Below are 72,089 nucleotides of genomic sequence, written 5' to 3' on the forward strand. Positions count from 1 at the left end.
CAGTGTCAACACCTGCAGATATCTTTTCTCTAATCCCCACAAAAGAGATCCAGTGTGCAGTGATGCACATGTAATCAGTGGCTTTAGCAGATGGTCCCAATGTCTGTCGTCAGGTGAATAGTGTGAACAGCACTATCCTGCAAAGCTTGTCCAAGCAATTTTAACACGTCGTTATGTAGCACTGGAACAGCAACGCTGGCAAAATAGGACCGGCTGGGAACCTTCCATTTAGGGCAGATGGCTGCCACAAATTCAAGAAAACCCACCCCTTCCACAAAAGGAAAAGGGACGAGGTCCAGTGCTAACATTTTAGCCAGCTTTGCATTGTACAAACATGCCGTTAGGTGGTTTTGGTACTGCCCCTTTTTTTCTTTTCTGGTGCCACTGATGCAGGTGACTAGTAACAACACATGATACCTCTGTCACCATAAATCAAAAGGTCGGTTTTTTAAAGTGGATTTTTATTTTCCACCTTGTACATGTAATATTCATGGACTATATTTCATCTTTTTCATCAAGGTCTGTTCAGTGCTGTACAACTTTAAATCAAATTACAAGAAACATTTAGAAACACTTAACAAATAAAGACCAAATCGACAATTGGACAATCATGTGCATCAACAATATTTACATGAAAAGACAAGGACAATTCTGAATGCTACTTTTTTGGACAACGGAATGTGGAATATTCAACAAACAAGGGGAGTCCTACACATTTCATATAGAATACCTGGGACCTATTCTTTTAGTCCTCACAGACTAACAGTATTTTTTGAGTGCCAACAGGAGGAAGCCTCCAGAAAGTAGGGAACAGGTTTTTGACACTATACTTGGGTGTCGGGCAAATGTTTTTTAAGGACTTGACGTCGATATTGTTCCTTGGAGTTCTTAATACGGCTTGCCTCCTCTAGAAACCAACGCGTTTCGACCTTCTATGTGGCACTTGTTGTGGAAGGTCTTCATCAGGGTGAACACATGTTTGTGCGAAGGACTGGGTGTATCTAATGGAGAGAGATGGAATGACCGTCTTATTCTTGTGGAGACAGAGATGAGCTTTGTATTGGCTAATTACACGTGTATTCATGGGTTAAAAAACGTGGTTATCCGTACGTACCGTTTGGGATGTCCTATAGGAGTTTGATAATTGAGTTTCTTACGACTCCAGGGGTAGACGCTGTTGGAATTCACCTGATGCAGGTGACTTCACTGACTTATTAAGAGCAGACATTAGTAGGTTTAATGCGCGTTTTGAGGAGGCAGTCATTGAACTCTCTTGCCTTGGACTCCTTGTTGTCTCGACCTGACTCTTGTGCCATTGCAAGGTTGCTTATGATGATGTGGGCGATACCACTGCACTGCTGGAGATCTGATTCACTGCTCAGCCTTACACCCCATTACCAATAACACTAGCAGTTTTTTGGCTGCAAGATGCGCCTCCCAATCAATCAAGTGGTGTTTTCTCAGATGGGTTGTTTGGCCTCATGTACCATAGTTTGTACCAAGCTTACCCCGACTTACACTTGTTCACCAAACGGAGCATATAGCAATGTTCACCTCCTTCCTGCTGACCAACAATAAGTCCCAAAGTGGGGAGGTCAACTTTCTGACGCTGCTGGTACCACTTGCAATGTCGGATGAACTGGTAGGTGGGTGTAACATTTGACTCTCTGCATTACCTACTTCTACTTAGGTGGTGGTGGTGGATGTAGGTCTCTGCTGGGACTTTGTAAATATGGCAGCTGAAGGTGGTGTTGGTGGTATCTGTATTGGTGGTATCTGTGGTACCACATCGCTAAAGCAATTTGGGATGGGTTAATTTCTATCTCCACTGCTGCAGAGCTGACGTCCATGACTGGCTTGTCATCATCCTCCTCTTCTACATCTAACTCCATAACTCTAAGGCTTTCAGGAACCTTACTTTTCCCTTGCCTTGTCTCATGGAGTGTCTCACTCTCAGACTGATGCGGGATCCAAGTGGTGTATAGACCATCAGAAGGGGAGCTTGGAGAAGAAGGGCTAACCCTCCTTTTTCTTGCTGGGGATCTGCAAAACAATGGATCTTCTGAAAGTGTGGCTTTCCCTTCTTCCTCATCAGGAAGCTCAATCTCCCAAACTGCCCCTACTTTCGGAAGAACTATGATTGTTGGTGGCGGTTGTTGTTGTCCACTTATCTGAGTTTCCTGCATTGATTGGGTCCTACTTTGCGATAACGATAAGTAAATTTTATCGTCACTGCTCATTGGCGTTGCCGTGATTAGATTGGCTGCCTCTTAGAGAGACATGTGCTTGTTCCTAGATTGGTGGGGTGGGTCCGCTGATGCTGGGTATGGCTCCCTGCTTGCTCTTTGTACACCGCTGCTGCAGGCGCAATTCTTGGTTTCCCAAAAAAGTTCTTGGGTGGCATACCGGTGGTGGTAAGTAGCAGTGCCTGCTTCTTCTCACTGACAACTTTGACTTTCTTGGTACTGGTACCGTTCTTTGGGGCCATATTGAAGCTTTCAGTTAGCATACAGTGGTACTTGCCTTAGATTCACAAGTTGAAGAGATTTCTTTGGTCACACGTCACGTCGTACGCAGGTCTTCTGTCTGGCAGTACTATGGGTGATTTTGTCTCCTCCTCTTGTGCACCTAAAAACAAAGAAGCCAGAAGAACATCAGTGAAACGTGGCATTGTTGTAGTTCAATTACTAGTACAAACAAATATACTATATTTTAGTGTGTGGTAAGTTCTTCAAAAAATAAATAATACAGTGTAAACATTTGTGAGACTTTGGCAACAACAAAGGCTTTTCTGTTGTACTGTACAGTACACTGATGAAGTAAAGGAAATATGAAGAACAACACCAAAATACAAATGTGACGGTTTGCTTTATGTGCGTTGTGCATGGGATGCGGCACTCAGGGAGCTGCAGCTGACAAATGACAATGGAATAATCCAGAGACAATGAATACTGTGTTGCAGGTCATATAGCAGTCATGGGGTTAAGGTTCATTGATGTCAAGTCATGTTAGTTATGACACTGAAAAAAAAACATTGGAAAAAAATAAACAAGCAGGAGGCCTGAAAAAATCTGAACACAAGCTGCCCTAAGGACACAGACTTTATAAATTGGCCCCTGCCTTATGGGGATCCAAGGCACATGCATTGCTGGCCTACTATTGCAATACAAACATACTGACACACTGGTCAGAGGCATGCTAAACAACACATCTTTAATGCAACAATGCCCAAAACAAAAGTCCACAGGTCTAAAAGGTTTTGTACGTTACACCCACACACAGGCATTAATACACATAAAAGAAGAAGTGAAATACCACAAAAAAAAATATTTTGGGCCTCATTTATGAGAAGTGACGCATCGCTGCATGAAAGCAGCGATGCGTCACTTCTCAGTCCGCCCTCCTTGCGACATGATGGAAGCGTCATATTTACAGTATGACGCATCATGTCGCAAGGAGCTACAGATACGTAAGGATTTCTGACGTGTCTGTAGGCGCAAAAGTGACGCATTGCTGGAGTGTGTCACAAAAGTGAAGCAATCCAGCAATGTGTCCTTTCACATGGGGCAAGTCCCATGTGAAAGGGCCTGCGTCAGTCTTACGCCTGCTGTTAGGCAGGCGTAAGATATTGACGCATTTGCACCCAATAAGTGGCACACTGACATCTTGTAGATTTCACTGCGTCACTTCTATGATGCATACTTACGTGGGAACGCCCCCCCCTAAATACATTATAACTGACGCAGGTATATTGTGGTGCAGGGGTTTACAATGTGACGCATCTACCTAGATGCGTCACTTTGTAAATATGGTGCAACAAGGTCCAATTTTTACGCCGCTGGTGCATGACAAAAAGTGAGGCACCAGCGGCGCAAAAGTGACGCAAGGCTCATAAATGAGCCCCTTTGTATTTCAATCCAATGCCATCCATGGCCTAAATTATGTTTAAGTTCAACAGACACCACAGAAACAGTAATTTCATTCACCCATGAGCAGCTCTGGGTCTATTGGTGGTAAAACCCATTGGCAGACTTGGCCACATAGTGAGTGAATCAAATCAAATCAATAGTTATTAAAAAAACATGGAGATAATGTAGTGAACTGTGCTACATTTATTTTTGCTGAATAAAATAAGAAAAAATTGCATGCAAAACTACAACCAGCAAGAAGAAGCCATGGCCAGAACAAAAAAGGCATGCAGGCCTATGGCCGAAGCACTCTGCCTACCTTCACAAAATGTTCGCCATCCACATGGCCAAGCCACAACAAGAAGCAATAAGCCAAGGGGAACAAAGGGAAGCCATGCAGGCCTATGGCAAAAGCACACTGACTGCCTACACAAAATGGCCACCAGCCACATGGTCACAACAACAAGCAGGTGTCCTGGAAAATAATGAACACAAGCAGGGCTATGGACACAGACTTTACAAAATGGCCTCTTGCCACTTGGGGAACCAAGGCAAATGCTGGCCTCCTATTGCAAACACACTCAAACACTGGTCAGACAAATGCCAAAAACAAAAATCCACAGGGCTAAAAAGGTGGCAAGTTACAACCACACACATCCAACAAAGGCACCAACACACAAATAAAAGTGAAAAAATCACAAAAAAAACTAATTTTGTATTTCAATCCAATGTTATCCATGGCCTAAATGAGGTGTAAATTCAACAGACACTACAGAAACAGGTGTTTCATGCACCCATGAGTAGCTCTGGACCTACTCGCTGAAAGGCCTATTGTCATACTACTGAGCTACATAGTGAATGAAATCAATATTTCAAAGTGATTTCAAAACATGGAGACAATATAGTAAACGGTGCAACATGTTTCCTTTATAAAAGAAGAAAAAGTACTTACAAAGAAACAACTAGGCCCCTACTGAAACTACTGGCCATCCACCACAATACATTTAAAAATGGATGAAAAGTACATATAAATCTAGGTGCATGGTCCCAATCAAACAAACAATACCAGTTTTTCAACTTACTTGTGAAATATCACATCCAAAGACCTAAAATCCAATGATATAAAATGCAGCAGACACAAAGAGTTATCCTTCCAGCTCCAAATCCAAATGAAAAGTGGCCAGGAGATGGACAAAGTGCTAGGTGGGGCCTGCTGGATGGGAACAGGAAGCTCGAGACTCTAGGGCACTTCCTTCTTCTTGGAAAAAAAAGAAAAAAGAAAAAGGGCTCCTTGCACAAAAAAACTATAGCCAAGTGTCAATTTGATGTTTTTTTTTTTTTTACTCCAAGTCATTATTTCAAGAAGGTTTTGATGCTGCTCGGGGAGAGAACCTTCTCCAGATTCCAGTCACGGTAGATCCTGCACTTTTGGGTCACGTTTGTCACAAAACCCCTGCCAGAACTCTGCTGGTGCATGCTAATAAAGTGTTGGTGACCGCAAACTCTCGCAGGACCATTCGGCTGCCAAGCAACTCTTGTGGAGCTCGCAAATGGCTCCGAAATTCCATCAGCAGTCTCGGGCAACTGTTAAGTAACACATTTCGGGCGCACCAAATAAAATATGCTCCATTGCGGAGTATATCGGCAACTCCCCGTTCTACACGGAAAGCAGAGTTGCCAAAACTCTGCAAACTCTGCATGCGGAGCGGAGTTTTACAACCAGGCTTACTTATTACCCCTTCATGTTTTAGCTATTATTTTATTTCAAGAATTAGGCACCTCCAAGTGTCCTGCACTTACTAATTCTTTCCTTAAGTTTTAAGTTGTTAATCATTTTTTCACTGCTGTTTTACCCCATACTGTAATGTGATGTTATTTTCTTGTGATTTTGGTGAAGGAATCTAAGCACCTATGAGTGCCATTTCTAGATATATTCTCTTCATGGTTTAGGTTTGACTTTGATCTATTTATTGGTGTTCATCTCTTTTTGTAATATAAATTTGAATTAATCATGTTTTAGATTGTCAATAAATTAAAATGTTAAATAAGTGGGACATGTTGTGCCTCCCACTCCTGAGGATTCAATTATGCCATGGTATGCTGGAGGAGTTTGGAGCAGTGATGGTTGGAATTTGGTGGGTAGCTGGTGGTCGCTGCATTGTGGAAAATACAGAAGGAGCTGCCTTTACTTCTATATTCCCTCACTTCTTTTCAGAATCTGAGACATATAGGGAATTTCTATGGCTTTTCTACTGCTTTAGGATGTCCACAGGGAATGCATTGGGTGTAGCATATTCTAGAAATTTGGAAGCAACTCAAAGAATAATGCCTGATTAGGGCACCCAACTTTTGGTTGCAGTTATCCCTCTTGTACATGAAGTTTGATGGTTTCATGAATTGAACACCCTGAGGTACTGTGTTTTGGAGCCTGGTAGGAGAAGTGGCTGATCATATATTTTCAAAAAGGTAGGACCATTTTTATCTTATGTATTACCTATATTGTTTTGTAACCCTTGCCGGGTTCTTTGGCATTGCCACTGCTTATGATACAAATGCTTACATATATACATACAAATCCACGGGGAGCCATTGTCAGCTAGCTTCGTATTAACTAGCGCATATACATACATATATTCACTCTTTCTTGCTTTTTTTTAAAAAAGCAAGAAGAAAGCTACAACACATAATCCAGTAGCATCCCAGGCCGTGGGGGTGAGGAATAGTGTCCGACACACGATTCGGTTCATTTGAGAGTCGTCTGGACTGCGGACTCGTGAGCAAACAACGTATCTCCCCGGCGAGAGCTAAGGATCTGCGGCCTGCTGCTGTGGCCTACTGCTGGGTCCACGGCCTACAGACAGAACAGACGCAAGAGGTGACTCTCGCTGGACCATCGGGACACTGAGTGGTGGCAGTGTGGTGTCCTGACCCTTCTCCCAAGCAGCCAGGAGCGTGCTCTGCATCCCGGCGCACAGTCAATGTAACTCCACGAGGAACGCCAGTGAGAAACAACCGGCCTGCGGAAGAGGCCTAGAACCCTACGCAGGCCTGCTGAAAGCAGCGCACGGCCTGGGAATGTGGACCTGAACGGGGCTCCTTGGCCACGACAGTGCTACGTTCATCTCCAGCCAGGAGGCGCAGCTTGGAGCACCCAGATAGCTGTGAGAGGGGGCCCTAAGGATGACAGCACGAATGTGGAGACCAGGGCACAGAGAGGAGCCCGACCTGCGGTTTTGGAGGCCCGGCAGTGATCATCGCGGGGACGGGCAAAACCTGCAGCCCCCGAGGGCAGTCTGGTGAGTGCAGAGGGCGGGCATCATCGGTGCGGCCCCCGGTCCCAGCACTGGCGGGGGTGTTCGCTGCAGAGTGCCCACCTGCGGTGGCGGCGGAGGCTAGAGGGCATAGGACACCCCAGAGATTCGCATACAGAAAACAGCGACTGCCGGCTGTGCAAAGCAGCACGAGTCTCTCCCCCGGGGACATCCGGACAGCCGGACAGAGGGGTCCACACAGAAGAGTGTAAAGTCATGCAGAGAATTAGAGGGTGAGAGGCTGTCCCCTAGAACAGCAGTATTGTATCTCGCGCCTTGCCTGATACTTGAAAGGGGCACCCCGGATGCAGCCCGGAAGAGAAAGAGAAAGAGAGCATACCTGTCTTGGGTGCACAGGGCACTGAGCATAGAGCCACAACCTGAGGGCTAGAATGTAGTAAAGCGCAGACCTTCCGAGCGCCAGACTAAAAAAAGAGCGATCAATGAAGGCGATGCTCTTGAAACAAGCTTCACAGGGGACCACCTGCTCCGCCTGCCAACACGAAGACGAAGATGGGCCTACTGTTTCGCAGGAGGGGGCTGATTTCCAGGGATGGAAACCTTTATGACGGCGCTCTTCACCACTTTGCGCGAAGACCTGGAAGAGCTTAAGGGCCAATTGGCAGCAGACCTCAAGGAAGTGAGACGGGCGTGGCAGAGATTGGAGACCTTATGGCTCCACTGGAGGAACATGAAACAGGGTGCGACGAGGAAATAGAGATGATGCAGCAGGAGATACTCAAGCTTAAGGAGCAGCACATTGAGCTTCAGAGGCATGCGGAGGAACTGGAGAACCAGTCCCACTGCAATAATGTGCGCATTCGTGGAGTAAAATCCAGGGCCGAGGGAGAAGACATCTGGGAATTCGTCCACGCCCTCTTTCGCCATGTGTTGGGGCCAGAACACACCACGGATATCCAGATCGACAGAGTCCACCATGTGGGGCTGCCGTGCGGCGGGTCGGCCCTGCCGCCAGATATCTTGGCATGCGTGCACAACTTCCAGCTAAAGGAGCTTATCATTCGGAAGGCTGGAGACATGCACCCTTTGCAATTTAGAGGGTACTCCTGCAAGCTCTTTCAGGATCTCACCGATGCTACACTGTTCAAACGGAGGGAATTCTACCTGATTACCCTTCACCTGAGGGAGGAAGGAATTGCCTACGCTTAGGGGCATCCTTTTCGCATCATCTTTAGACACAATGGCAAGCTGCAACAGCTTAGATCGTTGCAAGAGGCCAAAGAAAGGCTGAGACTGCAGTCACCCGACTCCCTAGAAAGGCATTACAAATCCCCGGGAAAAAAACGAGACAGATCAGATCGGTGGCAGATGGTGGGTGAGCAGTCCTCTGCCCACAAGCCAGATATGGCCACCATGGCAAAAGAAAAAGAAGCGGTACTCTCCTTGTTGACCACCTGCCAGTTCCACTCGTCCTCCGCATGAATGTAAGGTAACATTAAAATAAGCTGATCATTACGGCAGTGCAGGAGGGCTGCCATTGTTGGACTCTTGAGGTCTGTTCTGGGCAATTACCCCCGTATACACAATCCAAAGAGGAACTTTTGTCATTTATGCACCCCTGCGTTAGGGTTTCTTGTTACTGTAAAATACATAATGGTTCTTTTTTTGGGGTTTATTTTCTTTTGGGCTCCCTTCACCAACCCTCAAGTCATTTACACATGAGGGTTCTTTATCCAGACCCCCATACATGTCACCACGGGCCTCTTAGCAGCAGAAGCCACAACAGTGCTGCCCTTACCACTAACTATTGCTTATGGGTAGGCATCTCAAAGTTGTTAGCCTCAATGTAAGAGGCCTTATTCACCAGACATGCCATCCCGCCGATTCCCCTATCAATACTGGTCCTCAGGCAATGCCAAGAAAAATGGAGAAGCCATTTTGCTTGGAGCAAAGTTCGAAGAGAAGGTCCTATCTACCGATATGAAGTAAAAGAGAGGGTACTAGCCCTTAGACTACAATGGGGAGCCACTCTTATTACCCTGGTCAACATATACTCACCAAACACGCACCAAAAGCCCTTTCTTGTCTGGCACTTATCAGTCAGCGTGGCCTCACAAGATGCTGAGATTCTGGTGAGTGGGGACCTCAACCTGGTCATGGAAAATGCTATGGACCGCTCCTGTTGGAGGGTAGGGCAAGAGGGGGAGCTTTCCATGGAGGGGAGACAGTGGCTCACAGACATGGGGCTACATGATGTATGGCGGCAACGCCACTTTACTAATCGGGACTATACCCACTATTCCACTGCGCATAAATCCTATGCACGACTTGACCACCATTTGGTCTCCACAGCATTTATGTATAGGGTACGGAACACCACTATAGAGCCGCGCTCCCTGTCAGACCACACACTGATCATGATCACCCTACAATCAGACACGCACCCCACGTTCACAGGCGCTGGCACTTACAGGAGGGTTTGCTGCAGTCTCCTAGCATAGTTCAGGGTATCCGCACAAAGATCACATACTATTTACTAGGCCTGGGCGAAAATTTCGTTCCGTTCACGGAAATTGCGATAATTTGACATTTTCGCGTTCCGCGGAGAGCGCGAAAATGTCAAAATTTCCGTTTTCCGCAGCTTGGCAATAATTTGTTTCTTGCTCGCGCTGTAAAATAATACATTCTCGCGCGCGTGCGATCGCCTTACCTGAATCCCTGCGTTCGCCGTCAAGTTTTCTTGATCCGGTCGCGTTCTCCATGAGATGTTGTATTGTTTTTAGCCATTTGCGTGGTCTCGCGACAGTTCGCTCCCGCAGTGACGTCATGCTTCGCGCGATCACGTCTTTCTTCTCGCGATCATGCACCGCGAGACAACTCAAAACAAGATGGCCGCGCCCGCAACCAACCACATGGGTAAGTTGGCGACCCGCAACCATGCAGAAAATCTCGCGAACATGCGGGAAAAAAACTTCCGCATCTTCGCGATATTTCCGCTTGTTTGCGATAATTTTAAACATTTTCGCGATAATTTGCGAAAGTTAATTTCGCAAATTCCGCCCACCCCTACTATTTACTACAGAATGACAAAGCAGAGACACCACTCGTAGCATTATGGGAGACACTGAAGCTGGTAGTGAGGGAGCAGCTGATAGCAATTTCCTCTGCAGAGAACAGAAAGCGGCAAGAGGCGCAGCAAGGTATTGAACAGGAAGTAGGTGAACTAGAGGCCATACATAAGCGCACAGGGGCTCCGAGGGTGGGGAGGGAGCTGGAGGGGAAGAGACTTTTGCTCACGCGTCTTAACTTAGACAGGGCAGAATACGCACTACTCCGACTGCAACACAAGTTTTACCTAAGCAGTGATAAAAGTGGTAGAATGCTGGCGCAACAACTCCGTGCTAAAACCATGCCAGCCGCTATAGCTTCGATTAAGAAACCCTCGGGAGAAGAAGTGCACGCTGACTCTCAAATTGCCGATGCATTTTGGCAGTTCTACCAGCTGCTATACTTGGCCAACCATACAGAGCATATGGATGAAAGCGAATATCTGGATGCCAGTAAATTCACTCGGCTCCCTGAAAATCAGGCGTTGCAGCTCGAAGTGCCTATACGACCGGAGGAGGTCATATCAGCCCAGACGGCTTTCCTGCCTCGTTCTAAAAAACCTTTTGCTTGGAGATAGCACTGATCCTGACGAGCCTCTTCAACTCCTTCCAGGAGAGTGGTACAGTCTCCGAATCCATGACGGAGGCCACAATCTCAGTCATCCTAGAACTGCAGAAAGAGTCTATGTGGCTCCTACCGCCAGATTTCACTACTTTACTTGGATGCGAAAATCTACACAGGGATTTTAGCATCCCGACAGAACCTGATGATGGCGGGTATGATAGACCCTGACCAGGCAGAGATTATCCTCATGCGCCAGGGGGTGATAATACAAAACTACTACTACATCTAATGGATAGTATCTATAGATCCCGGAGGGAGGCTCTGTTCCTTTCGGTGGACGCGGAGAAGGCGTTCGATAGAGTGAGATGGAAATATCTGTTTGCCACCCTCCTGTGCTTTGGCAAATGCTTCAAAAAATGGATAGGGTGCATCTATCAGTCATGGAAGGCCTTTCCAGATTGACCAGGGGACGAGGCAGGGGTGTCCACTGTCTTCCCTCCTGTTTGCACTCTATATGGAGCCTTTTGCGCAGCAGATCCGTGACCACCTGCAGATAAAGGGACTCCGTTTTGGTGGCGATACCCACAAGATAAGCCTCTACACCGATGATGTGATTCTATCACTTGCTGAACCGCTCCAGTCGTTGCCCACCCTTCTTGCAGAAGCCTTTTGGGAGATCTCGGGATTCAAGGTTAATTTGAGCAAATCTTTCCTTACCCCAGGCACACGTAGAGCACTTGCGTGAAAGGTTCCCACTACATTGGGCTATGCAACTAATAACCTACTTGGGCATTCGACTGGCTCCCACGATCTCATAGACATTGAGCCTGAACCTCTCGACGTTGGTGGATCAAACAAGAAGAGATCTAGATGGATGGACTAAGCCAAAACTGGCCTGGTTTGGTCACATTGCGGTGGTTAAAATTACAGTATTGACGAGAATTCTGTATGTATTCTAGACACTACCCTTGCCCCCCCCCTAAAAAACTATACGAACCCTACAGCTGGCGATCAATAAGTTTGTCTGGGGAGGGAGGAAACCGCGCTTGCCTTCATCCCAAATGGTGCTGCCCAAAGGAGAGGGAGGGACAGGCATGTCACTCGTACACAGATATCAACAGGCCTCACATCTCCGCTATATTGTGGAGTGGAATCGCCCACTCTCTGAGAAATATTGGACCTTTATGGACCAGGCAGTGGCGGGCGTAAATATATGGCGGGATATCTGGCTGCCGCGTAAATTGAGGGCGTGGGGACTTTACTCTTCGCCCATGTAGCATCGTTAAAGGTGTGGGACGCGGTAGCACTCAAGCGAGACCTGACTACGTTCCCCTCGCCAATGTCACCAATAGTGCACAACCCTGACTTTCCCCCCAGGATGTAATCTGCAACTTTTCAAAAGTGAAGGGAAGCGGGATGCAAGCAGATCGGCTCACTATTTGATGAAAAGGGCGTAATACCTTTTCCATAATTATGCTTAGATTACGACCTCCCTCAGAGTGATGAGTTTCACTACCTCCAACTAAGGCACTGGGTCACCTCACCACCTTTTCTTGCGCAGGCCTCGCAGCGGCTGACATCGTTTGAGAAACGGCTCATATGTAAAACTGATGACAAACACCTGGTATTGGAATTATACAAAATGCTGTCGGCAATGCAGAAAGGAGACTGCACTAAGGGCCAGCTACGCTGGGAAGCAGTACTGGGCAGGGTCTTATCAGAGAAGGAATGGGAGCGGATACACTACAGGACCCACCACACTGCCCATAACACAGCAGGAACGGAGTCAGATTTCAAGGTTGCCTCCTACTGGTACCTCACACCAGCCCTCATACACTGGTGGGACAAAAACCACACAGAGCAATGCTGGAGAGGGTGCAGGCTGACTGGCTCTCTGGCACATCTACTTTGGTATTGCCCGAGACTGGGAAGATTCTAGGAGGATGTGCTAAACGACATTGATAGGGCAGTAGAGACAGAAATCCCACGCTTTCCCGTCTACGCATTGTTAGAACTCCCTACCGCTTTGACTTTCCCTCTACTGTCAAAAGGAGGCAGGCAAATGGCTTTAGCTTTATTAGCCACAAGGCAAGCGATCTTTTTACATTGAGGTACGTCGGTGGTACCTGACCACACTGCATGGCTACATAGATTATGGCTGACCCTAGCAATGGAGCAAATGTCGCTGGTGCAAGACCACAAAGGTCAAACGTATGCAGAGCTATGGGCCCCTTTCATTCAACTGCTGTCAAAAGAATTCAGGGAGGTGACGTGCCCCAAATACTTGCAAACTTTGCACCTGATCCTGGAGGCCGAATGGGCGAGTACATCCCGTAGATGAAAGAGCAGAGTTTTGATGGAGAACAGTGAGTTGGGAGGATACATTAATCCGCATTTTTCCTTTGCTGTTGATGCAGGACCCCCTGTTTCCCTTTTTTTTTTGGTTGCTAGGGGATAGGTGGGAGGAGAGAGTATTTTTCCTTTTCTATTCACTCCATATGTTTTTCTTTTTATAAATAAAGATGTTTCCGCGATCCAGAAAATGCTACCAGCCTCTGGGTTGTAGGCATCAAGCTGTGTATCTATGATTTATATGCTATCTATTCACTGCCAGCCTGAGAGGTTGTAGGCATAAAGCGGTGTACTGTCACAGGATTGCTTTTCGTCTTTCTTTTTCCAAAATAAAATAAAAAGTTTTGTTCCATAAAACAAAGTACAAGTTCCTTGAATAGTTCTTGATTCTCTAATACAGTCACAGCCTACACGTGTTTCGCGGCTCACCAACTGCTTCTACAGGGATGTGAAAAGTGAGCAAACAAAGCACAATAAATATCACACATTATTTAGTGCATTCAAATTTTTATAAAAGGAGCACATAACAGACAAAAAGATCATTGTGTAGCTAGATACAATAAACTCATGCTCAGAGTTCTTTTAAACCTGCAAACTGAGTACACAAATCTAAATAGACTGCTAAACCTCAAAACATTATTCTCTATTGTATTATAAAAGAATCTTCAACCTCTAATCAACATGAATTTATTTTCTCATGTTCGCTTTCTACATACATTTATAGGCCCCACTGGGCTTCGCTGTATTTATAAATTGTTTAAGGTTTCTCTCAATCATGGCTATGTATTGATATCTCACTGTCTCTCTGGGAGGACTAGTGCTAAGCAGACAACATATGCTTATTATATGTTTTCTTACCTCATGTGAGGAAAGTGAAGAGAAAAGTAATTATCAGGTTAAAAAAATAAGATACTTCCATGTAGGTCTCATAATCAGAGCATGATAGATTGTGTAGACTTGTCTTTTATCCTCAATGAATTGCTGTCATAATAGTTCCTTACTAAGATGGTATACAAAGCAATAAAATTAGGGGCTCTTTCTCCTATATCAAATTCTAAGAGTAAGAGGAATCTCCTATCACAAACATGTCCTGGTATATCTTACCTTTCAGCACAAAATAACTGCCAATTCCATTTAATTATGTCATCTTCATGTCATATTACTGTCCTTCAACCTATATCATGGTTTTAAATTGCACCTTGAATCTGCAAGAATCCAAAACACCATATGTATTATTTCTAAAGAAATCAGAAAGGTAGGAAAAACAGAAACCTTTGCAAATTTAGGGAGCGGATGTAGCCTTACAGCTATAGCGGTCGACCTTGAAGCTGGGAACCAGGTTCGAGTCTCGGCAACAACGCTCATTGTATTTGTGATTCTGGGCAACTCAGTTAATCTCCCTTTGCCTAACCCAAAAAAAAATAATTAATGTGTGCATCTGCAACGAAACTGGTGCTCATGTAAGCGCTCTGATACCCGATGTCTCGGGTCTTGTTTGTGCTATATAAAACTCTATAAACAAAAATCTAATAACCATATGGGCCTTTTATTATGCTTTATCTGTAGAGACACACATAAAAGTAAAGAAAAACACAACTAGGCAGTAATTTATGTTACCCAAATAGCTTAAGAAATTGCACTACACATGGTATACCTAAATACTGAAAACATGCATCTAAATCCATGGAGTTCCATTCAATCTACAACAAAAAATCCAATAACAATCAGTTTTCTCATCAAGCAAAGTTTAATAACTACCAAAATCACTCTTTTGTATTTATGTTAATACCCGCATGACGTGACACTCAACCTCTGCACTATGCGGCACTACTGACTGTTCAGAGCCCAGTGTATGTATTCTGACCCCTGAAATCTGTAAACATTGGCTAATGCCTAATTGGTACATTTAACTCTCCGAAAAGGCTGTAGTAAAAGGTGTGAGGTTTACACCCATAGCATGGAAAGTTAAAAGTCACCTGTGGACCTTAGCACTTATTATGCCATCCACTAGTGTTACTTGGGAAACATTATTTCAGGCATACTAATGGAGCCCGGCTGCTGCATCTTAAACCTACAGACTGATCTGTCACAAGGAAAACCTTGATTATAAATATTGATGTCACCCCTATACAGATGTTTTAGCAAGAAACTAGGGTGCATGGTACATAAAAGTAGAAATGTAACGTTGCTCGGTCACTACACTGCCCCAAAAACAGGTTTAACTGTTGGAGAAAAAGTAGAGTACATATTAAAATAATAATTCAGCTATCTCAGGTTTGGGACCAGATGAAAGTATCATTTGATTCCTATTTGTCATATTTAATACAAACCTGTTCCAATGGCAAAGGTAGATTTTGAATAAATATTTGGCAAAACATAACTTTAAGAGAGTTTACTTTTCCCTGCCTGAAGCACCTGCTGCATAATTTGCATTAGCGCTCGAGCAGCTGCCCAGCCAGTGCTTGACCCTAATGAAGTGTGAAAATGGCGCCTAGAGCAGGAACAATGGCCTCAGTGCAGGGAGGTAGATTTCTTTGCCACGTAGGAAGATAAGCTAATGTGGTTCAGGAACTTCATTAGCTTGTTAAGGTGCTTGCCTTATCAAAAGTAAATGTACCCAGACAGACTGGCACCAACCCCAGTGGAGAGGAAGCTATCTCCAGAAAGAAAGTAAGTTGAACTGTGAGATTGTTTGAGGTAGGGAAAACAAGAACTGATGCAAAAGTAGGGAGGATTGCGCTGTGAACTTGCACTCCATTGGTTAGCGAGGAGCCAGGAGTCAACAACGCCCACTAGCAGGTGCCAAACATAAATGTGTCGCCTCAAGGGACTCTTTTCAGAACACATTCTGAACCTTTTGAAGAATGGAAGAAGCACTGCACTTGCTGTTCAAGACCTGACAGGTGACCTGAAAGGCTAGACCTGCTCCTAGTTGTATCTAGGACTAAGAAGTGGATTTTAAGTCTGACTGACCTTCTGTGTGGCTAAAGAGACACAAGAAGCTGCAAGAGGCCTTTTCCACGATGTGCCAAGCAAACCAGTACCAGCAGGACTGAACCTGGTCTCTGATGATGGCCTCTGCTATAGTACGTGTTAACCTCCAAGTGCTGTTCCTGAGGTCTTGAATGCCTTGGCTGTGTCCAACTGGAGTTCTCCAAAGACCTTTGAAGTTGGGACGTAGAAAATGTTTGATCTTCCAGATCTCCAGAGAACTGGTATACCAATAACCCAAGAATATCCATCCAATGCACATTTCAGATATAATAAAAAATGAGGTTTCTTCCACTTAGAAATTCTCCCAAGGAGGAAATTCATTTCATTAGGTCCTTCAGAGAGAAGGTATCTGGCATTATGTAACTCACCCTCAAATACAGCATGCAACCTTGTCCCACTGTAGGATTCTGAGCTCTGGAAAAGAGACATCGGGTCTGGTCACCCTGACATACGTCAAATTCTGAGTAGTTCTCTGGCAGAGCTATCATTGACAGCAGCCTCCATGATGGTGGTTCCTGCCAAGTTCAAATTTAGATTTTTATTTTTTATTTTCCGAAAGATAATCACTTAGCAGGATTTTCTTTTTCAAAAAGAAATGCCCCCTTGCCGTTGTAGTTTCCTCCCATGATGAGGGGGGCATTGAACACTTTTCAGTGTGCCTTTGCAGCATGCGTTTCCTGGGGTGACAGCCATTAAAAAACAGCTGTATTTCTGCCCATCTACATTAGGTTGGTGAACATACAGCCAAACCTTGGGGACCCTTACTTCGTCAGTCAGTCAGCAGAGATTGACAATGGTGGAGAGGAAGTAGTCTCTACTGTCATCAAATTTGAATTGGGAGGGCTGATAATTATGTTGGCAGGGAGAAAACTCCGCTGCAACGGAGTTCCCTCTACTCCAACAAAAAATCAAGCCCTAAGTTGAAACGTTGAAATCTTGACTCGGCAAAGTCACCAAAAGTATCAAGCTGAGGCAAAGATTTCCCTGGGTACAAGCTTTCGATTTTCCCTCTTTAAGCTTTTCCTGCCACGACCAACAGCTTCAGCGGGACCTCATACAAAGACTTTGAGAGTATCCTCTGGTACAGCCTGAAACCTTACCCCACTAGAGGAATATTCCTATTGGAATTACCTGGTATGGGTGTCTAATTCTATCGCACTTGACTGGAAATAGTGCTGCAACTATCATTTGCGTTGCTGCTTTTTGGTGCTATTTTTCCGTAAGTCTTTTAAAATTCATATCTCTGATTCCCCTTATTTGATGTTTGTCTTTTTGGTGTCATTTTATGTATATATTATAGCATATTATTTAGGGGTGGGCAGAATTTGCGAAATTCACTTTCGCAAATTATCGCGAAAATGTTAAAAATCTCTGCAAACACGCGGAAAATATCGCGAAGATGCGGAAGTTTTTTTCCCGCCCGTATGCGGTATTTTCTGCGTGGTCGCGGCTCGCCAACTTACCCATGCGGTTGCTCGCGGGTGCGGCCATCTTGTTTTCACTTGTCTCGCGGTGCATGATCGCGAGAAGAAAGCCGTGATCGCGCGACGCATGACGTTACTGCGGGCGCGAACTATCGCGAGACAGCGCAAATGGCTACCAACAATCCAACATCTCGTGGAGAACGCGACCGGATCGGGAAAACTTGTCGGCGAACGCGGGGATTCAGGTAAGGCGAGAATGTATTATTTCACAGCGCGAGCAAGCAAAAAATTTCCGGTAAAATGCGGATTGCGGAAATTTTTACATTTTCGCGCTCTCCGCGGAACACGAAAATGTCAAATTATCGCAATTTCCGCGAGCGGAACTAAATTTTAGCCCAGGCCTAATATTATTCCTAATTGGAATGGTAATTTTACTGTTTTGTATTTTTTTTTTACAGCTACCAAGTTTAAATTACTGAAACCTTTGACTAGGCCTAGCTGGTTAATAATTATATTATTGTGATGAACTTCCTTCCTCCCAATTAATAATTTCTTACAAGGCTCTTAGTGGGCTTGAGTCCAGAATGAGGAGCGATGCTATGATGAAAAGTGATAAATATGATATTTGTCTGATTTTTATCCATATTTTTACAAAACATGATAATTTTCTTGAGACTCTATCAGGCAGGAAAATAATGTGGGTTCCAGACGTATTGGTGTTCTATGAGTTTGGGGTGCTCACAGTCGGCAAAGAGGGTGCTGTGCATTTTGCAAATTTGAAGTCAATGAAAAGCAGTATGCTGTCTAGATTACCTGTCATTTTTGTTAAGTATCTAGCCCTGGATTGCATGAAAACCAACTACAATCATATAGTTCAACATTTACATATCATAAGGTTTATCTTTGAGTGCCAGACAACTCATACCGGAGTAGCTGGCATGGAGAACACACTGAGTTTTAAGTTTATCATATTTTTGCCATTTAGCATTTGGTTGCACTTACGAGGTTGAGATTGTTTACTATTTTTCGTTTACTTCGATATAATTCACTCGAGCACCTTTTCACTAGGTTCCGCAATTCTTAAACAGGAGTGTATCGGTTTCTTTTACTTTCCTGCTTACACGCCAATGACACGAGTACCATTGATACTTTTTTTCCGTAATTTTTAACGGGAGTGTATGTGTTCCCTTTACTTTCCTATTCTCATTTGTTCGCACGTCAATAACATGAGCACCATCGATACTTTTTTTCCAACACGTGATATTTGTTTCTCACTATGTGTTAACTATAACCCGCATTAGATACCATAGTCTTGCATCCCGTAAATCCTGGACCTATGCCTATTGTCCTCCTTTATTTTTTCTGTAGAATCATTCCCCTGACGAAGGGCGAGTCCCGAAATGCATCGGGGACATCTGAAAACTCTCGACTAAAGAATGAACATGTATTTGCGAACATCTTGGTCGTTTGAACTATTTTTGAAAGTATGAGCAGTATCATACGCATGAAAAGTTTCATGAATTAAACATGTTATAACCAAATTACATCGTCAGTACCTTCTTCAAAAGCGGCAACCCGCTTTTGAAGAAGGTACTGACGATGTAATTTGGTTATATTGCGAGTGCTACAGTGAGGACATCTTTCCCTGAGACGCAATCTGACATTTATTGATTTACACCTCAGCGATTAGGAGGTGGTACTCACCAGCACCAGATCATTTCTTACAAGGATCACCAGTAATTACATTTTCTCCAACTGAGAGTGCAACCGTTTTTCAATTTTTCAGTATATTTACAAAACGCAGGTCTGCACCTTGTTTACAACAATATGTTGCAGCCCTCCGTTTCACCCTGCACTGCTGCTAAATTTAGCTGCACGATAGTGCAAGGGTGTCTGTGTTAGTGGGGAAGATTGTTTATGTGCAGGAAGGTGTCTCTTCCTGCACATAAACAATCTTTAAATTCTGTTTTGTAACTTCTGTGTGTGCATAGCAGTTGCAAAACGGCCATTTTCTTAATAATTGTTTATGTGCAGGAAGCGACACCATTCTGCACATAAGCAATCAATGGGTTTTTACTGTTTCCATGTGTGCAGCACACATGGAAACAGCAAAAGCGAGGAACAATTTCACATTTCTCATTGTTTCGCCAGGGTAGGACCAGGTTTTCCTTGGTCTTAATTTTGGTGCCACCCCATACTTATGCCATCCTTGTAAAGCATCAAAATCAATGGGTGTTGCAGTGGAATGCCCACCGCAACATACATTGCCCTCCCCTTTCACGCTAAGTATAGCGTGAAAGAGTGCCTGATTTACAAGTGGCTTAACGCTGCCTTGTAAATAAGGCAAAGCCCCTATCGCCACCACAATGTTATGAAAAGTGACGTTGTGGTAGTGATAGGGGCTTGTTAATATGCAGCTATGTGTTGAAGATAATGTTTGTCAGACTTTCCGCTATTTTCCCACACAGCTTGGTGATTCCCCCCTGCTTTGCTCTTGCAGTAGCATATTTCTCTCAAAGACTGACCCACATCTGTGTTCCCCTTGGTTTCCTGAGTGTGAGGTGTTAGATATGGGCTAATTTTAAATGGGTTTCAGCTGGTATCTGGACCCTAGATAGCACAGAATGTTGGGGAAGCTTCCATAGGGAAAACCGCAGTATTTGGAACTAGGATAGTCTGACACAGAGGGAAATCTGAAAATCCCATACTTTTCCAAACATCTAGCAGTGCAAGGGATTATGTGATATGGCCTTGGTTAATCCCACCATGTTTGTTACTCATAATGTTCTTCAAGTGATAAATTATGGGCGGAAAATACCTATTTTTACCATTCCTTGACAAAAACCTCCAACACGGAAAAAAACCACCACCCAATGTTCCAACCCCCTCCACGCTCCTAATAAAGATTTGAAAATCTTTGAGTGGTTACTACAAGTGGCGGTCACATGAGTGCTTCCTGACGTCCTCTGACTTCCTGTGTTAAACCTCACAGTAACGCACTTCCTGGTGATGTCTTCCAAGACCCATATTTAGTCCAGTTGCTGTTCCTCGACTATATGTAACTAAGGGTATTTCTTGAAGACTCCTTTATCTTCACCTCTTCTAATATACACATTGACATTGTTCACTCTCTAAAGGATTACATATGAAAAGACATTTTTTGCTCTTCTAAGTTTTTAACTTCTGTTGACTTTTGTTTTACATGGTACTCCAAAATGAAGGAATACTACACGACATGAAGAATATTATAACGTCTTGTCTTGATGGATGTACGTAATAAAGCATAGTCTTCGAATAAAGGCAAAACAAATAGTTGAAAATCCATACCAGAAAGGTTAGCCTGTATTCGGAATTTTAATTTGAAAATTAGAAAAAATAACTTTCAAACAAGATAAAATGTCAATATATAAAATCCCATGCAGGGCAAAAATACTATTTTATGTAGCCATGTGATGTCATATAAATATCTAATTGGGCATTTACATGGATTGAGAGAGGCATTCGAAAGAAACCATTTGACGCGTGCCAGGTTAATCCATAAAATTAGCCAACACGTGAATTTGTGCAGCTTGATATGCATTTGGAACATGTATGGAACTAAATGAAGATGGAGACAAGGACGTCTCATGATGTTTGAACCTCATGTTTCTACTGAGTTAATACTGTTCATTCATACTAGCTTATCTTCAAAACTGGAGACTTAGGTGAAATATGCCCACACGTGCCCCTGACCACTGTATGGGTGTCAACTCACCAATGTCCCTGGGGTAGCGGAAGTGACATCACATACACTTTGACAATGATGACATCACAGTATATCACAGGACTCTTGACCCTTGTGATATCCTTGGAATTGGGGCAATGTGACCTTTTGCTCCACTCACATTATTGGAAGTGCTCTATAAGATAAAGTGTAAGGTTATCAAAATAGCAAAATTACTAAAGCAAGTCACAATATTTATCAAAATGTAATGCAGAGCAGCAGGTCACCTTCCTGTGCTGCGTTATAGGGAAGCAGCAGGAACGTGCTGTATTTATCACAAATGCTGCCTAGCGTCAATGCAGGCACTCTTTCACTATGGTTTTGAGGGGACCAGTGTTAAAGCGGGATTGTTGTTATACGGGCACAAAAACAATCCCCTAAGGCATTTTCCTCTTTCAATGTGGCATATTTACAATGAGTTAACTCCACCAGAACATCACTTTTTCTAACGTTCTGATGGCGTGAACTCCCATGCCTTAATTACAAGTCGGCATTAAGCCACTGAACGTGGCTTATTGCTGCCTTGTAATTAATGCCCCTATTCACGCAACACTTAGCGTGAAAGGAGCATACAATGGGTGTTGCGGTGGGTGTTCTGCCACAATACCCATTGCTTTTTGATGCTGCCCCATATTTACAAGGTATGGGGCAGTGCCAAAAATACTGCCAGGGAATACCTGGTCTTAAGCAGGCAATACGAGGAGAAAGGATTTATTTCTTCTCGTATTTTGCTCTTTTCAAGTGTGCTGCATATTACAGCACACATAAATAGAAAACATTGCCTTTAAAAATGGTTTATGTGCAGGAAGGTGTGCCTTCCTGCACATAAACAAATGCCTCTACTGTGCAGGCATCCTTTTCAAAATGGTGCTAGGGAGCCTGCTCTGGCACTAGGCAGCTTTTTTAGTGGCAGTACTAAGGGTAATGCAGTGGTGGGCTGCACCCTTGTGAATATGGTGCATGCAGGCATTTTTAAACCATGGGCTAATGAACGGAAACACCCATGCCCCAACATTTGGGCACAATAATGCAACACAGAGATTTGCTCTGTGTTGCGTTACTCTGGATTTATCTAGTCACTCAGTGTCACACACTGGGTCCTTGTTTGACTTGATAAATTGCATCTTAGGGGTTGCATCACTTTTGCACCACATAGCATGGCAAATAAGCTAGGCAACCCCATGATAAATATGGCTCCAGGCATTTTCAACTAAGGGTGGATGGGGACATGATATGCCAGTGATGCAGCCATGAAATGCTATCGGCACATTTCCATATAAAATGTACCATAACATACTCTATTGTACAGTGGTTTTGGAAGAACTATGTTGATTTGAATGTGGCGTTCTGCTTACTGTTTTACCAAGCATAAATTCATACAGTTTTAATGTGGCTACTTACTCTAACAATTGGCAAACAGTTCATTGCACAAATTTGTACTGGTGTTGTATGTTACCCCACAACTTTCCTGTTTGGTTGCTGTTGAAAAGTGGGTTATTGGTAGGGGTAAGTATGCACTTACTCCTGGAAATGAGGCCACAAACCCAATATTAAGTACAGTAAAGGTCTCAGTATATTAGTCCCCTGCTCAACCCTTTGTAGCTGACAAAGAGTAGTCAAGCCCAACTTAGGAGACAGGTATATAAAACATTTAAAAACGCCAATACATCAGACATGTAAGACACAACACACAATGAAAATCCCACATCAAAATATACAAATAGTAAATATTTTTATCTATGAAATGTCACCAGAAAAACAAAAATCTAATGTAGGGAACCAGAGATATCAATTGTTAAAGATTAACCACTTTATAGTGCTTAGAAACATATATCGCCACTCTGGGACATCTGGTCGCGCTTGACCAGGAAAAGGTCAAGGTTTTTTTAGGCTGACCATGATGGAGCCCTGTTCAGATACATAAAGTGCGAGGCCCTGATCAAAATTTTCCCTCCACACTTTTCTGGAACTTTTTCCTCCAATGTCAATTCACCCTCCCCAGCAGGCTGGATTCAGGGAGGGTTTGCCGGCTTTCCATGAGACCCCAGTCAAATCCTGCAAGTCTAGAGCTCCGGAGCTTTCAGCGGTACACATCCTTAAATCCAGTCTGGCTTGTGGTTAAAAGGTAGTCAGCTTGTCTCTCGACATTGGGTCGGTCACCGAATCGACATTTATCACTTCAGAATGTGTTTACTGAAGGTATCCTTGTAGGTTCCAAGTACCCAAAACACAAATCCAAAGGTCTGCAAACCCATAGATAGTCTCTGGGATGCCTCAGCTACAATTATACCAATACCCCTGGCCAAATTCATAAGAGTCCACCAGACGCACTCCAGGATGCGGACTCTTGGTGGGGATGATGCAGGTGGGCTCTGGTAACCTGTAGCTTGCAGGGAGTCCACTCCTTAATCCTTCTTGAGGCAATGTACAGTCCTCAGGGCTGTAGTACCAGATTGTGCAGTAGGCACAGTCAGTCAGAGTGCAGGCCATTGGGGGGAAATTCAGATTCCAATAGGGCAGTCCGTCTTGTCCTTGTAGTTGCGGGCTGCAAATCTGAGAGGCTATGCAGCTCTCTCATACTTATTCAGTAGTCCGGGACAACTAGCAGGGGGCCTCCTCTGTCCAATGAGATGCTGGGTGCTACCCAAAAGCATGACAACCTCCAAAAAAGTGGCATTTTCTTGTCCCACAAAGCATTGGTCTTCAAAACTCCAACATGGATAATCTCTCTCTAGGGGAGTAAGAGCTGGCTAAACCAACCCACAGTGTGGCTCATTTCCATAACCGCTCCTCCCCCTGACCTCTGAAACTTCCTGCCCTAAACTTGTAATCTGGCTAGGGCACAGGGTGTGGGGGTAGGTGCGTCTGGCACTCCATACTGATCTGCTCTCTCTTTGAGCTAAGTTTTATTTACCTAGTCCCCTCTTAATACCTCTGCAGCTGCAGAGCTTTCTCCATCAGATAACCTCTTCTCCGGCCAGGCCACTTATCACCTAATCGAAGCAGCCTGGCTAAGCCTGTTAATGCTGACCAATCAGCATAGACTACTATAAAGTTGGATTTTGGTTTACAGAAAAGAAAGTTCTATAACTTCTCTTCTGTACTAGTTATGATAAATTCAACAATGGCAAGTTGTGAAATTTATCAATAACTAATCTTTCAAGAATTTGAATGATATTCACTCCTTTCCTAGCAATAGCAATGCCTAAATAAAATATTGGAATGTTAGCCTATAGAGCTAAGTATTTACAATGGGGGTAAGATAATGGGCAGTTCTTTTTCCTTACCAAGGCATACAATACATATTTTATAATGTCCCTGCTTATAGTTACATGCCGCCCAGCCCAGGGACACCACAGGGGAGATATTGGGGTGCCTAACATGTAAAGATAAGATAGATTATCACTTTGAAAGTGCACATACCACCAAAGTCAAATTTGCATACAATTTACTTTCAAAGACAGTCAGCGATGCCGGGCTTCCTTTAAAATGACACCACGGACTCGGCAGGGCACAAATGCAAGTGCAGGAAATCTGCTGGACCTCTAAACTTCCATGCCCTGTTGTATACTAAGGACTTATAAGTAGTTTGGATGCCCTAGACCTATTATATACTAGGAACCTATAGGGTCTGTCAATACCAATCATGAGACTTTTCGTTTAAAAGGTAGAGGCACACAGCAGCGCACACATGCAAGTGCAATAGATCTGCTGAGCCTCTTAGCATCTATGCCCTATTATATACTAGGGACCTATGGGTAAATTGCACCCCCTGGCCGTATAAGCTACTAGGGACTTATAGGATTGCCAATTGTAAGGGTACCCTATTAATGTACCTTTTTAAACATAGCATTGGCCCTGGGCATGGTTAGCAGAGCCCAGGGTACACTCAGATTCATTTAGCACCAGTATCACCAGCAAAGAAATGGGGGAGAACAGGGCAAAAGGATGACTTCATAACAGTTGCATATTTAGACCATAGTAGGACGGCTGTAATAATTGACAAAGGATTAGTACAAGCACATCTGAGTTCTTGGTTAACCCCTTCGGTGCTCATGACGGAATGGCTCCGTCATGAGCACCAGTGCTCCTATGCTTATGACGGAACCATTCCGACATGAGGACAGGGGCATGAAATTCCTCTGCTGCAAACAGCAGAGGGATTTGCATTTTTGGGGGGGCTTGGGTGATGGGGAAGAGCTACTCCAACCTCCCAAGGCCCTTCCCTCATTTTCTATCTAATAACGATCGCGTGCATGGCGCGCTGTCGCCGTTAGATTGAAAACGAGCACCTAAATACTTGGGAGGGGTATCGTTGTCATGGGGAGAATCTCCCCTTTCCAATGGTACCCTTCCCTAGTAGATCCATGATTGGGGATTACCCCAGGAGGGCAATCCACAAGCAGGGATCCACCCACTAGCACCAGGGAGGGGGAGCAGCCCTTGGGCAAGGGCCTTTGTTCCCCCCATATTTTTTTGGGCACAGCAGTCTTTCTGCGCCCCAAGTGAGTGGAAAGCCCACTAGAAACCAGGGATTTGGTTTTTATTGACATTGGGGTGGGAGCTGCCCAAAAAGGGCATGACAATGCCCCCACCCACAGAGAAATGTCAGTCTTTTCCCCCCCGTGGGGCAGATGGGGCAAGTAGCTCCCAATCTGCCCCCCTGGGGGGGGCAGAAAGTCAACTAGAAATAAGGGATTTTTAATTGATGTTGGGGTGGGGATACTTAAAATTCCAGTCTTTCTGCCCCCCGGGGCGCATATGGGGGAGTAGCTCCCAATCTACCAGAAAGCCAAGTAGGCACCAGGTATAATGTAGGGGTGGAGGCTGCCCAGAATGGGCATGATAATTCCCCCACCCCAAAAACAATCACCATAGTCTTTCTGCCCTGCCCCAGAGGCACATTGGCGCAATTGCCCCTTATCTGCCCCCCGGGGGGTAGAAAGCCCACTAGGCCTCAGGATATTTTTTTTTATTCAGGGTAAGGTCAGCCCGGAATGGGAATGACAATGCCCACAGCTCCCTCAAAAAATGCCACAGTCTTTCTGCCCCCTCCAGTGTCTCCTGATCTGCCCCCGGGGGAGGGGGAGAAAGCCCACTAGGCGCCAGCGATTACGCTGGCTTTTTTTATGCATGGGGTTGGGGTCTGCCCAGAATGGCATACCACTGCCCCACTCGCCGGCCCAAATTATAGCCACAGTCTTTCTGCCCCCCTTGGGGGCATATCCGGGCAACCCCCACAACCCCCCCAGGGCAGCAGAAAGCCCACTAGGTACAGACTTGTTTTTAGCAATGTGCTTACCTGTGGATTTTGGGCCCTAGCTCAGCCAGCACATAGGGAAACCTAGCAAACCTGTACATTTTTTAAAACTAGATACCAAGTTGAATCTAGGATGGGGTGACTTGTGTGCCTCTCACCAGGTTCTGTTACCAGAATCCCTCGCAAACCTCAAAATTAGTTTAAAAAACACATTTTCTTCAAATTTCTGTGATAGAAAGTTCTGGGATCTGTGGGGATCCACAAAATTCCACCCACCCCGCATTTCTCAAAGTCTTCCGAGGAAAATGGTACCTCACTTGTGTGCTTGGCCTAGTACCCTTGACAGGAAACGGCCCAAAACGCTACGTGGACACACCACATATTCACAGTGAAAACTGACACTTTTTTTGCAAAGTGCCTAGCTGTAGATTTTGAACCCTAGTTCTGACGGCACCTAGGGAAACTTAGCAAACCTATACATTTTTGAAAACTAGACACCCAGGGATATCCAGGATTGGGTGACTTGTCTGGCTCTCACCAGGTTCTGTTACCCAGAATCCCTTGCAAACCTCAAAATTTGTCAAAAAAAACATAATTTCTGTGGTGGAAAGTTCTGGAATCTGTGTGGATCCACAAAATTCCACCCATCCCGCATTCTCCAAAGTCTTCCAAGAACAATGGCACCTTACTCGCGTGGGTGGGTCAAGTACCAGCGACAGGCAAGGGCCCAAAATCTATTGACGCAACATCAAAATTACCTATCACAAAACAACCTGGTTTTGCAAGGGGGGTCCCATGAGTTTTTGGCCCCGGGCTCAGCAGCCATCCAGGGAAACCTACCAAACCTACACATCTCTGAAAACTAGACACCCGGAGGAGTCCAGCAAGGAAAGTGCTGCAAATGAGAGCGTTTGTGGTGCTAAAATACCATCTTGCCGGCTTTTAGGAACAGGCAGACTTTTGTCAGAAAACCAAAGTTTTCTACAGAATTTTGGCATTTTACTGAAAATAGCCTATTTTTCCTATTTTATGTGCTTTCAGCCTCTTTCCAGTTCGTAGTAGAAATGGGTATGAAACCAATAATGGATCACAGAACGCTATACATTTCTGAAGAGTAGACAAAATTCTAATGTCACGAAAGGGGTCACGTGTGTAGATTCTTCAAGGTTTCCTATAGAAACTAACAGTATAAATAAAGAAAAATTGAAATTGAGTGAAAAAAAAGATCCATTTGTACCTACATTTTCACCTGTATGTTTTACTTACTATGACATTTTTTAAAATCAATATATCATTACGTCCGCTGGACTCTTCTGGTTGTGGGGATATATAGGACTTGTAGGTTTTACCAAGAACCTGAGGTACTCAGAGCTAATAACTGAGCTGTGCCTTGCCATGTTTTTTTATTGTGTACCAGGTATAGAGCAATTCATTTGGTGAAAAATAGGTATTAAAGAAACCTATTTATTTCTGAACTGGGAACGAAATATGGAGTTCAGAAGCAGTGCTTATTTGCACATCTCCGAATTTGTGGGTACCCATACTAGAATGTGATTTTTTTTTACAGATTGTCTTACATTTGGAAGCCAGAAATGCAAAGAGAGTCAATTAGGAATAACACATGTTCTACTTCTCTGTGTTCTTTAAGTCTCCCGATAAAAGTTTTGGAATCTGTGGGGAGCCACAAACGTCTACCCACTCAGCATTTCCCCAAGTCTCCCATTAAAAATGGTACCTCACTTTTGTGGGTAGGCTTAGTGCCCATGACAGGAAATGACCCAAAACGCAACGTGTACCTATCACATTTTTCCACAGAAAACTGAGCCTTTTTTAAATGTGCATAGTTGTGGATTTGGGACCCTAGCTCAGCCGGCACCTAGAGAAACCTAGTAAACCTGCACATTTTTTACAACTAGACACCAAGGGGAATCTAGCTAAAACTATCACATTTTTCTCACATTTCTGTGTTGGATCACTGCGCGGGCACAAATTCCCGACCACCCAGGGTTCATCTTGGTCTCCTGATAAAAATGATACCTCACTTCTGTTGGTGTCTAATGCAGTGTCAGCCTAAAACGTATATTAAAAGAATATAGCGTTTAGTGCTTGCTGTGCTATCTACATCAATCTCTACATTATTAGCCCTTAGGCATTGTCTTGTCTATTATGAGCAGCCCCACTGCACTTTTATAAAAAAAAAAGATTGGGGGCTGCTGCCCAGGGGCAGAAAGTATGTCCAATTTGTATTTGGGGGTGGAGGCATTGGCATGCCTATTTTAGCCTGCCTTTACTCCTAAATATAGAAAAACATAATACCTGGTGCCTAGTCTGCTTTGTGCCACCGAGGGGCAGATCGGGGGCTATTGCCCTTATGCCCTTAGCTGCCCCCAGGGGGTCAGACAGACTGAAAGTGCCCAAAAACATTAGGGGGGAGCAAAAGCCCTTGCCCAAGGGGTCGCTCCCCCTCCCTGGTGTATATTGGTGCATCCCTGCTTGGGGATTGCCCTCCTGCGGCAATCCCCAAGTAGGGATCCACTAGGGAGGGATACCATTGGAGAGGGGACATTTCCCCTTTCCAATGATACCTCTCCTGTCCCCCTTAATACTCCTGAGCTGAGAAAGCCCTATGAGCACATAGGCAGTGAAAGTGAAATGGGCCGATCAGCTCGTTTCACTTTTGTTTTCAGTGAAATTACGTCAGGGCTCCATGTGCACTGATCGTCATTTCACTGAAAACCCAGAACAGCCTCAAGAGCTGAGGATGCTATTCCCCAGCTCCTGTGGCTGTTTTGGAAGAAAGGAAATGCCTCTGGTGCCCGCACCAGAGGGATGCTGTTTGCCATGTGCGCAGACAGCCGGGAGCTGTCCACTGCACACAAGCCCCATTGAGTTGAACAGCTCCCACCAGCCAACACATGCAAAGGGTTAACCCTTCAGTTTAGCTTAATAAAAATTATTATTACACATATAATTCTGATTCACCAGTAATGATACTAACTGCATTAGAATTATAAGGAATTTCCCCATCGTTACCCTCATTTGCATCAAAACTTAATAAACTTGGCCATCAGGTTTCCCAGATTTACCACCTCTTGCGCCCCAAATCATCCAGGCTTAACTCTAAGGTTGTTGATTATTGGAATGCGCTCTCGGTTAATCAGCTAACCGATGATTCGTGGCCCCCTTTATGGAAGTCAGTTTCACGCAACAAGATTTCCCCAATTTTATCACAAACAAAATTCTGGCTATTACACAAGGCTTTCTGGACACCAGCTAGGTTGTTCTCCATGGGGATCCGGGAAGATGACAAGTGTTGGAACTGTAATCAGGACAGGGGTGATTTAGCTCACCTCATTTTACACTGTTCTGCTGTGAAACCTTTCTGGGATAGAGTCTACCTATTTTTATCTACGCTGTTTCACTGTGTAATCCCTAGGACTCTTTCGTCTGATGTTTCTGCTTTTTTACAGGTGGATCTCCAGTCGGAGGATGATCGAGCTCTCCTTGATCTACTGTTGATTTCTGCAGTCAAAACGGTACTCTCCAACTGGAAGGACACCACCAAGACCTCTTACAACTGCTGGATGAACTGGGTCATACACCTCAGGGGGGCTGATAACATTGTCTTGCAAAACTCCCCCTGGAAATCACCAACGAGGAGTATATGGTCTACTCTGGACGTTTACTTTGCCACCCATTAGCCACCTTGACTTCATTTTGTGATATGAATATTCATTTGTGCCCTCACTTTTATGAATGTGTCATGGTCTGATACTTATACACTATATTATACAGTATTTCGGGATTGTGGTGCTAGACATTCTCCTCTCTCCCCTCTCTTCTCTCTTCGGGCTTCCTTTCCTCTTTTCCTCCTTTATTCTTCTTTTCTTCCTTCCTTTTCGGAGCCGGGGATCAACTGGTTACTTCAATGTTTACATGTGCGCCTAATGCTGGCACTCGTCTATTGACCAATCTGTACTCCAGCTCCTGTACATTGAGCTGTCAGACCTGCTCCCAGCTCCTGTTTGTTCTTCTTTTTACAAAATTTTCCAATAAAGATATTTTGAAATCCGAAAAAAAAAAAAAAAAGAATTATAAGGAATGTAAAAAATGCAATATTACATATTTCTATTTAATCACTTTGATAAACATCTAACCACTTTGGTAAATGATTTAATGTTTTGCAGTTGATTTGTTAATATTTATGTATATATATATATCTATATATATATTCACTGAAAAAACCATAGGTTTCACACATGTTATAGTTAGCTGGACATTTCACTCGTAAAAAACCATTGAAATTCCCCCGTTATAGTTAGTGCAGGCAACTATAACTCACGCGACCGCAATCCTCTGCTGATGCTAATACTGTATTTAGACACTTATTTGCCCATGTCTTCTTCCATTAAATTTTAGCTATACATATATTACAAATATTTTTTTTTCATAAAGACACATATGTCATCAGCAGAGGATTGCGGTCGCGTGAGTTATAGTTGCCTGCACTAACTATAACGGGGGAATTTCAATGGTTTTTTACGAGTGAAATGTCCAGCTAACTATAACATGTGTGAAACCTATGGTTTTTTCAGTGAATTTGCAAGGTTTTTTAAATGCTAATTCCTAACTATAACGGGTGTGAAACCTATGGTTTTTTCAGTGAATTTGTACGTTTTTTTAAATGCTAAGTTACTTTACGCCGTTTGTGGCGTGCGCGCCCACTTCACGCACCGCGCGCCCACTTTACGCAGTTAGTGCCGTGCTACGCGCACCGCGTGCCCACGTTACGCTGGGTGGGCCATGTACGCACGATGCGCTTCGCGCACCGTCCGCACACGGAGGACATATTATGCGCTTCATTGTGATAGGTTATCTATTAAATGTTCAAATGTTCCAGAAGCCATGCACAAAAGGTGCCCTACGGGCAAGTTTTGCACACGGGGTGGGGAAAATGTGGATGATTTTTTTTTTTTTTTTTTTTGACCGTAAGCGTAATCGGCGTTTTAAAAAAAAAAAAATAGGAGCTGTCTAGCCTGCCCGTTTTCATATTATCCAACTTTGTTTTTCCTCCCCCCCTCAGAGTGCGAGAGAGAAAATGGCGGCCGACACTTCCTGGTTTCGACCGATTCGAATGTTTACTAAGATCTAACAGCCAATCAGAATCGCGCTCGCGCACGGCACCGTACGCGTACGGTAAGCTTACCGTAGGCGCACGGTAAGCGCACCGTAAGCTGCCACAGATATATATATTGATTTAAATGCTATTTTCTCAGGACCTACTGAACAGATTTACACCAGACCTACAACAGGCACTTCCTTGACCTGTAGACTACCTCTCTGCCAAATTTCAAGTAACTCTGTTCAGCCGTTCGGGCTTTAGCTGTGTCTAAAGGTCCTATGGAAAAATGCATGGGGAAAACGCGTTTCGGGACCCCCCTTTTTTCTCAGCCCCCGCTTGACGAATCCCCCCGAGACTTTCAGGGTAGGAGCGGAGCGTAGCGCCCCATTAGTTTTGAAAATTTCGCGAGGATTCGTCGACCGGCGCCAAAGTTATTCCAAATAGAATGTTGCGGATTTCCTATGGAAACAGGGTCCTAACTATAACTATCTACTGGCTACCGCCAGTAGATAATATATATATATCTATATATATATCAAACACAAGAGTTTGCCTGGAATGAGAGGCCCCCAAAAGGTGAGTATTCTTTAAGCTTTTTATTTGATGGACGAAGACAGGCAATACAGCAAAGTGCCGCACAACATAGGAACGTCCATCCGACGCGTTTCGTGCCCCACGGCACTTCTTCCTGGGATACGGGCTTTCAATCGGCTCAATGCTGCGGCGTCAGGCTCCACTTTTAAACAATTCATACCCTGCCCAGAGTGGGCATGGCCACCCGCATGGCCTGTTGGTCTTTGTGGTCCTGTGTGATACTCCAGTGAGTCGCCCAGCAATTCACCTTTCTTAATAAATCCCAAGTGGGTTGCAAAGGCAATTTTGTCGTTCTTGCAAGCCGTTCACATCCTCCATCTGCATGCACCTTTCCCTTGAGGCCGGAACGTCTTAGGCGTCTCGGCAGGACTGCACCAGGGCACAGCGGGGCTCTTCTCGCGGCTCAGGCGGTGCCGCTTACATCAAACACAAGAGTTTGCCTGGAATGAGAGGCCCCCAAAAGGTGAGTATTCTTTAAGCTTTTTATTTGATGGACGAAGACAGGCAATACAGCAAAGTGCCGCACAACATAGGAAAGTCCATCCGACGCGTTTCGTGCCCCACGGCACTTCTTCCTGGGATACGGGCTTTCAATCGGCTCAATGCTGCGGCGTCAGGCTCCACTTTTAAACGATTCATACCCCGCCCAGAGTGGCCGTGGCCACCCGCATGGCCTGTTGGTCTTTGTGGTCCTGTGTGATACTCCAGTGAGTCGCCCAGCAATTCACCTTTCTTAATAAATCCCAAGTGGGTTGCAAAGGCAATTTTGTCGTTCTTGCAAGCCGTTCACATCCTCCATCTGCATGCACCTTTCCCTTGAGGCCGGAACGTCTTAGGCGTCTCGGCAGGACTGCACCAGGGCACAGCGGGGCTCTTCTCGCGGCTCAGGCGGTGCCGCTTACATCAAACACAAGAGTTTGCCTGGAATGAGAGGCCCCCAAAAGGTGAGTATTCTTTAAGCTTTTTATTTGATGGACGAAGACAGGCAATACAGCAAAGTGCCGCACAACATAGGAAAGTCCATCCGACGCGTTTCGTGCCCCACGGCACTTCTTCCTGGGATACGGGCTTTCAATCGGCTCAATGCTGCGGCGTCAGGCTCCACTTTTAAACAATTCATACCCCGCCCAGAGTGGGCGTGGCCACCCGCATGGCCTGTTGGTCTTTGTGGTCCTGTGTGATACTCCAGTGAGTCGCCCAGCAATTCACCTTTCTTAATAAATCCCAAGTGGGTTGCAAAGGCAATTTTGTCGTTCTTGCAAGCCGTTCACATCCTCCATCTGCATGCACCTTTCCCTTGAGGCTGGAACGTCTTAGGCGTCTCGGCAGGACTGCACCAGGGCACAGCGGGGCTCTTCTCGCGGCTCAGGCGGTGCCGCTTACATCAAACACAAGAGTTTGCCTGGAATGAGAGGCCCCCAAAAGGTGAGTATTCTTTAAGCTTTTTATTTGATGGACGAAGACAGGCAATACAGCAAAGTGCCGCACAACATAGGAAAGTCCATCCGACGCGTTTCGTGCCCCACGGCACTTCTTCCTGGGATACGGGCTTTCAATCGGCTCAATGCTGCGGCGTCAGGCTCCACTTTTAAACGATTCATACCCCGCCCAGAGTGGCCGTGGCCACCCGCATGGCCTGTTGGTCTTTGTGGTCCTGTGTGATACTCCAGTGAGTCGCCCAGCAATTCACCTTTCTTAATAAATCCCAAGTGGGTTGCAAAGGCAATTTTGTCGTTCTTGCAAGCCGTTCACATCCTCCATCTGCATGCACCTTTCCCTTGAGGCCGGAACGTCTTAGGCGTCTCGGGAGGACTGCACCAGGGCACAGCGGGGCTCTTCTCGCGGCTCAGGCGGTGCCGCTTACATCAAACACAAGAGTTTGCCTGGAATGAGAGGCCCCCAAAAGGTGAGTATTCTTTAAGCTTTTTATTTGATGGACGAAGACAGGCAATACAGCAAAGTGCCGCACAACATAGGAAAGTCCATCCGACGCGTTTCGTGCCCCACGGCACTTCTTCCTGGGATACGGGCTTTCAATCGGCTCAATGCTGCGGCGTCAGGCTCCACTTTTAAACGATTCATACCCCGCCCAGAGTGGGCGTGGCCACCCGCATGGCCTGTTGGTCTTTGTGGTCCTGTGTGATACTCCAGTGAGTCGCCCAGCAATTCCCCTTTCTTAATAAATCCCAAGTGGGTTGCAAAGGCAATTTTGTCGTTCTTGCAAGCCGTTCACATCCTCCATCTGCATGCACCTTTCCCTTGAGGCCGGAACGTCTTAGGCGTCTCGGCAGGACTGCACCAGGGCACAGCGGGGCTCTTCTTGCGGCTCAGGCTGTGCCGCTTACATCAAACACAAGAGTTTGCCTGGAATGAGAGGCCCCCAAAAGGTGAGTATTCTTTAAGCTTTTTATTTGATGGACGAAGACAGGCAATACAGCAAAGTGCCGCACAACATAGGAAAGTCCATCCGACGCGTTTCGTGCCCCACGGCACTTCTTCCTGGGATACGGGCTTTCAATCGGCTCAATGCTGCGGCGTCAGACTCCACTTTTAAACGATTCATACCCTGCCCAGAGTGGGCGTGGCCACCCGCATGGCCTGTTGGTCTTTGTGGTCCTGTCTGATACTCCAGTGAGTCGCCCAGCAATTCACCTTTCTTAATAAATCCCAAGTGGGTTGCAAAGGCAATTTTGTCGTTCTTACAAGCCGTTCACATCCTCCATCTGCATGCACCTTTCCCTTGAGGCCGGAACGTCTTAGGCGTCTCGGCAGGACTGCACCAGGGCACAGCGGGGCTCTTCTCGCGGCTCAGGCGGTGCCGCTTACATCAAACACAAGAGTTTGCCTGGAATGAGAGGCCCCCAAAAGGTGAGTATTCTTTAAGCTTTTTATTTGATGGACGTAGACACTTGAGGAGATCAAAACACCACATATACCACAAGCCACTGGGGTGGCCACGCCCACAGAGGCGGAGGATAATAGACCGATGGTGGTGCAGAGAACATTGCCGCTCATTCTGTTGTTCATGCCGTGAGCCCCAGAAGAAGTGAGAGATCACGAAACGCGTCGGGCAGAATGGTTGACTGTCAGCGGGCCTGGCTGTCTCCCCGCATCGCTTCCTTCAATTTAAGTGTGGCTGAAACTTACCTGGTGTTGGGCTTTTTTCTACTGCAGGCAACTTTGTTGATGGATTGTAAGCGGCATGCCTGAGCCGCGGAAAAGTGCCCTGCTGCTTCCATAGCAGTTTTTGGAGATGTCAAATTGGCCTCTCCATTCAAAGCATCGGGTGCCGATTTTGAAGGAATAAGCAGCAGGTGCGGTACGTTGCAGCCTCGCACCGCAATCCACTTGGATTTGAATTTTAAAACACGAACTTGATTGAACGGCAGCTCACTTGAGGAGATCGAAACACCACATATACCACAAGCCACTGGGGTGGCCACGCCCACAGAGGCGGAGGATAATAGACCGATGGTGGTGCAGAGAACATTGCCGCTCATTCTGTTGTTCATGCCGTGAGCCCCAGAAGAAGTGAGAGATCACGAAACGCGTTGGGCAGAATGGTTGACTGTCAGCGGGCCTGGCTGTCTCCCCGCACCGCTTCCTTCAATTAAAGTGTGGCTGAAACTTACCTGGTGTTGGGCTTTTTTCTACTGCAGGCAACTTTGTTGATGGATTGTAAGCGGCATGCCTGAGCCGCGGAAAAGTGCCCTGCTGCTTCCATAGCAGTTTTTGGAGATGTCAAATTGGCCTCGCCATTCAAAGCATCGGGTGCCGATTTTGAAGGAATAAGCAGCAGGTGCGGTACGTTGCAGCCTCGCACCGCAATCCACTTGGATTTGAATTTTAAAACACGAACTTGATTGAACGGCAGCTCACTTGAGGAGATCGAAACACCACATATACCACAAGCCACTGGGGTGGCCACGCCCACAGAGGCGGAGGATAATTGACCGATGGTGGTGCAGAGAACATTGCCGCTCATTCTGTTGTTCATGCCGTGAGCCCCAGAAGAAGTGAGAGATCACGAAACGCGTCGGGCAGAATGGTTGACTGTCAGCGGGCCTGGCTGTCTCCCCGCATCGCTTCCTTCAATTAAAGTGTGGCTGAAACTTACCTGGTGTTGGGCTTTTTTCTACTGCAGGCAACTTTGTTGATGGATTGTAAGCAGCATGCCTGAGCCGCGGAAAAGTGCCCTGCTGCTTCCATAGCAGTTTTTGGAGATGTCAAATTGGCCTCGCCATTCAAAGCATCGGGTGCCGATTTTGAAGGAATAAGCAGCAGGTGCGGTACGTTGCAGCCTCGCACCGCAATCCACTTGGATTTGAATTTTAAAACACGAACTTGATTGAACGGCAGCTCACTTGAGGAGATCGAAACACCACATATACCACAAGCCACTGGGGTGGCCACGCCCACAGAGGCGGAGGATAATAGACCGATGGTGGTGCAGAGAACATTGCCGCTCATTCTGTTGTTCATGCCGTGAGCCCCAGAAGAAGTGAGAGATCACGAAACGCGTCGGGCAGAATGGTTGACTGTCAGCGGGCCTGGCTGTCTCCCCGCATTGCTTCCTTCAATTAAAGTGTGGCTGAAACTTACCTGGTGTTGGGCTTTTTTCTACTGCAGGCAACTTTGTTGATGGATTGTAAGCGGCATGCCTGAGCCGCGGAAAAGGGCCCTGCTGCTTCCATAGCAGTTTTTGGAGATGTCAAATTGGCCTCGCCATTCAAAGCATCGGGTCCCGATTTTGAAGGAATAAGCAGCAAGTGCGGTACGTTGCAGCCTCGCACCGCAATCCACTTGGATTTGAATTTTAAAACACGAACTTGATTGAACGGCAGCTCACTTGAAGAGATCGAAACACCACATATACCACAAGCCACTGGGGTGGCCACGCCCACAGAGGCGGAGGATAATAGACCGATGGTGGTGCAGAGAACATTGCCGCTCATTCTGTTGTTCATGCCGTGAGCCCCAGAAGAAGTGAGAGATCACGAAACGCGTCGGGCAGAATGGTTGACTGTCAGCGGGCCTGGCTGTCTCCCCGCATCGCTCCCTTCAATTAAAGTGTGGCTGAAACTTACCTGGTGTTGGGCTTTTTTCTACTGCAGGCAACTTTGTTGATGGATTGTAAGCGGCATGCCTGAGCCGCGGAAAAGTGCCCTGCTGCTTCCATAGCAGTTTTTGGAGATGTCAAATTGGCCTCGCCATTCAAAGCATCGGGTGCCGATTTTGAAGGAATAAGCAGCAGGTGCGGTACGTTGCAGCCTCGCACCGCAATCCACTTGGATTTGAATTTTAAAACACGAACTTGATTGAACGGCAGCTCACTTGAGGAGATCGAAACACCACATATACCACAAGCCACTGGGGTGGCCACGCCCACAGAGGCGGAGGATAATAGACCGATGGTGGTGCAGAGAACATTGCCGCTCATTCTGTTGTTCATGCCGTGAGCCCCAGAAGAAGTGAGAGATCACGAAACGCGTCGGGCAGAATGGTTGACTGTCAGCGGGCCTGGCTGTCTCCCCGCATCGCTTCCTTCAATTAAAGTGTGGCTGAAACTTACCTGGTGTTGGGCTTTTTTCTACTGCAGGCAACTTTGTTGATGGATCTATATATATATATATATATATATATATATATAGAGATATATATATATATTATCTACTGGCGGTCGCCATAGTTATAGTTAGGACCGAGTTCCCATAGGAAATCTGAAAATTCTATTTTGAATAACTTTGGCGCCGGTTGAATTATCCTCATGAAATTTTCAAAACTAATGGGGCGCTCCGCTCAGCTCCTACCCTGAAAGTCTCGGGGTGATTCGTCAAGCGGGGGCTGAGAAAAAAGGGGGGTCCCAAAACGTGTTTTCCCCATGCATTTTCCCATAGGACCTTTAGTCGAAGGTACAGCCCAAACGGCTGAACAGAATTACTTGAAATTTGGCAAAGAGGTAGTCCTCCGGTCAGGCATGTGCCTTTTGCTTAAATGGTGTAAATCCGTTCAGTAGTTCCTGAGAAAATCAAAAGTAAAATCACATATATATCTGGGCGGAGCCTAACCACACATCTCATCGTGAGATCTGATTGGATGTCAGCACTTCATCCAAGAAGTGTTGGCAGCCATCTTTTGACCAATATACATGATAGCACCTCATTAAAAAGCATTGCAGTTAATAGAAGGTTTTAAGACTTTAGTTACATTATAAATCATTTGTTGACGGTACCATACTCATTTTAGGAATTGTGGTGTGTTCTAAGGTGATTTTACCATGTGAAAAAGCCTTCTGCTGTGATATCATGAATCATGTTTGAGAGAAAACTATTTTCTCATGCTTTTCCCACAGAGGTTTGGAAGGTGATCTATAAGCTAACTGAGAGCATATTTTCTGTAAATTCACATTATCTTTCTCAGTCATGTGAGAATGAAGTCTGACATTCTCAGTAAAACATGTACATCCAACAAGGGCAGAGACTGTCAGTTGATTCCTTTGTGTTCTACTGCAGCTTCCCAGAGTGTTCTAAAGAACAACTAGAGCGCTAACAGTCCTACTTATGACAAACGTATGGCACACCTGAAGCCATCTTGGTTGGAATAAAGTGGTAATTCTTAAAACATTTAATTTAAAAAGGAACAAAATGAGGTGGTTCATTTTGCCATAGAAAGTATGATTAGTGCTGCAGAAAGAAAAATTAGGGAACATTTTGAGTGACTTCTCAAATCCTCTTCTATTTCATTAAAAAATTCTGACATGCAGACTGAAACATGCACTTTCAATACCAGTAGCAGACTTCCCTGGTGAGCAGTAGCTTTACTACAGTGATCTAATGAGCAACTAGAGTGCTAACATTCAGAATTTATGGCAAATGTGTGACACATCTGAATGCCTTCTTGATGGAACCAAGTAAAAAACTGAAAGTATTTCCTACTGAGGAGACCGCAGTAAATGAAGAAATTAGGAAACTTCATAACAAATAAATCTCCCAAGGTGGCCACCAGAGACAAAAGAGCCCAAATGTAGCCCAAATATCACCCATATGTAGCCCAAGTATAGCCCAATGACAGAATGTCCCAGAGTGTTCTAACGAACAACTAGAGCGCTAACAGTCTTACTTATGACAAAAGTATGGCACACCTGAAGCCATCTTGAATGGAATAAAGTGGTAACACTTAAAACATTTAATTTACAAAGGAACACAATGAGGGGATTCATTTTGCCATAGAAATTATGATTAGTGCTGCAGAAAGAAAAATTAGGGCACATTTTGACTTCTCAAATCCTCTTCTATGTCATAAAAAAATTCTGACATGCAGACTGAAACATGCACTTTGAATACCAGCAGCAGACTTCCCTGGTGAGCAGTAGCTTTACTACAGTGATCTAATGAGCAACTAGAGTGCTAACATTCAGAATTTATGGCAAATGTGTGACACATCTGAATGCCTTCTTGATGGAACCAAGTAAAAAACTGAAAGTATTTCCTACTGAGGAGACTGCAGTAAATGAAGAAATTAGGAAACTTCATAACAAATAAATCTCCCAAGGTGGCCACCAGAGACAAAAGAGCCCAAATGTAGCCCAAATATCACCCATATGTAGCCCAAGTATAGCCCAATGACAGAATGTCCCAGAGTGTTCTAACGAACAACTAGAGCGCTAACAGTCTTACTTATGACAAAAGTATGACACACCTGAAGCCATCTTGATTGGAATAAAGTGGTAACACTTAAAACATTTAATTTACAAAGGAACAAAATGAGGGGGTTCATTTTGCCATAGAAATTATGATTAGTTCTACAGAAAGAAAAAATTAGGGCACATTTTGACTTCTCAAATCCTCTTCTATTTCATAAACAAATTCTGACATGCAGACTGAAACATGCACTTTGAATACCAGCAGCAGACTTCCCTCATGAGCAGTAGTTTTACTACAGTGATCTAATGAGCAACTAGAGTGCTAACATTCAGAATTTATGGCAAATGTGTGACACATCTGAATGCCTTCTTGATGGAACCAAAATAAAAAAACTGAAAGTATTCCCACTGAGGAGACTGCAGTAAATGAGGAAATTAGGAAACTTCATAACAAATAAATCTCCCAAGATAGCCACCAGAGACAAAAGAGCCCAAATGTAGCCCAAATATCATCCAGATGTAGCCCACATGTAGCCCAATGACAGAAGTGTGCAAAACACTTATTTTTTGTGTATTTGCAGTTTTATATAGTGCAGACTTGTCAGGTATTGGAATGCTTTACATGAGCATTGGTTACATCACACAAGATCAAATTCATTTTGGTTGTAGACATGGGGAGATTAAGTGATTTGACCACAATCACAGAATGTTGAGCTGAAGCAGAAACTCCAACCTGGTTCCCCAGTTGCAAAGTCTGCAGCTCTGGAAGTAACACCACATCCTCTCGCCAAGGTGCAACATTTAATCAAGTGGTCAACTGGATAAAAAAACATAAAGATTACAAATAATTTAAAAGTTCTTTTTTTCGCTATTTGAAAACTCAGAAAATATGTCCTCATTTTAGTTTTTTAGAGCACTAACCATTATTTTGATGCAAATAAGACCCTCTCATATATGTAATTTCTAAAGGAAATACTCTAGGTATTACAGTTTTAATTACATCAAGATGACGTCAGGCGTTCCACACTTTTGTAATAAATATAGAATGTTAGCAATCTAGTTGTTCATTGGGATACTGTTGAGAGGCAGAGGCGGGGGCACGGACTCTGAAAATTGAAGGCAGGTAGGAGAGTGCAGAGGCAACAATTTGACCACACTGGGCAGGCGGGAAGGGCAGTGGCAGCACAACAGACTATGGAGGGCAGTGGAAAGGGGAGCAGGGGCAACAAACCAACAATACAGGACTGGCAAGAGAGGCTGTGGCAATATAATAGACCATTGTGGGCAGAAGGAAGAGGCAGTGGTAGTACAACCATACATGCCAACAGACCCGTTTCAGCCAGGAAACGTCCAATGTTTTTAAGCTCAAATGGGCTTTATTTGATCTGTCTCCTGTCTACAATCTCCTCTTTTTCAATGTAACTCAAAGGGGAAAATCAATACCCCAGTATTTTTTCAAAATCTCCCTCTTACCAAGTTCAAAATGTTCGCAAGTATGGTACATTGAATCATGGTAGGCAGGAGGAATTGGGGTAGGGACATGGACTCGGATAACAGAGGACAGGAAGGACATGGAGAGGTGCACCAAGCTGACCCTACAGGGCAGGCATCAGGGTTTGCAGCAGCACAATACACCACACAGGGCATGCGGGACAGGAGTGCAGCACAATAATCCATAGAAAGCAATAGGGAGGGGACAGGACCATACATATGGACCACAGAGAACAGAGGGGAAAGAGGCAATGGTTGCTAGCTGACCATAATGGACAGACAGGAGAGAAAGCTGCAGCATAACAGACCATAAAGGGCAGGAGGGACGGATCAGGGGCATTACAATGGAACAGACAAGCCAGGAGGGAGGGAATAGGGGTCTGCACATGGAAACAGAGGGCTGGGGGCAAGGTGGCAGGGCAGGAGCAGCAAGATGACCATGGAGGTCAGGCAGGATGGGCACTAGAAACAAGACAAACCATGGAGAGCAACAATGAGACTATGGTGGCATACACACAGACCATGGAGGGAAGGTGGGAGGGGGTCAGGGGCAGCTAGCTGACCACACAGGGAAGGAGGGAGGGGCCATGGCAGCACAGAAGACCATGCATGGCAAGCGGGAGGGTTAGTGGCAGCACAATGGCTATGAATGGCAAGAAGGAGTGTGCAGGGGCATGCACAAAGGACCACGGAGGATAGAAGGGAGGGTCAGGACCTGGCCACAGACAAGAGAGTTCAGGGGAAGGGGCCTCACATCAGACCACGCGGGGCAGGCAGGAGGAGCAGTTGCAGCACAACAGATCAGGGAGGGCAGAAGGGTGTGGCAGTAAAATGGACCATTGAGGACAGGAGGAAGGGGATAGGGGCATGGCATGTGGACAGGCAGGGTGGAGGTGGCAGGGACAGGTTACAGTCATCTGACAATGCTAGGCAGGTGGGAGGGGAGTGGCAGCTCAACAGAACACTCAGAGTAGATAGGAGTGGCAGGTCCATGGAACATAGTGGGCAAAAATGATGGAGCAGGGGCATGCACAAAGACTTCGGAGGGCAGGGGGAAGGAGAATAGGGGCAGCAAGCTAAGCACAGAGGCTAAACAGGAGGTCAATGTTGGGCCAAAGTATTGGGCATTGGAGGGCAGGAGGATTGGACTGGTACATCATGCTAAATGGAGGGCAGTGGCAGCACATCAGACCATGCATGGCAGGAGGGAGGAGGCTAGTCCATGGATTCAGACAACAGAGGATAGGGGGGAAGTGGATGGGGCAGCAAGCTAACTGTTCAGAGAAGGTGGGTATTAGGAACTTTGTTGTTTTTAAAATGTGTGTCTGTGCGAACTACTTAAAATATGAACAAGTATGCAGCATAATCTCACTTTTATTCAGGAAGAAGAGGACGTTTGTGACTGTGACTCCGGGCTCACTTGGCAAAAACACCCCCTGACCCTCCACCCCCATCGAAATGTAATGCCCGTGAAAAGGGTAGGCGGACGCAGTGTTATATAGAACATAGTCCTGAGAGCACGATTGAAAATGAAAACTAGATGTAGTATATGGTATAAACTATGCACCAAAAAGTGTGATATAAGATGAACCGGGGCGTGAAATATAATATGCAATACATTGTGCGCAATGACAGATTCATTGGAGAGACCGAGATATCACAGGCACTAGCGCGTGCTATGCGATATGCGCCTTGGAATGTAATATGCACAGGGCAGTGTTGTGTAACATAACTAGTCTCTAAAGTTGTAATATAAAATATGTGCTGGGGAGTGTAACGTTGCATATGCACTGTGACAAAGATATGGATCCCAGATTATAATATGTATGGCATAGCGCTGTGCGTTATAACATACACATCGAGGAAGGCACGTTAGATGGGGCAATAATACCCGTGCGAAGGCAAGTGTGGCATGACATATTCACGGGGCGGTGTTACAGTGCACATGGGCTAGAGAGTGTCATAGCATACGCACTAGCTGGTGGAATAAAACACAGAGGTGGGAGGCAATCGGCGGGCACTGGTGGGTGTAACACAGCATTGGGCTCAGCCAGGAGCACGCTGTGACTCTCAAGTGAGGTTCGTCTCCTTTCCAGAGAGTAAAATAAAAAGTATTACACATCCGGCGGTGGATGTGTTTTTTATTAACCGTGAGGGGGTTTCTTGCATAGTTTGGTCGAATTTTTGTCGAATCCCCTTTGAATGGCTTGGTGTGCGTGTATTTTAAATGTGCCCGTCAATAGCTACCCATGTTTGTATAAATAAACGACAAGGGTGTCTACTTGGAGAGTACCCACCGGCGGGGGCGCCGGGATTAGGCACGGTAGGGCGTCAGACACGTCAGAGCTTCACTAGCGGTGTAAATACATTCCATGTGGATTCATTCTATGCATAGTCGCCTTTTAATGAATATCACGCAAGTCGTCATGGTGATATGTACATACGGTTTGTCCAGCATGTCCTAGGTGTTTCTATAAATATATATATTTTTAAAATAATAAAAAACAAAGGCCGGCCCCGGGGGATGGGGTCCCCGGAGCCATAAGTGGCCTGAGGAGGGTGGCAACGCAGCCCCCTCCTAAAGAATTTAAATAAAAAAAAGGCCATGACCCGGGGTTGGGGTCCCCGGGGCCGATTAAGGCCTTGGGAGGGCCAAATTAATTTTTTTCAACAAAAAAAATTAGGGTGCAGGCCCTGGGGTATGGGGTCCCCAGGGCCAGTAAATTAGAAAAAGAAGGAGGGCCACACAGCCCTCCTTCTTAAAAAAATTAAATAAATAAAAGACCGGCATCGCGCTGGAGGCCACGCCCCCTCCTTGAAGCACTCTGCTAACGCGCCCCCTGGCCAGTTGTAAGTTGGGGAATTAATTCCCCTTCAATACTGAGGGTCCCTGAGGGCCAAGTAGCCCAACAGGTATCTCCAGTGTGTGCCAGGGAGCTGCGTTGCAGACAGGTGTTCCGATGCCACGCCCCTTTTTACACCTCTATGCAACGCAGCTCTGTGGCGCTTACTGGAGGTACCTAGTGGGCTAGTTTGACCCTAGGGACCCTTAGGATTCAAGGGGACTTAATCTCTCAACTTTGAACGGCCACAGGGCGCGTTTACACAGTGGTGAAGGGAGGGGACGGGGCCTGAGGTGACGTGTGCAAACACGCCCTGTGGCGTGTTTTAAGTTGGGGAAATAATTCCCTTTCAATCCTGAGGGACCCTGGGGGCCAACTAGCCCACCATGTGCTTCCAGTAAGTGCCACTGCTCTGCGTTGCAGAGAGGTGGTGCAGGCCGTGCCCCTTTTTACACCTCTCTGCAATGGCACTTACAGGACGTACCTAGTGGGCTATTTTGCCCCTAGGGATCCTCAGGATTCAAGGGGACTTAATCTCCCAACTTAAAAAACGGCCACAGGGCATGTTTACACAGTGGGGAAGGAAGGGGACGGGGCCTGAGGTGACGTGTGCAAACACGCCCTATGGCGCGTTTTAAGTTGGGGCAATAATTCCCCTTCAATACTGAGGGCCCCTGGGGGCTAACTAGCCCACCAGGTGCTTCCAGTAAGCACCACTGAGCTGCGTTGCAGAGAGGTGGTCCAGGCCGTGCCACTTTTTACACCTCTCTGCAATGCAGCTCTGTGGCGCATACTGGAGGTACCTAGTGGGCTAGTTGGACCCTAGGGACCCTCAGGATTCAAATTAACTTAATCTCCCAACTAAAAACGGCCACAGGGCGTGTTTACACAGTGGTGAAGGGAGGGGACGGGGTCTGAGTTAACGTGTGCAAACAAGCACTGTGGCGCTTTTTAAGTTGGGGAAATAATTCCCCTTCAATCCTGAGGGACCCTGGGGGCTAACTAGCCCACCAGGTGCTTCCAGTAAGCGCCACTGAGCTGCGTTGCAGAGAGGTGGTCCAGGCTGTGCCACTTTTTACACCTCTCTGCAACGCAGCTCTGTAGCGCATACTGGAGGTACCTAGTGGGCTAGTTGGACCCTAGGGACCCTCAGGATTCAAATGAACTTAATCTCCCAACTAAAAACGGCAACAGGGCGTGTTTACACAGTGGTGAAGGGAGGGGACGGGGCCTGAGTTAACGTGTTCAAATTAGCCCTGTGGCGCGTTTTAAGTTGGGGAAATAATTCCCCTTCAATCCTGAGGGACCCTGGGGGCCAACTAGCCCACCAGGTGCTTCCAGTAAGCACCACTCCGCTGCGTTGCAGAGAGGTGGTCTAGGCCGTGCCCCTTTTTACATCTCTCTGCAACGCAGCTCTGTGGCGCTTACTGGAGGTACCTAGTGGTCTAGTTGGACCCTAGGGACCCTCAGGATTCAAGGGGACTTAATCTCCCAACTTAAAACGGCCACAGGGCGTGTTTACACAGTGTGGAAGTGAGGGGACGGGGCCTGAGGTGACGTGTGCAAACACGCCCTGTGGCGCGTTTTAAGAGGTAGTTTTAATCCCCTGCCCTATTATATACTAGGGGCTTACTGAGGAGGTCCTGCTGATCACAGGGGTACCCCAAAGCATAGTGTTCCCTAGTGTATGTAGGTGTTTTCACTGTATTCTGAGTGTCTTTTAACATAGCACTGGCTCTAGGACTGGTTAGTCAGACTCAGTTACCACCAGTATCCGTGTGAAAAAGTTGAGGGTACAGGATGATTTTGCAACAAGGCTTCTTTCCGCTCTTCTATTTGTTCTTTCTGCATGTTATCCTTCTTCCTGCACTTTTCTTCGTCTGTGAGGACTTCTGTTGCTTCTTTCTGCATTTCTTTTTTTTCTTTCTGTGCGTTTTTTCTTCTTTCTTCACATGTCCTATCTCTGTAGGCATAGTTAGAAATTTGCATTTAAAAAATCTTTGAACTTCACTGAAAAAAACATAGGTTTGAGGCACGTTATAGTTAGGAATTAGCATTTAAAAAACCTTAGAAAATCACTGAAAAAACCATAGGCGTTATAGTTAGCTGGACTTTTCACTCGTACAAAACCATTGAAATTCCCCCGTTATAGTTAGTTCAGCTACCTATAACTCGCGCGCCCAAAATGCACTGCTGATGACGTCACATATTACATCACTCATGACATGGTCAGTGACATCATTCATGACATCAATGATGACATCTCAAATGACATCACTAATGACATCACTGATGACATCATCCTTGTGATAGAGTGGCAGACCTCCTCTTCCCCTAAGATAACCTTTGATACACACATTCAAAAATAGAAACTACAATGTTCAAAACAATGGACATACCAATACCAGTTACAACAACCTATTCAGTATTTCTAAGATCCACATACACATCCACTCATTCACCAACAGTCCTATACAGTCACTCATACATGTACTCGCTCATCATATGTACTCACACACCTATACATCCTGTTACACAATGCCACTCATCCATAGAGTTACTCACACACATAGTCACTCATGCTAATAATGAATCAAACATCCATTTACTTGCATATACAGTTATACACACACCACCACACTTACTTCTACAGAAACTTACACATACTTAGTCTTTTAAACAATCACTTATAGAAACACATACTTATTCATACAGGAACTCTTTCAATCTCTCACTCTCACATATACTCACTTATATACACCAATAGTCACATATACTAGTTTAAAACATATGTAGTTACTCATAAAGACACTATTGAGACAGTCTATCACTCACTAACACACCCATGCACACACTCATCCACCCATACAGACCTGCACACATGCTGTCTTCAACACATACAAACAGTGAGTCACTCATTCATGCACCTATGCACTACGTAATACCCCCCACCGAACCATACAGACACTCAGACACTCATACTGATACTCAAAAAACCAACTAATAACCTATATAGACACTCATGTAGCTACTCACCAACCCATGCAGCCACTTATATACAAAGTGAGAGACTGATACAGATATTTACACATTTAAACATTACTCACTAAGCCATGTATTCACTAAGATACACTTAATCAGTCAGCTATACAATCAATTTTTCAAAAACAAATCATCCATTTAGACACTTATATACCCATTTATTCTTCCATCGACCTTGAGATATACATATATAAAACATATGTAATTTTCAGAAAAACACACATTCACTGGATGATGTCATCAGTGATGTCATTTGAGATGTCATCAGTGATGTCATGAGTGATGTCACTGACCATGTCATGAGTGATGTAATATGTGATGTCATCAGCAGTGCATTGCGGGCGCGCGAGTTATAGTTAGCTGAACTAACTATAACGGGGGAATTTCAATGGTTTTGTACGAGTGAAAAGTCCAGCTAACTATAACGCCCCTGAAACCCATGGTTTTTTCAGTAAATTTCTAAGGTTTTTTAAATGCTAATTCCTAACTATAACGAGCCTGAAGCCTATGGTTTTTTCAGTGAATATATATATATATATATATATATATATATTCACTGAAAAAACCATGGGTTTCACACACGTTATAGTTAGGAATTAGCATTTAAAAAACCTTAGAAATTCACTGAAAAAACCATAGGTTTCACACACGTTATAGTTAGGAATTAGCATTTAAAAAACCTTAGAAATTCAGTGAAAAAACCATAGGTTTCACACATGTTATAGTTAGCTGGACATTTTACTCGTAAAAAACCAATGAAATTGCCCCGTTATAGTTAGTTCAGCTAACTATAACTCACGCGCCCGCAATGCACTGCTGATGACGTCACATATTACATCACTCATGACATGGTCAGTGACATCACTCATGACATCACTGATGACATCTCAAATGACATCACTGATGACCTCACTGATGACATCATCCAGTGAATGTGTGTTTTTCTGAAAATTAAATATGTTTTATATATGTATATCTCAAGGTCGATGGAAGAATAAATGGGTATATAAGTGTCTAAATGGATGATTTGTTTTTAAAAAATTGATTGTGTAACTGACTGATAAGGTGTATCTCTCACTTTGTGTATAAGTGGCTGCATGGGTTGGTGAGTAGCTACATGGGTGTCTATATAGGTTAGTAGTTGTTTTTTTGAGTATCAGTCTGAGTGTCTGTATGGTTCGGTGGGGGGTATTACGTAGTGCATAGGTGCATGAATGAGTGACTCACTGTTTGTATGTGTTGAAGACAGCATGTGTGCAGGACTGTATGGGTGGATGAGTGTGTGTATGGGTGTGTTAGTGAGTGAATGACTGTCCCAATAGTGTCTTCAGGAGTAACTACATATGTTTTAAACTAGTATATGTGACTATTGGTGTATATATGTGAGTATATGTGAGAGGGACAGATTGAAAGAGTTCCTGTATGAATAAGTATGTGTTTCTATAAGTGATTGTTTAAAAGACTAAGTATGTGTAAGTTTCCGTAGAAGTAAGTGTGGTGGTGTGTGTATAACTGTATATGCAGGTGAATGTATGTTTGATTCTTTATTAGCATGAGTGACTATGTGTGTGAGTAACTCTATGGATGAGTGGCATTATGTAACAGGATGTATAGGTGTATGAGTACATATGATGAGTGAGTACATGTATGAGTGACTGTATAGGACTGTTGGTGAATGAGTGGATGTGTATGTGGATCTTAGAATTACTGAAGAGGTTGTTGTAACTGGTATTGGTATGTCCATTGTTTTGAAAATTTTAGTCTCTATTTTTGAATGTGTGTATCAAAGCTTATATTAAGGTGAGAGGAGGTCTGCCACTCTATCACAAGGATGATGTCATCAGTGAGGTCATCAGTGATGTCATTTGAGATGTCATCAGTGATGTCATGAGTGATGTCACTGACCATGTCATGAGTGATGTAATATGTGACGTCATCAGCAGTGCATTGCGGGCGCGTGAGTTATAGTTAGCTGAACTAACTATAACGGGGCAATTTCATTGGTTTTTTACGAGTAAAATGTCCAGCTAACTATAACATGTGTGAAACCTATGGTTTTTTCACTGAATTTCTAAGGTTTTTTAAATGCTAATTCCTAACTATAACGTGTGTGAAACCTATGGTTTTTTCAGTGAATTTCTAAGGTTTTTTAAATGCTAATTCCTAACTATAACGTGTGTGAAACCCATGGTTTTTTCAGTGAATTTGCAAGGTTTTTTAAATGCTAATTCCTAACTATAACGTGTGTGTAACCCATGGTTTTTTCAGTGAATTTGCAAGGTTTTTTAAATGCTAATTTTTTTTTTTATTCTTCATTTTTTTCAAACATATTTTTAATTTAATTTTCTTTCATTTTATAAAGACTATGCTTAAATTTTTAAAATCCTTAAATATTTTTTTTTAATATATTTTTTAAAATAAACATGTAAAATTTATTACCAGATTTTTTTTTTTTTTTTTTTTTTTTTTTTTAGTACGCGTACCGTAAGCTCACGGTAAGCGTACGGTTTACGCAACGTCCGTAATCTATCTACGCTGCTTGCGTAGTTACGCAATTTGCATAGCCGCGCGTACTGCGCGTGGGACGCGTGCGCGCTTACGCCACACGCGCACGTTACGCGGAAGTGCCGGGGAGTGACTGTTATGCGAATGCGCGGAAGCGCGTGTCTTTTTTACGTGCACGCGTACTTTTTGCCGTAAGCGTACCGTAAGCGTACCGTAAGCGTACGGTAGGTCATGTGATCATGAAACACAACTTTTGATTGGTTGAAACTACTTTCAGTTCTAGAACTCTCCTACACCACACCCATTCCCCTCATTTCTGCTTGTGATCCCTTGGGAGAAGGAGCTGGTTTGTCTTTGGGATACGATGGCAGAACAGCAGAGCTCTTCTGAGAGTGAGCCTAGCACCAGCAGCACTGTCTTGAGGCAGAGATCGAGGAAACAAAAGCCTTCTTATGTTTGGGATTATTTTACTTTTCCAGAAGGCCAGCAAAAGGTGAATGCACCCTTAGTTACTTGCTGTCTGTGTAAGCGTGTACTTTCTAGAGGTAATCCTAACAGGAAGTATTCCTTTGGGAATCACACCATGAAGAGGCACCTCCAGGATGTACACGGAAGGACACATGGTCATCTTTTTGGAGGTAACTCTTCAGAAAGACGAGCCAGTACATCCACAGCAGCTCAGCCTGGACCATCATCTGCAGGGCTGACTCCTTCTTCTGCAGGTCAGGTGAGCCCTTCATCTGTGGGGGGAGAATCTCCTTTTGCTGGCCCTCTGGAAATGAACCTTCGATTTCGGAAGGTTGATATTCATTGCACATTTTGTAAAGGTCTAATTTGTCATAGGGAGACCAGTGTTTCCCTAGTGAACAACAAAATAGATCAGCACATTTGTAGCTTTGAATGATTTTCCCATGCTTCCTTTCCTCTGTCCCTGCATGAACACAACGGTTCTTTTAAGAGCCAACCTTATCTTTCATCTTTTTTTTACATATGTTTTTTAAAACCTTTTTTTTTTTTTTTTTACCGTACGCGTACGGTGCGCGTACCTTTTTTTTATTTTTTAAAAAAAACACTAAAAATCAATTATCACATTACAAGGTCCTTGAGAGACTACAATTATTATTATTGACTTACCATACTCACTCAAAAAAATATTTATTCATTTGTTTTTTTTAAAAATAGTTTTAAAAATGGTTGTAGTTTTCGAAAATTTTCTATATCGATCTGAAAAAAAAGAAAAAAGTATTAATATTTTTTTAACAATTTATAATACAGTATACATATTTACATTTTTTTCAAAAAAATATTTTTGCCTTATTTTTGCTGTTTTCAGAATATATTGCATTTCACTATAAATTGTGAAAGCAATTGCATTCATCATTTTACAGCGGGCAAAAAAAAATAACAATCTCAAAGATTGTATTAAAAAAGCCCAGAATCTCTTCTCACTTAAACTTATCATTACAGAAATGCATATTATTCTAAAAAAATATCATCTAAAAACAATACTTATTTCTTTAAAATACCGTCTGATATGTTTGTTTCAGAAGTATAATCACAATATTATATCTCAAATAACTCCAAAATACATCTGATTTCATTTCCTTTAGGCCAAATAGTATTTTTTTTTTTTTTTTGGAATAAATTTCCAAGGGAAATCCATTAAAATTCTAAAGTTTAATCTGTCCAGATCTCACCGATTCTCTGTAACATTTTGGTTCACGAAAATTTTTTGAATAATTTATTTAGTCCACAATAGAATTGCTTACTTTTCCACATGGCCAAATAGTAATTTTTTAAATCATTTTTGAAAAAATTTCCAATGGCAGTCCAATAGCATTCCAAAATTTAAAATGTGCAGAAGTTACCGATTATCTATAAATTATTGGTTTTTCAAAATTGCATTAAAAATTAAAAAAGTCCACATTACAATTGGTTATCTTTCCTTTAGGCCAAATGATAATTTTAAAAATATTTTTTCTACAAAATTGCAATGGTAATCCAGTAAAATGGTAAAATTATTTTGTCCAGATCTTGCCAAGTCTCTCTAAAATTTAGGTTTCAGGAAGATTAGATAGGAATTTGCTAAATCAAAAGGCAAACGTTGTTTGAAAATCAATTGGGAATCATTACACAGTGTCCAGCCTTTTTCACATTTTAGATAAACTGTGTAATGTCCAGAAGTAACAGTAGGTCCATCATGGAAAATTATTGCAACAGTTACAAAAGTTTTTCCTGAAATTGATAATTGCTGTCCTGTAAACTTCTTTATTAAAGTATCCAATTTTGAACCATCAGCTCTACATCGTTGCATCATTAAAATTACATACTGTCCGTATTCCCTTAAAATTAATGTTGAAAACATGTCAGAATTACACTCACCACATTTCATGCTATGATTAGCATCTTTAACTAATTTTGCAAAAGTGACTGTTTTACTCTCTGGCAATGTCAAATAAATAAACCTTTCATTATCAACAATAGAGCCACATATATTATAACAATTATCACAACTATGTTCCCATTTATAAGAGAGACCAAAAAAAATGTCAATGGGAACTCCTTCTTCTTCCACTACCTGAAGAAAATACATCAAAAATTCGTGTGCATCTTGCTGTTCATTTTGTGAAAACTGTGTTCGTCCTGAACATACATCTAAAAGTTTTCTAATATCAGTAGCACTTTCTATTTGAGTTTTATCTTTACTCAGCTTTTGAAAAAGGAGACTCAGCTCTGAACAGAATCTTTTTCCCTGATTTACTATTATCTGCTCTTGCAAACTTTCCAGATAAAATGCAACATTCAGCACTACATTAGCGTAGCAGTTGACACCAGAGCTATTTTCAAAATGACATCCTACAACCTGTTCTTCATTGTCCTTTTTCTTTTTGCTTGCAATTACATCACTCCTCTTTTTTTTCCTCTTCTCTATATCTTCATTACAGATATTCTCATTTCTCCTTTTACGAGAAACTACACGTTTCTCCAACACAGGATACTGACCTAAATGAGGAGCATAGCTTCTTCTTAATCTATTATACTCCTTTACACAGTTTGTATCAGCACTAACTTTTGAGTCATCAAAGTCTATCATGACTAAACCTGATAATGTTTTGACTCGTGACAAAGCTACATATGCCATACCTTCTTTGAACACAGTTGAACCAATGTTCACAAATGCACAATCTACAGTCAATCCTTGAGACTTGTGGATAGTTACAGCATATGCTAGAGAAAACGGAAACTGCTTCCTACGTACATATAAGTCTTTCACAAGCATAAAACGAACTGTACAACGACAAATATCTTTAACTTCATCTATCTGATCAAATTTTATCTGTAAACATTCAATTCCTTCTTTTTTCTGATAATTAATAAAACCCACAACTCTTCCCATCGCTCCATTCACTAAGCCTTTCTCAACATCCAAATTTCTCCTTCAAAATACTCTACAGTTCATGCAAACATATAGATTTTTTTCTAATCCTGCTGTTTTGGAGATGTTCTTCTCTAGTGAGTCCAATTTATTTTTCAGTTTGCCTGTTACTGTGACAGTAATTCTTCCATCCTCAATTTTGTCCACTGCTTCCAATTTCCTGATCTCTTCCTTTTCCAATTTCAAAAGCTCCTCATTAAATATTGAGCATTCACGTAGAGTTGGCATTAAGCAGATGACACTTTTGTTTTCTGCAATATTCTTGTATATTTTCTCTGCAACTATTTCTTCCTTTGGAAATAAATTATGTAGCAGCCGACTCTGTAATGCTTTTTTCCCAACTTCTGTGAGTAGTCCAATTCTGATATCTTTCAGAATACTTCCATATTCTTCATCGTTTGCTTGCCTCATATTAGTTGTAAGTTCCTTGTACTCAAAGAAGGACCAAATATTTGTATTTCCAATGCTTCCCAATGACTTCTTCGTGTCTTCATGTGTCACAGTATTAAACACTGGTTGTCCTTTAACTGGAGTAAGTTGCAAAAGATCCCCAAAAACTATGACGTGTTTTCCACCAAATAACACGTCATAGTCTGTCTTCAAAATTTGCTGCATTCTTAAATGCACAAAGGCAAGCATTAAGTTTGATACCATGCTCACCTCATCAATAATGAGAACTTGCATCTTCTTCAATACTCTTGAAACTTCCAAGGATGCTTCTCCAGTTAGCTTGTTGAATTGTATTTTGTTCTCATGCTCCACTGGTAACATTAGCAAACGATGTAAGGTGATTCCTTTTATGTTATATGCTGCTAACCCAGTTGGAGCAGTAACCACACAAGACAAAGTAGAATCCGTTTTTTGCTTTAGGTAGCTTCTGATGACTTTAATTAGGAAACTTTTTCCAGTGCCAGCTTGTCCGCTTACATACATCCTGATTGGATGAAATGATGTGCATGAGCACTCTTTTTTTATATGTAGAAATCCGTGATCAATTTTGTTTTTGATCTCTTCATAAATGTGTTGCTGCTCTTGATTCAGTTGTCTTTCCAAATTTTGTAAGTCTATAAATTCTTCTTGAGCTTGATTCATAGCCGTTTCCACTTCATTCATGGCTATTGATGCTTCATTTTCATCGATTGGTTGTCCTAGGGGATCTTGACTGTATGTTCCTGAACTTTGGCTGTCCTGAGAACTGTCTCTAGCTATTTCTGCTGCAATTGTAGTTTCCTGTTCAATTTCTTCATTTAACATTTGCAGATAAGTTGAGAATGTACTGCATTGTATGCTGTCTTTGCAAGCATTAAAAGAATCTTCATAGCTCTGGAATTCTCCCAGTAGTTCATCCTCTGTACGCCATGGTTTAAACAACTGTGAAAGAGCCAAGTAGTAAAATTCTTTCTTGTCGGTTGTGTCGCAACTCAGCTTCCGGTGATTTATCAAACTTCCTTTGGTTTGCTTCACCAAACATCCTTCTTCACCAACAACTTCATATTTTCCACTGTTGATGTCTTCTGCAGCTTTCCGTGAATAAATGTAGTTCTGCAGCACTTCATAGAGACACATGTTCTCCAGATGATGACTTCTCTTGGGATAATATGTGTCCAACATGTTTGTTTTCAATATATCTGTACTTTCTGGGTCATTCTCGGCCAAATATTCAATTTCTCCAACAGATTTCAGTACCCGATTTCTCATTGCTGCAAGGCCTAAACTTGCCCAAATTATTCTTCTTGACTTCGAGTAGAGACTTGCAGAAGATAACCTATCTGAACATTCGTAGGATCCAATTTCTCGATGCGATAACATCTTCAAACTGAAACTGTACAGCTTCTTACTGACAGTCTTCTCGTGAGAAATCTCTTCCCACATTTCCTTCAATTCTGTTTTTTCTGATTTCGTAATGTAAGACGTTACATATCGTGCAACAGCAATGGAATTGTCAGCTACATACTGTATATCCATGTTAGCGTTCCACATGGATAAAATGACTGGGTTGTAGTCATTTATATTTTTTGATTCTTCTTTTCTTTTAAGGTTGTAGGTATTCTTAGGTGATTTTCTTGTGATAGTATGTCTCACAGCTGACATAAAACTGTTGACTCTTCCATTTGAAAGAACAGGTCTAGGAAATCCAAATCGACATTTAGTGTAGTATTTTTCTTTGCTCTTGTATTTCCGTCGACAGTATTTTCCACACCGATGACTTTGGAAACGTAGAACTTGCTCCTTTAACTTGTTCTCTTCTTTGCTTTTTGGTATACCACATGTTGCATATTCTTCAATGTAAGATAACACTGCTTCATCAGTATCTGTTCCAAACTTTGGGGCATCCTTGATCCACAGCAGCATATGAATATGAGGAGCACCTCTTGCCTGGTACTCTTTTCTCCAAAAGAAATCCACTACTTCTCCAAGGGGTGGATTTTTTTTATTGCAGATGAAGGACATCATAGCCTCAAATCTATGATTGAAATATCTGCAAACATTAACCGGATCCAATGAGCACAGTTCTCCTGCTGTCTTGTATTCGATGTTTTTAATGTTTGAATTGGCCTCTCGTAGAAAATCCAGTAAATCATCCCAAGCGTACTCGGCACAGCTTAGGGTAAGGAACCATGTTGGTGTTCCTAAATTGCGTAACATGCATTTTAGTTCACCATGGCGTCGGTACCAATATTCATTTGTCCCACGCTGACAAGCCATCAGATTGATCAGTTGTGTTTCCAAATGATCATCTCGGTGCTGCACTTTCTCCATAAAATCCTTAGCAGACACATTTTGTAAATGTACTCCACTTTTTAAAATGTGATTTACTGCATAAGACAGTGCAGACAAGTCGCTTTCAAATAAAAGATGGAACAAATAAGGAATACTTTGTCGAAATCTGGGATCTTCAGCATATAGTCTTGTAGTCCGATACTCTGAAGCTGGAATCTGTTCTGGACGTTCATCGTATCGTCCTCCTTTTCCTTTAGGAAACAGCTGGGGAAAACATCGAGCTTACAAGCTCTCCTCCCATACACTCACGGGATTTCCTTTTGCTTTCTTCATCTGAAAGAGATCAATATTGTCTCCCATAACTTCTTTCGAATGGAGAGGATGTATGCTAAAATGTTCATAAATTTCTTCTTCCTTTGACTTGTCCACTTTTTCAATTTGTCCAGTTGGTGTTTCTGTGTGTTCTTGAAAATCTTCTTCTTCTTCTTCTTCTTCTATATAAATCGATTCATACCATTTGTTATTTTTTTTCAAATACAAATTTGCTCTTTGTACTTTCCGCACATCTACCAGCTCCTGCCAAATCTTCTTATTCTTTGTAGGTACACCATTAACCAGAATAATTAATGGTTCAGTTTCCAAAGTATCCGCATCAATAGTTTCCATATTTTTTTTCAAATCCAAGGGCAAATACACCACTCTACCTTTTAAACCTCTCAGTAAATCTGAAGGAGGTAATTTACCAGTTTTGGGCTCCATACGTACTATGGTCTGGAACGGATGAACACATTGAATGAGTATAGACTCATATGTATTTAATTCAGAAAGTTCAGCAGGAATATCATCCAATTCTAAATTATTATGTACAGCTCTGGTCGGCATTCTATTTTCCTCTAACTTGTTGTAACAGTATTTACAAATACGCTGATCTTCACCCAATTCAAAACAATTTTCAAGAAATATATATGTGGCAAAATCCATCCACTTATAATTATCTTCATTTTCACTCTTTCTGTAGAGATCAACATTCCTAGTTTGTTTTCTATAATGAGTTCTGCGGCAACAAATACAAGTAACATTTGGTCTTTCATTAGAGACTATTTCAAATTTTGTTATGTGATCATTAAATGTGTTACTTACAGAGGGTTCTACATTCTCTTCCACTTCTGCCTCATTTACTGTGTCCTTCTCTGCACTGTTTTGTTCAGGACCAAAGTAACAAAACTGAATTTCATCAACAACCTTCTCTACATCTGATACCGTTCCTCGGAACAGAGCCCTATTCAATTCATTTAACTTTATTGCTGGACTTTTGGCAAAATACAACCGTCTCACAAACTTTCTCATTTCAGTATGATGAACAGCCAGCATCCTAAAATGATGGAAAACACTATTGCACACTTTTCTAGATAGACAAGCAAGAGAATGACCCTGCAAACCAGTATTCTCTCTCACTCTGCATGGATCCAGACTTTGAAGCACCTTAATCTTTTGTTTTACACTTTTTTTTACTATATTCTCTTAGAAACTCTCGAAATCTGTCAATAGATTCCTGACGCACAGTGCAAATACTACTACAATTCCAAGTGTACACTGGGGCTTTAGGACGTCTCCCCATTGCCTCATCTGCCATCACTTGTACCTCATCTCTTGGAACCATTATCTCCTTCTCCATTATGCAACCATTTTTTACTTCGTATGAACGACCTCTGGTGTCAACTGCATGCAGCAAACTATTACTTTGAAAATAGCTCTCTTCATTAAAAAAAGGTTCACTACTTGAACTATGCATCCACTTTCCTAAAAACACTTTACAAAAGTTTGTTCTGTTCACTACTCTTTTGCTTTTGCTTTGTGATTTCAGTACATTAACCATTTTATCTAATGTACGCATCCTATTCAAAATTAATATGAATAGTTTCCTTTTTAATTCTAATGCTTTTGCTGCAATGGCTTCAATTTCTTTTTTTCTCTTGTAATATTTTGCCTTTTGCTTATATTTCTTTACATCCTTTATCAAATTGGACATAACTCTTCTCTGAAACATTTTTCTACGTATCTCTTTAAACGCTGTTTTTCTGTTTATGTTAAACTTTTCAATTGCAGAAGGTATATTTGCATTAACTAAATTCTCAATTTTTTGCTGTTCTCTATGTTTTGTTACATTTTTCCGAGGACAGACATTTTGTACATTTTTCTTTGTTTTGAATATTTTGTTAAGAAATTGTTTTTTCTGCTTACCAGAAGATTTTTTCTTTTTCCCAACATGACCATCTTCTACTAACTTTGGTCCTCCAGTTGTCTTCAAATATAGTTTTTTTTTTAGCGTTTTTTGAGCTCGAGATTTTGTAGGCATCTTAAATTTTGTTCACTGTTCTTCAGCAATACCTGAAAAAAACTAAAAAAAAAATCCTTTATTGTATTTAAATATATTACTACATTTGTTTTCACAATAGTCATAAAACAAAATTTCTTTGCCAATTTGAATGCACACAAACTGCTCTTTTTTTTGGGCAAGTGAAAATCTCTTTTACAAACTGTCACATTATGAAACCACTATTTTTGATTTATTTAATTGCACGTGTACAAACTGTTTTTTTTTCAGACCACCACCATGTGCATTCTCTGTGACTGCCTACACTCCACCAAGGGCAACCAGCCTTAGTGATGCTGAATGTATTTGCATTACAGACTTAAACCTGAAAACCCCACTGGCTTCTAAATACTGTGCATGACTATACATGGCAAGCACATGGGTGTGTGCTAAGCCTCTGCTTCTTCCCCAAAAAATTCGCTCCCCCTTTCCATCTAATGCAACTGTGAAATCACCAGAGCAAGACGCAATAAATCTCTGCCTATAATTCCTCTATGCACACAGAGTCATGTTTTCACATTAGTCCTAAAACGAAATTTCTTTGCCAATTTGAAAGCACACTTACTGCTCTTTTTTTTTAGGGCCAAGTGAAAATCTCTTTTTACAATTTGAAATCACTTTTACAGACTGACACATTATGAAACCACTATTTTTGATTTATTTAATTGCACGTGTCCAAGCTGTTTTTTTTTCAGACCAACACCATGTGTATTCTCTGTGTCTGCCTACACTCCAGCAAGGGCAACCAGTCTTAGTGATGCTGAATGTATTTGCATTACAGACTTAAACCTGAAAACCCCACTGGCTTCTAAATACTGTGCATGACTATACATGGCAAGCACATGGGTGTGTGCTAAGCCTCTGCTTCTTCCCCAAAAAATTCGCTCCCCCTTTCCATCTAATGCAACTGTGAAATCACCAGAGCAAGACGCAATAAATCTCTGCCTATAATTCCTCTATGCACACAGAGTCATGTTTTCACATTAGTCCTAAAACGAAATTTCTTTGCCAATTTGAAAGCACACTTACTGCTCTTTTTTTTTAGGGCCAAGTGAAAATCTCTTTTTACAATTTGAAATCACTTTTACAGACTGACACATTATGAAACCACTATTTTTGATTTATTTAATTGCACGTGTACAAACTGGTTTTTTTTCAGACCACCACCATGTGCATTCTCTGTGACTGCCTACACTCCACCAAGGGCAACCAGCCTTAGTGATGCTGAATGTATTTGCATTACAGACTTAAACCTGAAAACCCCAGTGGCTTCTAAATACTGTGCATGACTATACATGGCAAGCACATGGGTGTGTGCTAAGCCTCTGCTTCTTCCCCCAAAAATTCGCTCCCCCTTTCCATCTAATGCAACTGTGAAATCACCAGAGCAAGACGCAATAAATCTCTGCCTATAATTCCTCTATGCACACAGAGTCATGTTTTCACATTAGACCTAAAACGAAATTTCTTTGCCAATTTGAAAGCACACTTACTGCTCTTTTTTTTTAGGGCCAAGTGAAAATCTCTTTTTACAATTTGAAATCACTTTTACAGACTGACACATTATGAAACCACTATTTTTGATTTATTTAATTGCACGTGTACAAACTGTTTTTTTTTCAGACCACCACCATGTGCATTCTCTGTGACTGCCTACACTCCACCAAGGGCAACCAGCCTTAGTGATGCTGAATGTATTTGCATTACAGACTTAAACCTGAAAACCCCAGTGGCTTCTAAATACTGTGCATGACTATACACGGCAAGCACATGGGTGTGTGCTAAGCCTCTGCTTCTTCCCCCAAAAATTCGCTCCCCCTTTCCATCTAATGCAACTGTGAAATCACCAGAGCAAGACGCAATAAATCTCTGCCTATAATTCCTCTATGCACACAGAGTCATGTTTTCACATTAGTCCTAAAACGAAATTTCTTTGCCAATTTGAAAGCACACTTACTGCTCTTTTTTTTTCGGGCCAAGTGAAAATCTCTTTTTACAATTTGAAATCACTTTTACAGACTGACACATTATGAAACCACTATTTTTGATTTATTTAATTGCACGTGTCCAAGCTGTTTTTTTTTCAGACCACCACCATGTGCATTCTCTGTGTCTGCATACACTCCAGCAAGGGCAACCAGCCTTAGTGATGCTGAATGTATTTGCATTACAGACTTAAACCTGAAAACCCCACTGGCTTCTAAATACTGTGCATGACTATACATGGCAAGCACATGGGTGTGTGCTAAGCCTCTGCTTCTTCCCCAAAAAATTCGCTCCCCCTTTCCATCTAATGCAACTGTGAAATCACCAGAGCAAGACGCAATAAATCTCTGCCTATAATTCCTCTATGCACACAGAGTCATGTTTTCACATTAGACCTAAAACGAAATTTCTTTGCCAATTTGAAAGCACACTTACTGCTCTTTTTTTTTAGGGCCAAGTGAAAATCTCTTTTTACAATTTGAAATCACTTTTACAGACTGACACATTATGAAACCACTATTTTTGATTTATTTAATTGCACGTGTACAAACTGTTTTTTTTTCAGACCACCACCATGTGCATTCTCTGTGACTGCCTACACTCCACCAAGGGCAACCAGCCTTAGTGATGCTGAATGTATTTGCATTACAGACTTAAACCTGAAAACCCCACTGGCTTCTAAATACTGTGCATGACTATACACGGCAAGCACATGGGTGTGTGCTAAGCCTCTGCTTCTTCCCCAAAAAATTCGCTCCCCCTTTCCATCTAATGCAACTGTGAAATCACCAGAGCAAGACGCAATAAATCTCTGCCTATAATTCTTCTATGCACACAGAGTCATGTTTTCACATTAGTCCCAAAACGAAATTTCTTTGCCAATTTGAAAGCACACTTACTGCTCTTTTTTTTTCGGGCCAAGTGAAAATCTCTTTTTACAATTTGAAATCACTTTTACAGACTGACACATTATGAAACCACTATTTTTGATTTATTTAATTGCACGTGTCCAAGCTGTTTTTTTTTCAGACCACCACCATGTGCATTCTCTGTGACTGCCTACACTCCACCAAGGGCAACCAGCCTTAGTGATGCTGAATGTATTTGCATTACAGACTTAAACCTGAAAACCCCACTGGCTTCTAAATACTGTGCATGACTATACATGGCAAGCACATGGGTGTGTGCTAAGCCTCTGCTTCTTCCCCAAAAAATTCGCTCCCCCTTTCCATCTAATGCAACTGTGAAATCACCAGAGCAAGACGCAATAAATCTCTGCCTATAATTCTTCTATGCACACAGAGTCATGTTTTCACATTAGTCCCAAAACGAAATTTCTTTGCCAATTTGAAAGCACACTTACTGCTCTTTTTTTTTTCGGGGCAAGTGTAAATCACTTTTACACACTGTCACATTATGAAACCACCATGTGTAACTACAACAAAAACAATTCCCATTTCTATTATTCATTTCTTAAGTTACCACATACATCCCCTCTCAAACTCTAAACTCACCTTTAAAATTAGTTAGTTGTGAAAGAAATGTGACACTCAAACAGCAGATTATCAGAGCCAGGATCTCTGTTGTGTTCACCTCTCTCCTCTCAGCAGAACCAGATAATGGCAAACTTTCCCTCTATTTTTCCACACATATACATGTAAGTTTCAAATCTCAGTGCTTCCCCCTTTTTTTCAAATGTAATCACACATTTCTATTGGTTGAAAACCAACCCTTTTCCAAAAGTACCCTGCCCCCAACTTGACTTCTGCCTAGTACCCTTCCCCCAACTTGACTTCTGCCTGCTACCATAGCAACAGCTCATGGAACACTGCTGTGTGCAGTTAGGTCAGAAGTTCGACACACAATGTTTCAATTCCACAGAGCAAGAGTGCTTGACTTTTCAAACCTTACAGCAAATCCATAGTACTGTTCTTTGGTTACACATTTTTCTGTACCAATACAAAACATGCTTCTATTAGTTTACACATACAGCCTAGTTTTTATTCTAGAATGGTATGAAACAGCCAATCAGTTCTTTTTGTTTTGAAAAAAATATGTATGCCTCCATTTCCAAACTGTCTTTCTTTTCATATTGCCATTCTACTGAAAGACACCTCCTGAGTGCATCCAGTTCTCCTTTGAAGATGTTCACAGTGTGGATTGTAGGGCACAGCTATGTCTTCTGGAGTGAAAAGTTTGCAGAGAAAACAGATATGGTGAGAGACCTTGCTTTGCCAAATGTAGACATTAAATGGATTGGTCAGAGAGGGTTAAAGTGGCACCAATTGATGCCATTGGTGAAATCCTTCATTCAAATCCAACACCCTGACCTCATAATAGTGCACTGTGGTGGCAATGACCTAGGCACTTTGACTGGGGTAGGTCTGGAAATGCTTATGAAGGACACCTTTGCACAACTGTTTTCACTTTTCCCTAAAACTGCCTTTGTGTTTTCCAACATATGCCAAAGGCAAAAATGGAACTGGTCCAATCATTTCTGTCCACAGATTGACAAAGCAAGAAAGCACGTCAACAAATCTGTTTCTGCTTTCCTCCGTGACTATGGTATGGGTGCCATTTACCACAACAACTTGCGTTATGACATGCAAGACATTTATAGAGGAGATGGTGTGCACTTCAATGATGAAGGGAACAGAGTCTTCCTCTTGAACCTTAGACTCTGCATCGGTACTTACTTGTAGGTACCACTAAAAAAATGACTTCATAAACACAACAGCTCTTTTTAGAGCTCCCTAATATCTAAACTCTTAAATCTGCTTTTCATTTATCTATTTTTATTTTTTTTTACCGTACGCTTACCGTACGCGTACCCCGTGATTTTTTTAAAAATCAATAAATGTTTTTTTTGTACTTTTCTGTCCTTCTTTGACCCCCTTACAAATGTTAGGGGGTCTGTAACTCTCCTCATTGCCCCCTTTCCTTGTTTTCACTCTTTTTTTTCAGAGTGAAATACACAAAATGGCGGCCGCCGCTTCCTGGTTTCGGCCGATTCGAATGTTTACTAAGATCTACCAGCCAATCAGAATCGCGCTCGCGCTCGCGCACGCCGCCGTACGCTTACCGTAAGCGTACGGTAAGCGTACCGTAAGCGGGCTCAGATATATATATTGATTTAAAGGCTATTTTCTCAGAATCTACTGAACAGATTTACACCAAACCTACAAAAGGCACTTCCTTGACCTAGGGACTACCTCTCTGCCAAATTTTGAGTAATTCTGTTCAGCCGTTCGGGCTGTAGCTCGTTCTAAAGGTCCTATGGAAAAATGCATGGGAAAAACGCGTTTTGGGACCCCCCTTTTATCTCAGCCCCCGCTTGACGGATCCCCCCGAGACTTTCAGGGTAGGAGCGGAGCATAGCGCCCCACCTATTTTGAAAAATTCACGAGGATTCGTCGACCGGCGCCAAAGTTATTCAAAATAGAATGTTGAGGTTTTCCTATGGAAACGTGGTCCTAACTATAACTACCTACTGGCGACCGCCAGTAGGTAATATATATATATATATATATATATATATATATATATATATGCAAAAAAGAAGCAGAGAACTCTGGGTAGTTCTCAAGTTTAGGTGGAAAGCAGCAGTCCTATGCTTAAAGACTTTGCTGTACAAATGTCAAAAGACTTTGTCCTTTTCTATCTCGGCGTGGATGGCACTCTGCTAATCCTATGCTTAAAGATTTTGATAGAAAAACAGACATTTGAGGTGAGCAGATCTAGAGTGTCGCTGGTGTTGAGAGTGCTCCATACAGGAGCTGCTTTCCACCTAAACTTGAGAACTACCCAGAGTTCTCTGCTTCTTTTTTGCATAATTTATTCGTCACTCTATGCCTGAAAGGGTATTTCTTTGATATATATATATATATATATATATATATATATATTATATATATATATAATTTTTATAAACTTTTTATTGTCGTAAATTTAAAAAATAACAAGAAATGTAATGTACTGTACAATATATATTTTCAGCAATAGTGCTACATCATATTTATGTCTACATAAGCATACACACATATATTTATATATAGTATTACATATTATTTACATTATATTAGTGTTATGTAATACAATATAAAACTGTGTATATATATATTTAAAAACTATATTTATGTATGTTTGTTTAGTGATACTAGTATGAATCCATATCTTTTTTTGATATTTTTGTACTTTCAATTAGTATAGAGACATAATATTTTTGCAATCAATATATATCTCACAATATTTTTGGATCATGATATTGTTGTTTTTCATAGTGTGTCAGTGATAAGTCCCTGTAGCTCATACAGTAGGTAACTGGCCATTTTTTTTTTTTACAGTTTTATATAGCACAAACTAGACCTGAGACATCGGGTATCAGAGTGCTTTACATGAGCACCAGTTTTGGTACATGAGGACACATTCATTTTTGTAGGCACAGGGAGATTAAGTGATTTGCCCAGAATCCCAGGATGTTGATCGTCGTTGCCGAGACTAGAATCTGGTTCCCCAGCTTCGAGGTCGACAGCTCTAGCCGCAATGCTATTTCCTCCGTTGGAGTCAATCAAATAGACTGAGATGAAGGGAACAATTCTAGTGTTCCTTCACAGAGAGCAGCTCAAGCCTCAAGCAGCAGGGCAGCCCTCTAGGGGTCAAAGCAGTCCTTAAGCATCAGGTCAGACCTGTGTTGAGTAAACTATGACTTTGACATGGTTCTATAAGGTGTGCCTCGCCATCCACTGATCACACATGTGAATTTGGCTCAGTGCACCGACGATGAATGTGAAAGGCAGGTTATTTTAGTCCCAAAGAACACTACTCAATGCGTTATTGAAATAGAGTTATTGCTTTTCGGTTACTAACAATCCCTATGAAGGGATTAGGGCACTGTGGTAACAGTAAGAAACTTTTTTCATTATTCACAGCATCACACACCCACTATATTATGTAAAATGAACACTTTTAGGTAAAACGTATTTATTGCAATAGTAACAATCTGTTTCTCAGTACATGTAAAACAACTACACAGAATATTATAAAAATAGCAAGAAGGCACATTATGAATAATGGGAATAAAACAAGCAGTTCTAGCATGGTAAAATTTTTATTTAGAATCTAATACCCTAACATCGACTTCTATGTGCTACACTAATTGAGCATGGAAGGCAGAGAAAATTGCACCCTAAAGTTTCTTAGGGAGAAGAGAAGCACTGCATACCTTGCTGACAGCAAAGGTTGTATTTATCAGCTGAGTTATGAAGAAAGGGTTTCCAGTGAAGGGCAAATGCACACTGCAGTAGCGTGCTTCTTCCATGACTCAGCTTTATCTGCTTCAGGTGAGATGAAGTGTGTGGTGTGCTGGTAGTAGGTTAGACCATTTCTCCCAGAATCATGTGCGATAATCTGGGTGAAGGACCTCTCATGACAAATGGCACAACTTCTCCCCCCAGTCATCATAGCAGGATAGCCCATGCTGTACACACCAAATTTTCTTTTATGTCACTGTCTGGGAGGAATACAAAGACCCCGACAGCAGAGCAATTCACTGTTATGTGCCAAAATGTTAGCATACCCTCCTGTTTTCTAAAACTCATTTTTATTGGCTTTAGGAATCTGTGGACTTTACCACTGCTAGCCAGTGTTAATGAATAAAGGAATGAATGAAAATCATGTATATAATGATCGGCTACGACACGAGTGTCCCGGTACTTAGCATCAATGGTAGAAGAGAAGAAAATACTTCAGCCTGTCACCCCCTACCCATAACGGCTAAAGAGGTGTGGTTTTAGTACTTTTAGTGCTTTTTTAAAACTCACTTCCTCTTTTAATATTCTCAGCTGACTAGGCATCCGATTCCATGAATCTGCAGCCAGCACTGTAAAGGAGGAGCCTCCTCTCTGCTTCTTTTTAAAGAGGGGTACTGTTAGCAGCCCAGTCTGACTGAAGCGTAACACTCTCTTTGGGCTGTACCAGGTGGAAATGTCATATTTGGGCTCAAATGAGTTGCAATTTAAAATTTTCTTTGTAAAGTTGGATTCTAAAAAATACCACTTTTAGAGAGTTGCCATTTTCTTGTCCTAACCATTTGATGCCTGCAGCCTGTGTCCTGGTTCACATGACTGTGAAAAGCTTGGCAGTTGGCCTTTGTGTATTCCTCCCAAACAGTGCCAGGATAGGAGGGACAGAGGTGTTCACAGCCCCACTTACATTTCTGCATTCAGCACACTCACAAAGGAACTTGACTAAAGTTTTTTTGTCTCCATAGGAGAAGGAAGGACATTTCCAGAACCAGATGTGGGGGTAGCCCAGATGTTTCCCCCCACTTCAAAGGCAGGCCCCAACTTCAGTACACTGCTGGATCTGTGGCAGTAAGTACACACAAGTATTTTCTATTTTACTTTACCACAGTTTAATTTACCATACAGGTAAGTATGTTTTGTTTCTAAATTAACTTATTATTCAGAGTGGTAAGGGTTTGAAAGGCATTTCTAGGGTTTGAGGTGGGTTAAAGTACAGGGTAGTAAGAGGTGTAAATGGGAAGGATTTTTATTTTTCAAGGAAGAGTATGTGTATGATATAAATGGGTCTTTAGGGTTCAGGGGTAGGTATAGATAACAGTAAATAAGTGGTTTATAGGATTCAGGCATGGGTAGGAAAGGGTTTTTTAGGTTTCAGGGCAGCTAGAGTTAAAGGGATGGTGAACCCAACCTTTACACAATACGTACTGAGGTAGATATGGAAGAATAGCACCAGTTACTTGCGGTGCATATGGGGTATGTAGGAAAATAAAAATAGAAAATACATAGCGATGATATGCAAAAGATAATTACAGTAGGTGCAAGAACTTGTATATGTAGTGAGGAGAATGGTAGCACAGTAGGAGATGCACGAGGTGCAAGCGTGGTAAGTAAGAGAAAAATTCTAAATATATGGTGATGATATAAAAGAAGATTACAATAGACACATAGAACATGCGGAGGAAATAGTTCAGAGGTAGACTTGGTACAGAGCCTCAGAAGTAGGGGAGGTGGAGTCACAGTTTTTTCCTGAGGTCTTGAAGTTCAGGTTCATTGGAGGGTGAAAGGTAGCAATGCCAGGCAAGGTGGTTGGTTTAAGGGGGAGGGTTTATGTATTTGTTGAGAAGATATAGCTAAAAAAAAATCTGAAGGAAGGGAAAGATTGATTGTTGCGTATGTCCTGAGGTAGCGAAAGTTCAGATGTTCGGCGCATTCCCAGAGAATGATCAGGAACATTGTTTTTCTTTCTTGAATTTGGAGGGAATCAGGAGAAGGGTTTTGGAGCTTTGAAGAGGTCTATTTTTGCCAGCTTTTATAGGTATGCAGGCAGCTTTGAATATACAACCCACCTCAATTGGTAGCCAGTTGAGTCTCTTGAGTGTGGAAGTGATGTGTGTCAAAGCGGCTCTACCCAGAGAGTAGTTTGGCTACTGCATTGAGTGTAGGTTTGAAAGGGAGGAGGTGTGATTCAGGGGAGATCGTTCTCATGGTGTTCCCACAGTCCAGTTTGAAGAGGACTAAGAATTGCACCATGCTCTTTCGGTATTCAAGGGGATGAAAGGTTTGACTTTTTTAATGAGCTTCAGCATGTAGAAGGCACAGGCACATGTAGAAGGCTGAGGCGTTAATGTTTTTTTCTGTTTAGGTCTCTGTCAATTGTGATCTCTAGAGATTCAACAGAGTTGGAGATGGATAGTTTGCAGTTCCCTGCAGTGAAGTTTTTAAGCCAGATGTGAACAGTATAGAACTTATCTTTTGGTTGAATAAAGATGAGTTCGGATTTGTGAGGGGTTGAGCTTAAGGAAGTTGCTGGTTAGTCAGGACTGAACTGTGGAAAGAGTACTATTTAAGTGTTGGATGTCATTAGCTGACAATTTTTTATTGTGGAGTTGGGTGTCATCTGCATAAAGATGGTATGCAGTTCCGACGTGTTTTAGGATCATTGTAAGGGCTTCTATATAGAGGTTAAACAGGTGCTGAAGATAGGATTTATCCTTGAGGAACGCCTTGTGTGACTGGCCTTGCCGATGCGGTGCAGTTGTTTAGCTTAATTAGCTGAGAGTGTTGGTTTAGGAAAGAAGCAAACCACTGAAGGACTGTCCTATTGATGCCTGGCCTCTGTGAAAGGGTGTTTAGTAATATGTCATGGTTAATGATATCAACACCCGCAGAGAGGTCTAATAGGACTAGGAAGCAAGCCTGACCATCACCCTTCCGTGATGTTCAGTATTGCAGTCTCTGTGCTGCAGCCTTTCCTAAACCCAGATTGGAAGGTATGACTCAGGTTATATTTTTCAATGTTGTCATTGAGTTATGCAAGCACATATTTTTCAATGGTTTTGGCAAGGAGGGGAAAGCTGGTTACAGGTCTGTAATTGCTGAGGCCATTCTGGTCAGTGTCTCCCTTCTCGATGAGGTGGATGACTTGGCCGAGTTTCAGGGAGGCAGGAATGGAGCCAGTGGATAAGGAGGAGTTAATCATTTTAGTCCATGTAGGAGAGATGTTGTGTTTGAGATTTTTGACAAGTGTGGAAGGAAGGTTGTCAGAAAGGTGGGAGGTTGACTTTAGGCAAGTATTTTGATGACTTCCTCTTCAGGGATAGTGTCAAATTCAGTCCAAGATGCCTCATTTTTCAGTTGCAAGCGATGGAGGTTGGTGTTCCGTATTGCTGAGGGCCTGAGTTTGGGGGGCCATCTTAAATTGGCATTGGATGGATCCTCACTGTTAGAGCAGGCATATTTGGTGTAGGGTGGGGGGATGGGTCCTGTGAGAGTTCGAAGTTTGCTATTTGTTGTATAGAAGAATGCAGCAAACTCTCCACAGCGCTAAGTATATATATATATATATATATATATATTTTTTTTAACAGTGAATTTTTAAGGATTTTTTTAAATTCCATTTCCTAACTATAACGCACATTTAACCTTTGTTTTCTTCTGTGGATTTCAGAGGTTTTTTTAAATGCTAATTCCTAATTAGAACATCAATGTAATCTTTGATTTCTTTCAGTGAATTTCTATATAAAGTAATAATGGTAATAAGAGCAATGTTTGCAGAGTGGTGGAGAAAGGGGGCATGGCCTCCAAAGACCTCTTAGCAATCCAGCTGTGTGGGACTTACTGGAGGTAGCAGGAGGGGTAGTTGGCCACCAAGGACGTCCAACTACTCCTCCTGTTCCCTCCAATAAGCCCCACACAGCAGGATTCCTGAGATTTTATCGGAGGCCACGCCCCCTTTCTCCACCACTCTGCAAATGTGGCTCCTGGCGCACTACTAGTAGGGGGATGAAGTCCCTTTGGCTATTGAGGGTCCTTTGGGCCAATGACCCCTGTTACCTCCAGCAAGTCCCACACAGTGGGATTGCTGAGAGGTTTTCAGTGGGCACCCCCCATTTATCCACCACTCTACAAATGTCCCTCCTGGTACACTGCTAGTTGAGGGATGAAGCCCCCTTGGCTCTTGAAGGTCCTTGGAGGCCAACTAGCCCTCCTGTTACGCCCTGAGGAACTTCGATATTCGATCACGATCGAATCGACCCGCCATTTTGTGACCCGCCGCCATTTTGTGTTGCCATCACTCAGGCAGCACGGCGAACGAAGTCTATTCTGCTTTTCCCGTAGCTTGGTGTCAAAAAACGTCCTCGGCCTTATTTGCGAAGCTGGTGTTTGGACTAGCCGAGTACACTAATCCTTGTCTGGCTTTCCTAATCCCTGTTTCAACTATCTGTAGGCTCACACTATTCTTTCCTGATCATATCTTATCAACTGGCCTTCACTGTCTCCTGCTAGCATTCTCTCGTGTCATGACTGTCCTCCAAACCACACAAGCGTATCTCACCACCTGCAAGTTAGTTATAATCTGTTAATGAATTAGTTCGGGGTGGGATGACAAACACAGTTGGAGGAGAGGTCTCTTCGAGTCATCTGATATTTCTGTTTTCGAACCTTTCTTATTGGTTCCACTTTGTTTTTCCACTTACCCTATTGGCTCTTTTCTTCCATGCTTGGGGAGTGTGTCTCGTTAATAATTATGTATTGTATAGTATTTAATCTGATGCGCCACAGAGTGAAGTGGCAGTCTCCTGAGAACCTACTTTGTGTACTTCTAGGATAACTGTACTAGCTGCAGCTAAATAAATCCAATCTTCTAACGCCGACAGAGTGTCCCGTGTCTCTGTGTAGCGAAGCAGGTGAACTCCGGAGACAGAGGGCGTACCCTGCGCCGCCAGGTCCAAAAGGTTCTGGTTCTTCAATTGGCGCCCAACCTGGGCGGCTTCAGTGGTACCGGTTCTGCTCGAAGGTCATGAGGAACCCCGCAAGAAAATTCCGGAGGGTTCGCGAGCCACACTAAGTGACCCCTGTATGTCGAAAGTGGTCCGAAGGTCTTTTGCAGCGCGGTTGCTCCTTCCTGACGGCTACTGACGACCGCTGCCCTGACTGCCGCCCTGCTTTGGCCCATTCCTTTGATGATGTATGGTAAGGCGAGACGATAGACGGGCCTCTGTTGGTGGAAGAAGACGTCCTTAGTTAAGTATTTTCGTGGGTCGCGCTCACAATTTGGTTCTTTGTTTTATGTTCTTAGGTTTCTTAAATTTAGCGTTTGCAAAGGCTAAAACCGAGGGTAAGTGCATTTGTACTGCGTAAACTGAGTTTTACTCCTTTGAAGTTTGTGAACAGTCCAGAGGCATTTCGAAATGCCTGGTCTGACTAAGTTTGGAAGAATTTGTTGTCTTGGTTGTAATAGGGACTCCCGACTTGAGGACTCTTGTCCGATTCCTTTGGTTGGAACTCCCACATATGAGCTCTATTCGAAACATGATATAGGCTCCATTGCCTTTAACGAGACATGGACTCGCTACACGAAGAAAGATGGTGTTCTCAAATGGCCAGAAAATGGTAGTTTTTACCCTGATGTGCTAGACAATTTGGAAGCAGTATTATTTAAAAGAAAAGCCCGGCCGGCAATGTTTGACTCTTTCCGCCTTTCACGTAAGGAAGCCAAACAGAAAAAAATTAAACAAGCAAAACGAGATAGGAAAGCACAGGGTATGACAATTATACAGGCTGCCCAACAGTTCAAAAATGATGAAATTGACAAAGCGACTGAAATTTCAGAAAGACAACATCGTATGGCGATAGATAAATGCTATCCGGTGTTGCCTGTTTCTCCTTCTGATAATAAGAAAGTTGTAGAAGAGGATCCCCTAATGTCTCATTTATTAAGGTTGCCTCCACCCTATGCGCAAAATGCCAATGTGCCTCAGCCGTTACAGCCTGCCCAGCTGCTGGTAGTACCTCCGCCGGTTCCGGCTCTTCAGCATTTGCCTCCTCCAGTACTGCCGCCCTTGCCGGTTGTACCACTAGTCTCAACTTCTTTGCCTTCATCTCCTGATCTTAGCTCTCCTTTGCCTTCTGCTCCTCCTGCAATCTCCAGTTCTTCTCCTGTTTGTTCTCCTAATACTCTGTCTCCAGTTCTAATGTCTAATTCACCATCTGTGCGTCAGCGTCTCACAGATTCTGTCACTAGTATTCTATCTCTTTTCTTTGGAGCTTTTAATGTGTCTCCGGCTTTTGCTCGAAGACAATCTCGTAGTCAGTTTCCAGATTTTGAGGAACGAGAGAAGCTAGACTCTCTTGCACGAAGATGGATCAAGAAGGGTCCACAATA

The sequence above is a fragment of the Triturus cristatus genome, chromosome 2_2 (genome assembly GCF_964204655.1).
Source record: "Triturus cristatus chromosome 2_2, aTriCri1.1, whole genome shotgun sequence".
Lineage (NCBI taxonomy): Eukaryota > Metazoa > Chordata > Amphibia > Caudata > Salamandridae > Triturus > Triturus cristatus.